Raw genomic sequence first — 60,948 nt, 5'->3', positions numbered from 1 at the left:
TTTCCTCCAGATGACCTACCTTCAGATAGCAGATTAGCTGTTGTAGACGGCTTGCAATGTGTCTCAAAATGATGGTGATACATCTGACAAAATGAACTGAATGTCGCCTTTAGTTCAGTTTGTTTAATAAGTCTTTCTTGTCTTGTTAAGGGCTCATTGTTAAAACAGACTCGGGTTCACTGACCTGTGACTTGACAGAGCTCTAAATGTGAAGTCGTTGTTTTTTCCCTCCCTCATAAGCATGCTGCAGGCTTCCTCAAAGAATTAAAAAAAAACTAGTAAAGATGACACCTTGGCGTTAGGTAATCATCATCATCAACAGTCGCACACTCTCTCAGAACGTTTTCGTCTTCGACGACCAATTATTCGTTCTACGCCCTGCTCGAGGAGCGCGAGCATCGCGCGAGCATCGCGAGAGCACCAGCGCTGTCCACGCGCAGCAGTCTGCCAGCGCTGTTCGACCGACCGGCTTTGTTCTTTCGTGGCGGCGACTCGACGCAAGAAGGTGAGCCCGTCGTTTCCTTTCTTTGTCTTTCGCAGAGCTTCGCTGCCTATTCCGAGGGCGAAAAACTTTGACTGTAGAGGTTGAGGCTACGCACTCACCGCGGGCGATGCTCTCTAGGCGTAGTAGGCAGGACAGTGCTATCCGTCTGTTCAGCGCGACGAAGCGCAGTTGAGGGGAGCTTGCTCTCGTAACGCCCGATAAAGGAACGGTTTACTCGGCACTGGCTTCGAATGAAGGTGCAAGTTCGCGTCAGCCTCTAATTAGCAATCGAAGGTGGTTCGAAGTTGCCGAGACTGCTTGAGCCTCATAGCTTGTCAATGGAACGCGTGCTCAACTGGAAATCGTCTTTTTGCACCAGCGTTATGGCACCACTCTGGTTCAGGCTTACCTCAGAATTCAGTGAGGCTTCTCGATCGCAGCAGCGATGCGGTTCAAACTGAGTTTATCTCTGCCAGCGCAAAACTGGAAATTTTGTTTCAGAACCTTATGTTCATTGGCGTAAGCGACAATTCCCTCTTTTGGAGCAAAAATTTCCGTTTGGTAACTTTATTCGCTGCACCAGCTTGAAAATTCCGTCAGTTTGAAACATTGAGACGATTTCAGTTCTTACATTTGCTGACCTTGCGCAAAAATTTTCTTTTAATTGCCCCTCAAATCCCGTCAAGGGAAAAATCCCCAAATGGAACATGACTGTTCAGAACGAGCGTTGCTGGTCGCGCCACTCCTACAGCGCCTATTGTTGTAGAGTCATTGGTCAATTTCATGACGTTCCTCCTAGCCAAGCGCACAGACCTATCACCCACACTGCGCAACAGGATATATTAACCTTTAAGCCTCTAACAAAGCCACTGACGCAGGGCTTTGGCAGCCCTCTGTAATACCCCTGGATCAGCTGTGGCTTGTCACTCAATCGAACAGCAGCGTGATTTATAGCTACGACCGCACACCTTTATACACACCAGTTCTGCCACGTTATTTCCCAAGTTTGCTAAGGCAGATGCTCAACCGCCTCATATGCCAGTCAATTGACTAACTCGTGCGGGAACCCTCAGCATCATTGGTGGTCCCCTGGAATTTTTTGCGCTTGGCTCTACTATGGATTGAGTTAAGTGTAATCGATGTTAGCCATTGTTTAATGTAGGGCAGTCATTTTGTGAGCTTTAGAACGCGTCACCGAATAGGTTTCCACCGTGACTTATTTCACTAGTCGGCATGAACGCTAATCATTTTCGGTATTTGATTAACTGGGGATACCCCTGCGGGTGTTGGGAAACGATGTGGTTATTAGCAAAGGTTTCTGGGTCAGAACTAATAACTTCTTTTTACCGGGCGCTGCAGTTGTCAAGTCTCAGAGAACGCCTGCTAGTACCAAGCTAGTACCTAGCAGATTCACCATCGCCGCTGAGGACCACTCGCAGGTACTCGAGCACCCGCCTTGTAGCCACCGTGCAATGAGCCGGACTCCGAAAGCCGCTGCCGGCCCCAACCAGCTGAGGGAGGAGCTGAGGCAGCAGTTGCTGACCACGTTTGCGGCCAACAAGAGGGAACCAGCAATGGGAGAGGGAACCCAGGCCGTGGAGGATTCCTCTCCCGCGGCGTCCGGAGAGCCGTCGAAAAAGCAGCCTCTGTCAGTAGTGTCCGCCACTAGCTGCGGCTGCCACAAGTACGATGACATACACGTGCACGTCACTGTGCTGTGTCCGTGCTCTCGGCCGACCACTACCGACAGAGCGACGCAGGTATTTAAAGCGTGCCACTGCGATATCCATAACTTGTCACTTTGAAATCTTATGCATTTTTAAAACTGTTTCACACGTTTCACCTATGCAACTAGATTTTTTACTGGGTTCGCAGTCCTGTTTAGGAAGGCCCCCTGCCAATTTTTCAAAAATAATCTTTTTGAGTTATGAACCTGAGTTTTGTGGCATAGTAATATCTCTTTTGGCGGACATCAGAAAAGAGGCAAGGAATGTTACTATTAAGCTGTTAAGTAATTCCTCATAGTGAACTTTCTAACTTTTAAACATATAGCAGATTGCTTGTACTGGCGATATTAGTTTTATAATTGCTATAACGCGCCGCTGTGGCTCATTTGGCCCAAGAAAGAAGTGTGCTTTTCAAATGCACTTGTCTTCGGCAAGCGCAAAACAACGCCCCCCCCCCCCCCCCCCCCCCCCCAGAGCAAGTCATTACTGGCGCAGCACCTGTACGGGACCTCCTTTCTCCCGTGTGGGTGTCGAGGGCGGGGCAGAGAAGGTCACATGACATGTGTGACCCGTGTGCGAAGAGTCGGAGAATCGGAAAGTAATCATCGAGGGTAATTGCAAATGCTTTCGCAAAATTCTTGCATAAGATGTCTGATCGTCCTGTGAAGTTTTTTTCTTAGTAGCTCTTTGCGCCTCATGTGCCTTTCCGTCTCTGTGCAGACTGACATGGCGCGCACAGACGAACAGCAGAGGAGCACACCGCGAGGAGCTGGGATCAGCGTCGACCACCTCCAGACGTCGAACGAAAGGGTGTTTTCCCAGACATGTTCACACGAGCTTGGAGCCAGCGTTCCTAACGGAACTCCCGTCACTCTCAGCCTCCAAGGGACTCCGAACAGCGCAGACATTTCTGGTGAGTAGCAGAATAAGCTTCATGGTATTAGACGTGGCCTAGCTTGCGATATCGTGTGCGCACATTAAATTTATGTTGCCAACAGGGACAGTCCATATTGGTGTATCGGAGTGCATAGATAGCCGGAACACTGACATGTGTTAAAGGAGTATAGGCACCTAATTTTGGTGACACGTTTTTTTCTCTGCAATGATGCGAAGGACATTACTACGCATGAATCACCATGTGGTATTTACCTACGGTCACTACAAAATTTATAATCATATTTTACCGGTCATGCTGTTTCGGTTTCGGTTTCAACAGCCGAATGATGGCTGTGACGTCAATGAGTGGTTTTATAATCACTGCTTCATCGTTTTAATTCAATACAGTGCTTACAAGGCAGCCTTCCTCAAGAGCAGGAATGACAACTAATGTGGAAGCAGCGATTATATTGCAGTTTTTTCATGCCTCACATGACAAAACCACTCTTTGACGTCACAGTCTTCATTTGGCTGTTGAAACCGAAACAGCACGGGAAAGAAATGTGATTATAAATTATTTAGCGCTGTTAGGAGAGTACCGGATGTGGATCCATGTATATCAATGCCTTAACCATCATTACAAACAAGAAAACGCGCACCCAACAGTTACGTGCCTATACACTTTTAACGAGGACACTTTGAATTTTGCTCAGCATCCGCCTTCTCCGAGCCAGAACTATGTCTTAATGCGAAAGTGCTGCCACCATGATTCGCGGCCTCTGTCATGATTCCTTGCCTTGGCGAACAGAAATGTTGTTGCTGCAATGAATTCTTCCCATTCCATGAAACCTTACGGCTTCAACGAGGTCGTTTGAGTAGCGATAGTAATAGTGTTTGTGTTACTCTGTATGAAAGCAGCACGAGAAGCTGTCCGAGGAGTCTTTCAAGAATGTCGGCCCAATTGAGAAAGGGTGCCGCGGAAATCGTGTGCCGAGCTTGTGTTTTTGGAATGGCAATTACACTTTAGAACTGCCTGGTTGTAGCCAGGGGTGGAACTCAAGGCAGTTCCTTTGTTCCTGGCAGCAGCAGGTGATCTCTGCCTCCAGCCGCAGCTTCACCATTCCGTGGAATTACCACCTGCAAACAGTTGAAACGAATTGGAGAAGCTCATAAAACTCAATTATTGAGGTAATGCAATTCCTTTGAGGGCATCTTTGAGAACTTTCGTGTTAAAAAAGACATTGCAGAAAGGTACCACCCATATGTTAACGCTTGCTACAGTATAACTGCAACCAAAGCATGCAGGAGAATGATTCGAGAAGTGGAAGGAAAACGGTTAGTCAACTTTAGTGATGTTTAAGTGCTTTGTTACGTTGCACTCTTGAGTACTTTATGCTCAGAGTGCAACGACGACTTAGAGGGAGAGCATCTATATAGTGTGGTAGGCACTCGGAATGCCTGAATCGCCGGAGATACGCCGCTATTTTTTTTTGCAATCATTGCCTGTTTACGTGGCTACTAACCGCCTCGGGCATTATGAGCTGCTTCAACGTGGCCAGCGGCCAGCAGCAGGTTGAGAGCGACCGTGTGTGTCGAGCTCATCGCGAGCAGCTTTGGTCTATTGCTCTGGGGTGCCCATTATACTGGTTAATGGCTTAGTACGATTCCTAGGCAGCCAAATTTTCCTGTTACGACACACGTTGTCTCATGCGTCATCAACGAAGTTTTCGCACCAATGTCTAATTGCAGTATTAGCAGGTTTCGTGGCATCGTTTTTTCTAGTTTTTGCTGTTGTGGTGCATAGTAACGCAAACGCAGCGAACTGCAAAGATTGCAGCTGTGCATACTTGATATTGTTGGTAAATACAGTGCGGCAAGGTGCTCGTCTTTTTCTGAGGTGAAACTTTGGAAGAACAGGCACCTTTGTATGAATTTGCACACCTTGAACCGGCCAGACGCAAGTAGAGAATGGCTTTTTTTTTTTTGGAACCAGGTTGACAGCCCTGAGATAAAGAGCTTTAAATAGGAAAAAATATATTCCCAAACCTTTAACTACGGCTTCTTCCGTTGGCCATCTGTTGTTTTATGACATTAAACACTATAAGTCATGCCTCTACGCACCTTGAAGCCTTAAAAAGAACGATGTATCAAACAGGTGCAAGCCGCATTTTTAGACCGAGAGGACCCTGCTTCATTCAACCCTGTTACAAGTTTCGCGTTCCGGATGTAACGAGTGAAATCGAATAACGCCGCTAGCAGGCCTCAAAATCGTGCTCATCTATAGTAGGATACAACTTAAAAAAAAAACAGCAACTGCTAACACTGGGCCATGGTGCGCGGCGTACTGTATTACTCCGCTGGCTGATTGTAATAGTAAACGAAATAAGCTTTTTAATGTTTGACTATATTAAACAAGCGATGTATCAACATTCTAGCTCCTCTAATTTTTTTCTTGTGATTAGTTTTTGTTTAGGCAACAAGAAAAGTTTTAACAACGGGCTATACTTTATTGTCGTGGAGGAAATCTATGAAGCGGTCGTGAGCTTCACTGCAGACTTAAATTGTATCCGACTATACTAACATTGCCTCTTCTGGTGCCGCTTAATGCTCGCCCCGACTTAACTTTTCGATAGCCTAATATAATTAAAAGCATCGATTCTAATTATAATAACCCGCCGCGGTGGCTCAGTGGTTATGGCGCTTGGCTGCTGACCCGAAAGACGCGGGTTCGATCGCAGCCGCGGCGGTCGAATTTCGATGGAGGCGAAATTCGAGAGCCCCGTGTACTGTGCGATGTCAGTGCACGTTAAAGAACCCTCGGTGGTCGAAATTTTCAGCAGCCCTTCACTACGGCGGCCCTCATAACTTGAGTCGCTTTGGGACATTAAGCTCCCATAACCCAACCCTCTAATTATAATGGTTTAGTGGTTACATTGCCCGCTGAAAATTGGAACGATGCTGCGAGCAACGTGAGGAACCTGTTCTTTCGTTCGGAGATGAGCAATGAAGTGCAGAGTATTATATTGTATATATGCTGCTCATCCCTGATACTATTTTTGTGAAGTGATAAACAACTTTTGACTTTACGCTATACCACGGGGCGAAAAAGAGACTACTGTTATAACGGTGCAAGGTGACAGCTACTAACATTTTACCTGGACACGGGTCCTTATACATCCGTCGTTTTAAGATGTACTTTTGGAGCTCTACCCATGCAGAAATTTGAGTGAATTGGGTGACCGACTCCTTCTATCGCATTTTCATTGCTTCAATGATTCATAATAATTTACTCATTCATTGTCCGCAGTGCAAGCTTTCGAAGATGAAGGAAACGTCAGCATAGAGGACGGCAGCAAGTAAGTTTCCAAAGGTTTAATTTTTGAAAAGCATGCCAGGCATTCCAATGGCAAGGCGTAAAATTTTATTTTATTCAAAACCAGTGTTAACTGTTATTGCTTTTGAATGCGTTTTTAAAACTTGCTCGAGTTCGAACTGTGCATTCGTATTAATTGCGAAAAGAGAATTATGCAGTCAGGGATCGCTTTGACTACGCGCTGCTCTAAGGAAAACGCCGACAGTAACTCTGCACGATTTAGTTGCTTGAAGTTGTATCCGCGCTCGTTCTTTCCGCCGCAGCCATGCTCACAGTTACACAACGGGAATTGTACGCTGGCATCATTAACTGCAGACTGCATGTAATACACGGTACTGCTGAGCAGACAAAGGAATGAAAATGAGGGGATTGTTATGACACATATGAAGGAAGCCAACAGTCTACGGCACCAAGAATCATAGGGGAATGTAGACAATTTTTCTAACAGCGGTGTTCCTCAGTAAGGTAATAACAGTGTACATATCTTATCGCTGAAAGATAATTGGTTAGAAAGCAGAAGAATAAACATGCTGCCGGTTGGATCTGATCCCACAATCTCCTAGTTTGGCGACCGCTGGCTTCCTTCACGCGGTACTGTTTTTAATGACATCGAAACCATGCTCTGGTCTTTATTCTGCGTTCAGAAATTCAGTAAATGGTTCGCTTTTGAAGCCTGTGTAACTTACTCCTGGCTCAAAACTGGCGTACAGAAGTGGCGGCTACAACTGGCACCCGCCGATTCCGTGCCGAATTTTTAAAACGTCATTGTATATGACGGTATATGACGTCACTCGAGCAATCACGCCAGACAGTGCGGGATGCTTTAATAGTTAGCCTCTGATTGGCTGGCTGAAGCTGTGGCTTCTGGAATTTTCTTAGCCGGTTCGTGCGTATTTGGTGGCTACCGCCGTGACGAGGTAGATACAGCGCACTGTATTGACTGGAACTGACGCAGAATGGACTGCAGGAAAAGCGAAAGAAGAGAAGTCTGATTAAAATTTCCGGCCATGCGCTGGACTGGACATCTCGACACAAGCTCCCACAGAGGCGCCAGTTGAACTGAACGTTCACGCCCTGCGCTTACAATATGGACGGTCGATAAGAAAAAATGAGTTGAAGCCGCACATACCCGCAACTGAACACTGATTTCGTGGCGTATGTGTTGTCATGGCGTTACGATAACTAAGTATGTGCTTAAGTGTCGCTCAGTGCATAACCACCATGATCATCATCAACCTGACTACCCCCCCCCCCCCACCCCCTGCAGGGCAAAGGCCTCTCCTATGTCTCTCCAATTAACCCTGTCCTCTGACAGCTGCGCCCACCCTATGCCTGCAAACTCACTAACCTCATCCGCCCACCTAACCTTCTGCCGCCTCATGCTACGCTTGCCTTCTCTTGGAATCCACTCCGTTACCCTTAAGGACCAGCGGTTACCTTACCTTCGCAGTACATGTACTATCCAAGCCCATTTCTTCCTTTTGATTTCGACTGGGATGTCATTAAGCTACCTTTGTTCTCTCACCCACTCTGCCCGCTTCCGGTATTTTAACGTTACACCTATCATTGTTCTTTCCATGGCTTGCTGCGTTGTCCTTAACTTAAGCTGAAGTCTTTCTCGTTAGCTTGCACGTTTCTGCCCCATAGGCGAATACCGGTAAGATACAGCTATTGTATTTCGACCAAACTGTCCCGCTTCTAGTTCTTTATGCCAGAGCTACCGCTGTAGCCGAAAACGCAAGTTCGCCATCACACCGCGGTATCGGAAGAGCGCTTATGTACTTCACGTTATGTCAAATCAGTGCGGCCTCTCCAGTTTGGTATTCCCGCCATCAGCAAGAAATTTTTAATGAGCAATTTATTGAAGTATTATTTTTCGTGAAAAATGTAATTCATTGTACAAATGGAACCGTCCACTCGAACCTCCTTGGATAGATTTTTCCGCATACAGCCGACTCTGGCTCTTTTGTCACTGTTCCTTTCACATGTCCGCTTAATTATATCTCTTAATGTGTATAACTTAAATCTAATCATGTGGTCATAATAGTGTTTTGTTTGTTTTTCTTTTAATGACACAGTTTCTGCACTCCTCTCTTTTCACCTGTTTCCTCCTCCTCCTGAGGTAGCACGACGGCATGTTAAGGTTGCACGACGGCAGGGTATAAGCATGCATCAATCGCTGCACTCTAATTAATGGGGTCTGCATCATCGCATAACAGATCTTTGGCACTGTACCACGCAGGGAAGAGGGGTACCCAGCACACCAAGTTTTCAACGGCGCTGACACCTCGCGGATCTCGCCCGCCGACAGGAGGCGCAGCGTTCGCGAGGCGCTGGCCCGCGTGCGGGACACGCTGTTCGAGGCGCTCCGGGACACGCCTCGCGCCATGGCTGCCACTTCCCGAGCCGCCATATTCGAGAGCGTCTTTCCCGCCATGCCAACCTCGCCGACTCCGTCACCGCCCACAGCGCAGCCGCTCTCCTCGCTGCTTCGGGTACGTGCACATTAACTTTGCTGGCACAGTGAAGCTGCCGCGTCGGACGAGTTTGATGCATCATTTGTGATGGCACGCTTGTCGACGAACTTGCCTAGAGAGTTCGAGCGACATCTGCCGTTGGCCTCTCGGTTCGAGCGGAGTGTGGTCCGTTACCTTTTGTCGCCTTCCGTGGCCGGCTGTTGCTGCGCGCCTATTTCGCTGCTGGACGCACTATTTGTGAGTGGCTGCGCGCATCGTACATGACGCAGTGCTCTTTCGGCTGTTAGAAACTGAGGCCCCGGCAGCCGTAGTTTCTAAATACTACCTAGAGGGAAAGCTGGCGCCACCACCTATGCGTGTTTCTTAAACAGCACTTATTCCACCGCGGGAATGCCGGCAAGACGAGGTTTCGTTCTTGGCTTGGCTAGTGTCAGGCCGAAAGCGTGGATTCTACCTCAAAATTAGTAGTTGTAACGCCATTCTCACCTCTTTGCGCAAACTAAATTCATTCAATACTGCGTTTTTCGCTTCTTCAATAGATTTAACACAAGTGAAAGTTGTGTATTAGGGTAATAAGGAAGCTTTTACAGCATTTCTTCGAGGACTACTTCGAGAATAGTCGTATTGTTACGGCTAAATCCACTTTTTATGCCCAAGATTAGCTAAGGCAAGTAAGAAACGTCATCTTCCCGGCATTCCTGCGCCTGTGCACATAGGCTGAATTGTAGCGCCGCCAGTTCTCCCTCTAGTTATAAAGCAACGCTATGCCGGCAGCGAACAATGCGCAAAGCGAAAGGCGGCCTCTGAAATCCGAGGCGTTAAATAACTTTATAAACACCGCATTTTCGCTTGCGTGTTTTCTTCTTTCCAATGATACCTTAGAGATTTTTATTCATTGAGCACCCCGTAGTGTTCGCCTACGACCATTAAACACATTTTAATTGAAATTTTCTTCACAATGGTTCGGTTTCATCAACCGAACTATGGCTGTGACGTGTAGTAGAACTTTACGTCACGTGCGGCACGGAAAAACGGCAATATAACAGCGAACTCGGCGTTCGTTGTATAGATCTTGAAGAGTTTTGCTTTAAATGCTTTAGGGTCTGAAAACTACGGATCAGCATTAATATTGTAGTTTTTCCGCGCATCACTGATGTAGAATTGAACTACACGTCACAGCCATCGTTCGGCGGAAGAAACTGAAACCGAAAAACATGAGCAAAGAAATTGAATTATAAATTACCGCAGTGTCTAAAAAGGAATTACTCTGCCGCTCCACGCGTGCTTGAATTCCACCGCGTGGATTCAATCTTCCCTGCGGTTTAGGTCGCCGTGAGGACGTGGCGTTGAGGAGTATCCGGGTTTATGCTGCTCTAACGCCTGTGGTCGGGTCCTCCTGGACATGACAAGACCCTGCTTCTGAACTGCCCCTTCTGTTCTTTAACCCTCTCATGCAGAAAGCAATATTTGCGCGATAAAAATATATATTTTGCGCTCGTAGGCGAATACCCCGTGGTGATCTTTGTGTTCTAATATCTAACGCATTATGTGAAAGCAGAAAACACGCGTTAAATTAGGTGCCTATGGCAGCACGCTCAGGCAGGCTAATCGCGAACCCAGAGGCAAACTGTAGATATCGCTCAAGCACTGAAGAGCACGCTCCTCAAACATTCTAAACATGTGTGTACATCGGCTCAAAGGGAACAGAACATTGATCATCACTACAAACACGTGCGCACTTTTTTGTGCACATTCTTGCGTCTATCAGTTCTGCAACAGTTTGAGTAAAGTTTTTCTGCGGAAGTTATGCACATGTTTTTTAACAGGAAAAGTTGACGCTTCGTTTCTTTATACTGTTTATAACTCCGGTAGACGAATGCCGTCTATGTTTTTGCCCAGAAGGTTATGAATTTCGGATACGAGGAGCTTTCATTAAAACAGGCCTCTTCGACTGCAAACCCAGTCGAAAAAAAAACTATAGAATCGTGCCCGAAATTCGAAAAAAAAATATTTTCTTCTTTTCTCGCAGTGACTGACTTTCACTAGTATTGTAGATTTTGTAGTGGTTCTGTTGCTACTCTAAGGAACAACACAATACTACAGAAAATCTGCTCTAAGTTCATGCACAGAAATTCTACAGAAATATGTTTTCACGGGCGGAAGTTTTCTCTTGTGTTCTTCGATAGGCAGCTTTTTTACTAAGTGATAGAATTAAAGCTGGTAACCTTCTTACTAAACTTAGAACTGCACTCAATACCTAGAGTATGCCACTTACACAGAACCTTCAGCAGTGGCGATGTACGCGTGCCGTCGGTTTGCTGGTGGTATTTTCACAGAATAAGATTGAACTATTTTCCTTCAATTTGCAGCACGGACCCAACATTTTGAAGGCGTTATAGTGACGCTAAAACATGAATTTTCAACGCAAAACAAGACGTACAATAAACGTGCTGTTGTCGTATGACAACCTCGGTTGCTTACGCGCCAATTAACCCTGTAAAAAACAGCAGCCGCTTAAATCACCTCCAGCATAGGGTAATTAGTACTGTCCCCGCAGTTGACGACGTAGAGTGTCAGTCTCATTTTTTTGTGTCATGCAATGACTACTGGTCCTTTTGGTGAAAGTGAAACAATGTTGATGGTGCTTACAAAGCTTCTCTTCGAAAAGGAGGCGTTTCAAGGGAAAGTTTGAATCTTTCAAATCTGGCACCCAGCGTAGCGGTAACTACCTGCCGTGACGTCTACATAAGGCAAGCAGTCATCGCTTATCCGCATCATGAGAAGAATAAGAATGGGGCGGAACGCATATGGCACGTATGCTCACATCATGAAGAGCAGCTCGCCTGTATTCCTCAAGAGAAAAATTAACATAACAGCTGCATCTTACCGGTATTCACCTATGGGGTAGAAGCATGCATGGAGGTTAACGAAAAGGGTTAAGAGACCGGAAGCTAGCAGAGTCTTGAGTAGGTGAGGGAACAAAAGCGGGTTAATGACACCCTAGTCGAAATCAAGAGGAGGAAATGGGCTTTGGCAGGGAAAGTAGTGCGAAGGCAAGGTAACCGCTTCTCCTTAACGGTAACGGGGTGGATTCCAAGAGATGGCAAGCGTAACAGGGGGCAGCGGAAAGTTAGGTGGGCAGATGAAATTAAAGAACTTTGCGCGGATACGGTGGCAACAGACCGCTGGTCGTTAACGGTAATGGAGTGGATTCCAAGAGAAGGCAAACGTAGCAGGGGGTGGCAGAAAGTAAGATGGTTGGCTGAGATAATAAGTTTGCGGGAATACAGTGGCCACAGATGGCAAAGGGCAGGTTTGTTTGGAGAGACATGGAAGACGCTTTGCACTGCGGTGGGCGTAGTCATGCTAATAATGACGTCGATATCTTGCCAAAAGAGCGTCATTATAAGCAGGTTTTACTTGGGTAAATTTGAATGAATAGATATTTAGATACGGAGTACAAGAGCAAAATCGCAGTATTACCAGGTGTTGAAATTGATTGTTATACGCGGTGTTCAGCGAACTTTACAGCAATATCGAAATATAAATCGGCTGCGTTTTTATGGAGGAAAAACGACGAGGCGCCCGTGTGCTGTGCGATGTCAGTGCACGTTAAAGATCACCAGGTGGTCGAAATTATTCCGGAGCCCTCCACTACGGCACCTCTTCTTCCTTTCTTCTTTCACTCCCTCCTTTATCCGTTCCATTACGGCGTGGGTCAGGCGTCCAACGATATATGAGGCAGATACTGCGCCATTTCCTTTACCCAAAAACCAATTATTATTATTAAATATAAATCGACTTCCAGCGACTTTGAAATCGGAAGGAAATATTTTCAAGAACAACCTTCAGCGGATGTAGTTTTAAAAAAACCATTGTAATTAGGTGGCTATTTAACCAAATTTTCTGTTGACTTTTAATTAACTGTCTGGTGGTTTGTGCCGAGGTCACTTCGAACCCATGAATAATAATTATAATAATTGGTTTTCTTGGGAAAGGAAATGGCGCAGTATCTGTCTCATATATCGTTGGACACCTGAACCGCGCCGTAAGGGAAGGGATAAAGGAGGGAGTGAAAGAAGAAAGGAAGAAAGAGGTGCCGTAGTGGAGGGCTCCGGGATAATTTCGACAACCTGGGGATCTTTAACGTGCACTGACATCGCACAGCACACGGGCGCCTGAGCGTTTTTCCTCCATAAAAACGCAGCCCATGAACAAAATGATGCCAGATAAAATTTTGATAGGTAGTAAAACTAATTGGCTTCCGCTTTGCAGCGCAATGAAGCAGAGCCCTTTTTTTCCGCGCAGAGCCGTCATTAACTGTGCGCAGGAGCGCGCAGGAAGCTCGATGCAAACGCAACGTCCACTGATGACATGTTGCAGCGCTTACACTCTACACACAACGCCTATATGGGAGTAATGGAAGTCTAATGCACTCCCTTTTATTAAAGGGAGTCCACTAGAGGACAGCTTACTCCCGTTTAAAAAATCTCTGTTCAAGGTGTACGGTGCCCAATTAAAACACCCTGGCCCGTTGGAGCACACTGCGCGCATTCTTTTACTTCGTCACTTGGTGCAAGGAAAAGGATAGTAATCGGCCACTATGTGTTCGCTACTTTTGAAAGTGACTAACCATGAGACTTTCTGACCGAACTAACCAGCTGATTGCTCTAATTAATTAGCTCTTTAGTGAGCTTCACTTGCTAAGATAAATAATTAGGTTATATGTAGAGGAAATAACGCCGGCCGCAGCGGACACTTTCGTCCTTAAAAGATTTTCTTTCCGTAACGAAAGCCTTACTTTCAGGAATTCGTTATTCTTCGTTGAGACAGCTGGTGGCGTGTTACATAATCTGTCCATTTTCGATTTGCTCATTTCGCCCTCTGTCATTGATCACTAAGATATACCCGCGGCTTTCAAACTTCGGTTGCATGGAAGCGACGCGACCATTGAAAGTGGTTGGCGACCGGATCTCATCAATGGCTGCCATTGGCTGCGATATGCAACTACGTAGTGGTGCAGTCCGGTCACCAACCGCCCAATGGTAGGTTCGCTTTCCCAGACGCTTGAAAGAAGCGTATATAGTTCAGTAACCAATGACAGAGAACTAAATGGGGAACAAACAGTTATAGGATACCGTCCCGTGGTATATATATATGCAGAAGCGAACAAGCAAGTTAAACCACTTCTACGTTGTGAACATAGAAGCGGAACTCTGCGAATGAACTGTTTACTTGGTGTAGTTTTGTTGAAGAAAAGCCGGAGCGAGGAAACACTGCGAGGAATTAACGTGTAGGTAGCACCATGCACAAATATTTTACTTTCGGCCTTAAAGGCTTTTATTGGCAGGTCAGCATGGCTTAAGAGCCAGGCAAGACCTTTATAGTTCAAGCTGTGCGTGCAGGTATTCGTTTTCGCAAAATCTGTTGTTGTCAGGAATGAAAAATTGTACAGTCAGCTCGTGAATATGCTTGGTTTTAGTTGGATTTATGGGCTTTTATGACGCCGCAGTGAAGGGCTCAGATTATTTCGGCTACCTGGGGTTCTTTAGCATGCACTGTCTTCGCACAGTACACGAGCATCTAGAATTTCGACTCGATCGAAATTCGACAACTTTGGCCGGGATCAAACCCGCGTCTTTCGGGTCAGCAGCCGAGTGCCATAACCACTGAGCCACCCCGCCGGATATGGTGGAGCCGCTTCCGCGAAGCGTCCAACGTTTCCATCATTTCTTTTCCTTAGTCTTCAAAAGTTAAAGGTACGTTCACCGAATGCTTCTTGTTCCATTTATATTTCGCGTATTCAGATAATTCACGCATTTTCCACAAGGCCAAGAGGATGAATATTCCAAGCTTTATGATGACGCTTATCTACACGACTTGGCAACGCAGTATATGTTCTCCCAACCGGCCTTAACTATATATAGCTGGCACCATTTGCATCTGGAGTTGGCATTACAAGAGCAATTACAGAAAATGACGCCGGAATGAAAAGCCGAGTGGCATTCCACTAACCGCTGTATTGGGGAATTGACCTGGCATTGACCCCGGAGTAGGTAGCCATAACGAAATCTTGCAGTTTTTTTGCAAATGTTTTTAAATGCACTGCAGGCACATGCCGGTGGCGATTCCCATGCCATCGTGAACAGCATCCTGGATCCTATCGCCGAGGAGGAAGAGGGCATAGATGCACGCTCAGAGGCTCGTCGCATGATCATCAGCGAGGAGATGACTACCATCTTCGAGCACATCGAGTCGCGGTGGACGAAGGTGTGCGATCAGCTCCGTGTGGATCTGATTGCAGGTGAGTACGCTCTATGAAGTACGTCTTTCGATAGAGTAAACGTTTGCTCCGTATTTCACCCCCCTTTTTTTTACAGAATCGCCGCATTAACTTTGAAGTATGCCTTCGTTTTCTGGAATCCGCAATTTGAAAAATTTGACTGCTAAACTTCAACGTGTGCAGAATCTCGCTGGTATAGTCAGTGAGCAAAAGGTATAAATAAAAGGGGAGCATCACAGCCATTAACGCTTGAAGGGCCGGTGGCTTCCCATGAATAAAAAAAGTTGGTTTCTGTGGCCATATTCTGTGGATTCTGTGGTTGGATTCAGTGTTGGATTCTGGTGGCTTCAGGGGCCAGGGCTACGGCGCTTCTATAGTTGAGGCAGCGGTTGGGCGGCCCTGGCATACCTGGTCAGCAGGCGAGGGCCCAGTGTTGCTGTAGTAATGGGGCCACGGCAGGTGTGCAGCTCCGATGCGGTGTGGCAGGTAGCAGGGCGGCCTGGTTACAGCAGCAGGGTGGCGACTGTAGGTCGCGGGAGGGGCGTAGCATCGGGCCCTGGGCGCGGCGCGTTGCCGAAGCGTGATGGTGCCTTGTAGTTGCTAGTGATGAACGTTGTCGCTCTGATGTGCCCTTCTTTTCAATCTGTGCCGAAAAAGGTCAACACATGTATCCAACTCCCGCAGCGCGTGCTGTTCGACCTTCACGAGAGTCATGAGGGTTAACGCAAGTCAGTCTTGCGTGACAGTGATTGGCATGAGCGGCCCTTACGTTCATGCACCTGACGAGACTGCCTGCCGGCTCGCGCCCTCGCTCTGGGCTGCGCAGGCAGATCTGCTTCTGCCTATAAGGCGCAACTTATACCGGGACGCGTGGTTCGCCGGCTGATCGCAGCGCTCGTTATCCGACTGCGGCGCGGGTCGGGCTGTGTCCTGTAACCACTCATCTCGCTGCACGTAACGTTTCAGGTCGCATACGTGCACCGGTCCACCTGTCGGTTTCGACCACTAGTCCTCGAGCCTGTAAACGATCGAGGAAAGTTTCTCTCGCACGCGGAACGGCCCGATAAATATCGGCGCCAAGGAGGCCGCAAACTGTTTGCTAGCGTCGCTGAGAACGAGCTGGCGTCGAAGCACCAGGTCGCCCACTTCGTAGTGAACATCCCGGTGCGAGCGGTCGTACTGGGCTTTCTGCTGTGCCCTAGCGGTGCTCAGGTTGCGGCGAGCCTTGCGTAAGGCCTCCGTCATCTTAGCGTCATCTTAGCGTCACGTATTCAGCTCGTGCTGACGAAGCGACTGGCGTCTTCCTGCTGTCCGATAGAATCTAGTACATCGGATTTAGCAGCTCTCTTCATAGATTAAGAGAAGACGGTGCGTACCTAGTCGAGCTGTTAACTGTCGAACGCAAAGCAAACGCGATCTCCGGCAGATAGGAATCCCAATCTTTGTGCCTCTCAGAGTACGCGACAGGCATGTGCTTAACGTTGCGAATGACTCGATCCGCGGGGACCGACTGAGCATGATAAGTGGTCGTTTTCTTGTGCTCAGTGCCGAGTGCAGCGCACAAATCAACCTTCGCAGTGAAGTAGGACGCGTTGTCCGTTATCAAGTGCTCTGGGAAACCGAACCTGGTGAATACGTCCATCAGCTTCTCCATGAACACTCGTGTCGTCAGCTTTCTGAGGGGGAAAAGTTCAACCCACTTGCTGAAGTGATCTGTGACCCCTAGTAAGAACTGGTCCTACTCAGTGATACGGTCCCATGACACACATGGCACGAGGGGGCGTAGCGTATTACGTCCCCTTTCATACCTGACCAGATAGCGAAGCGAGACAACTAACTGTAAAGGGCGGTTCACATGCAAGCGATTGAGCGAACTGAGCGACCAGCGGCTCCGCGCGGCAATCTTTTCGCAATGTTCCGTTTCACATGCGTCGCTTCAGAGCGTTTACTGCCACTGCGAATCCCAGTGTTGCTGGCAAAGAATACGAGCTCGCGGTTGGTTGCGGTGGCTTGCAACATGAACAATGTTCATGCCATTTTTTTTCTAAGATTGCGGAAATTTTGCTAAGAAATAAAGAATTCTTGTTTGTTAAATATTAACTATTTCTTATTTTCATGCCAACATCTTTTTTTTAAGTACGTGCGTGTCGGAAGTACGTGTAGTAAACAAACATTGTCTTTCCCGCAAGAATCCTCTTCTTGTCACGTGGCTTTTCCGCCGTGCAGTCATTGCTCAGAGGGCGGAGCTATCGCGCTGTCACTGCAAAAATTTACAACTTTTAGGAAACCCTTCGCTCTGGCCGGCCGAGCCGCCGCGACGGGTCGAAACAGGTTTTTACTGCGCGGCGACAGGATTCGCTGGCATTTTCGCTTGCACGTGAAACACGCTTAACAGTGCTGCTCTCAACGCTCGTGGTATCACCACCTTGAACGCGTCATTTGTGTCGTTCTCGGAGGGGATATACTTCAGCAGGACGCCGTCGGAATCCAGCAGATACGAATCCATCGCGCTCACAGCACTGCCAGCTGTTTCCAAGTGCTCCGCATCGACAGCAAAACCAGCTGTCACTGTGTGTGCGGCGATCCTGCCGGCCGGCTCCCGGAGCCCGTCGAACACCTCTCGACAAAACGGATCCTTCTGCTGAGCTTCGAGCAGCTCTTTTCTGCTGAACATGATCCCCACGGAACTCGCGTAGTCCACGTGGTTCACGCTCTCGTCCTGGATCAACGGTTGGCCCGCGCTCCTTACTTGCGCTACGGCTCGAGTCTGTCCCTCACTCTCTCCTGCTGTCGGGCGGTCGGTCGCGTGACCTTCCATGCACTGGAAAGGAGCTCGCGAGAGTGCGTCAGCCACAGCGTTGTTTTTCCCTTTGCGGTAGCGCATGGTGAAGTCGTAACGCTACAGCAACAGGGACCAATGCGTTAAGCGGCCGCTCGGCTCGCTGAGTCGTATCATCCAGGTGAGCGCATTGTCATCCGTCTCGATCACAAATGCCATCCCATCGACGTAGTAGTCGAACTTCCGCAGAGCAAAACCTATCGCGAGACATTCCTTCTCTGTCACCGAGTAGTTTCTCTCGGCCGGCGTCAACGAACGGCTCGCGAATGCTACCGGACGGAGAACGCCTTCATTCTCCTGAAGCAACACTGCTCCTAAGCCCAGGTCGCTTGCTTCGGTTTGAAACACAAACTTCTTGTTTAGGTCGGGTAGCTGCAACTCAGCCTTGTCAGCGAGCACTTTGGTGAGGCTGCGCAGTGCATTCTCTTGCTCGTGACCCCAATTCCAGCGCTCGCCTCTCTTCAAGAAGAAAGCTTTGTCAAAGGCGCCTGCAGAGCTGCGCAATCTGGAATGAACTGGCGATAAAAGTTCGCCATTACCAGGAAGCGTTTGAGACCGGCTAGATCTGTGGGCGGAGGAAACTTACCAGAGCCTCAAGCTTATCATCGCACGGCAGAATGCGGCCTCTGTCAATCGTGATCGAACCCCAACAGCGTTATTCGGGCAGCGGCGATCTGTGGCTTCTTCGGTTTCAAAATGATTCCCGCAGACCTCAGCCTCTCTACGACGTCCCTGAAGTGGCCCAGGTGTTCTTCGAATGTTTTCGAGTACTCCGCGATGTCGTCTAGGTACGCGAGCGCATGTTGCCACTTCGCATCTCCTAGAACACGGTCCATTAGGCACTGATATGTAGCGGGTGCTCCTACCGAGCCAAAAGACATTCTCTTCATTTTCAAAAGGCCTCTGTGACAAGTGAAAGCCGTTTTCTCCTTATGACACCCATTCATTTCGACCTGACAGAATCGGCGGCTAGCAACGAGCGTTGTAAAGTACTTCGCCCCACCTAGGTTGGACACTAGGGAAGGAATGGTTGGTAGAGGGCACGCTTCTGTTATCGTAAACTCATTCAGTCTGCGGTTGTCCACGCAAAGCCGATAAATATCGTCTTTCTTGGCGCTAAGACTACTGTGAAGCCCCAAGGGCTGTTAGACCTCTTAAGAGCACCATTGTCGATAAGTTCGTCTAAGACGCTGTCCAGTGCTTTTCTCATAGACAAGCTAATTGTTCTAGGAATTCCCTTCCAAGGCAGTGCGTCACCTGTGTCTATTCTGTGCCTGACTAGTGTAGTGAGGTCAAGGCGGTCAGTGAATGTCGCGTTCTATTCGTAGAGGAGCGATCACAACCGTGCCTTCTCTCTTTCCGACATGCTGTTCACTTCCGACCACAAGGCGTGCGCTGACCTTCCCTGCACGGCAGAGCAGTTTTCTACCGCGGCAACCTTCTCTCTGCCCTCTCAGCGGCGATGGTCCGCTCGCCTCCTGATTTTCGGGCTGGCGGGTTGAATTTTGCACGGTCTCACCCCGCTCGCGCCACGTTCAGAATCTGAGTTGTCTGCGACGCCGCGGGCGCTCTCGCGAAAAGCTTCAAGCCCCACCGCGGTGGCTCAGTGGTTAGGGCGCTCGACTACTGATCCGGAGTTCCCGGGTTCGAACCCGACCGCGGCGGCTGCGTTTTTATGGAGGAAAAACGCTAAGGCGCCCGTGTGCTGTGCGATGTCAGTGCACGTTAAAGATCCCCAGGTGGTCGAAATTATTGCGGAGCCCTCCACTACGGCACCTCTCCTTACTTTCTTCTTTCACTCCCTCCTTTATCCCTTTCCTTACGGCGCGGTTCAGGTGTCCAAGGATATATGAGACAGATACTGCGCCATTTTCTTTTCCCAAAAACCCAATTATTATTATTAAAAGCTTCAAGGCGCCTGACGTGCGCTCCCTGTAGCGTCCGCATCTTATGTCTTTCGCAATACCTGTCTAGGCTAGGAAGTCTCGCCCAAGTATTACAGGAACGGATAAACAGGGAAGATGAACGAGGCGTTGTCGCCGCACGCGTCTTTCCAAGCGAAACACTATTCCAACTGGACCTCCTGACTGCGTTGTGCCGCTCGCGAGGTGAAAAGTGGTATCGCACTCTCTCAACCGGATTTTGTTCTCCCGGAAATGGTTTAACTCCTCGTCACCGAACAAAGTAGCGCTTGCTCCTGTATCGAGTAACGCGGTGAATTTATTTCGAGCTATCGTTAGCTCAATGAACGGCGCGGACAAGACAACAGAACTTCCTACGCGACATGCCAAAGGCGCTAGCAAACTGGGGTTCTCTGTGTACGCCGCGCGGGATCGAAGGTCGATCACTGGCGGCTTTGGCCGTTTCCCGACTCTGTTTGGTCACGAGCGGGTGGAGGGCCACATCCGCGGGTGCAGTGCCCCCGCTGGTTGCATGGGCAGCAACGGTTGCCCGGGCCCCGACTAGCTAGGCGCTGGTCGCCCCGTTCCGGTCGGTCGTCTCGAACTCGCTCTGCGGACGGTAGGGGCCACTCGCGCGGCCGCGTGTCGGCCTCGCTATCTCGCCTAGGTTCCTTCAGCTCTGCGGCAGTGTGTGCTGTTCGCAACGCGTGGCTGAATGGGTCGATAGCGAGGTCAGACAACTCCCAACCTCTTGGGACACGCTCGTCAGCAAACTGTGCTGACGCTTCAGCTCTGGGTGGACTGCGCGCTGAGCTGCCATCACACGCGCAGCGAGGCTCAGGTGACAGCCGTGCGGGCGGTGGCGGCCGATACGCACGCGCAGAGAGGATGTCTCCCTGAATGCGCTTCGCCTAGGCAGCCAGCTCATCCAAATCTTCGAATCTGACTCCTCTCAGATAGGCCGTGAAAGTCGGGTGCGCTTGTCTCGTGACACGGTCCACATTCTCCGTGTTTCTGGCGCGAGGGTCAGCGAGGCGAAAAAGTTCGTCCATCGCTCGGACGTACTCTAAAAGACTCGTCGGTGTGCTGGGTGCGGAGCTCCAGCTCTCTCCTCAAACACCACACGTAAAGGAATTCGTCGCGGAAGATTGTGCAGAACTCCTCCATTGTCCTCGCTCGGTTGCTGGATAGTCGGTACCAGCGAGCCGCTTGCTCCGTGAAAGAAACGGGCACAACACGCGCGAGCATTTCGGCGTCTGCGATTCCTGTCTCTTGGTGATAATGCAGCACGGGGTCGAGGTAGTCATTTGCTCCCGTACTGTCATGGTCCCCCGCGTAGTTAGGCAAGTCTATCCTAACACGTGGTGCCTGGGCCGGGGCTTGTAAACTGTTTTGCAACATACCCGCTAGACTCTGCATAACCTGCATTACGTTCTGCAAGAGCACCTCGGAAGACTGCAGACTAACGCCCTCGGAGTTGGGCGCAGCCTCTGATGGCGTCCAATGACGAGGCCTCAGTGCTTCATTGTCCGCGGAGCGGCGAGGGGCCCGATGTGGAGCCCCCCATACCAGGCCTCAGTCCTGCCAATGCGTCAGGGGATGTCCCTCGGCTATTCCGCGTGCAACACCCAAGATTTGCAACACCAAACCCTTCCAAAGGCGCGTGAAGTAGGGAGCCCTGGTTCTGTGCCACTAGGTCAGACAGAATGAAGTAAGACTTAAAGTCGGGCCTATCAGCTGTCATTCTTTGTTAGGGCGACGGTAGTCGCTCGCTCGTACAAAGTTCGCTGCTCAATTGCCTACTTCACCCCACGTTGGGTGCCAAGATATTGTCACTCTGCGTCCAGCCGGCCTTCCGTGCCAGCTACACGCAGGCGTTAGTATTACGCAGCACGTTTCCGCAACCCGGGGTGCAGAGTCGCAGCCACGACAGGTCCGGACGAAATAGGCAACGACAGAGCACGCTAGGATATAGTTTATTGCACTAACGCGAGGCAAAGTACACTGCGGAAGAATGTTCTATCAGAAAACTAGACTTTCAGTAGCTCACCAAGTCGTTGATGTCGACCGGCGTTGGGTTCGGCGGCCGGCGGGCAATGAAGGGGTTCCTCGGGGACAGTGCAAGTGCGGGCCAGCAGCGAGAGAGAGCGTTCCCCGCCACCAGTTCCTCCTTTTATCTCCTCAGTCAATGCCTCCCTAAGAGCAAATCGTTGCCGACATGCTCAGGCGGTGAACCCTCTCCGCAGTAGGCAGCGCGCTGCCGTATGTCACAGCAGTGCTGGGGCTGAAATGAGCTGAGTCGCAGGGGTGCCTTCTCTCCACATTTCCGGAAGAGCGCGCGCGTGGAAGTCACGATCGCCGCTGGCGCCGGGACGAGGAGGGATACCAGTGTATCCCACATTTCGTACTAGCCGCCGCGGTGCCTCAGTCGTTATGGCACTCGGCTGCTGACCCGAAAGACGCGGGTTCGATCCCGGCCGCGACGGTCGAATTTTGGTGAAGGTGAAATTCTAGAGGCCCGTGTACTGTGGGATGTCGGTGCACGTTAAAGAACCCCAGGTGGTCGAATTTTCCGGAACCCTTTACTACGGCATCCTGTTGCAGCAGCAGCGGCCTACGCCACCGGAGCAGCACCAGCCGCCGAAGATGAAGACGCCGAAGTACAGCCGAATTCCGAGTCATGTACCTTCGCAAGAACCCTCGTTCGCTGGTTTTCCATGAAATTCTCCTCCCTTCGTGGCCCGTCCCCATATCTGCGAGACGTCGGCCGGAACTCCGCGCCCTTTGGTCCCCTCTGCCTTTCGGCGTCTTGTCTTCGATGCCCTCCACGGCCTGTCCCATCCCGGAATTCGCGCCACGCAGCATCTTCTCACAAAACGTTACGTCTAGCCCGGCATCAACAAGGACGTGCACGTCTGGGCCCGTGCCTGCCTGGCTTGCCAGCAGTCTAAAACACTGCGGCATACGACCTCTCCCTTCGGCTCGTTCCCTCCGCCGTCAGCCCGTTTTGACAACATCCACATCGATATCTTAGGTCCCTGTCCACCTTCCGCTCGACAGTCATATCTTCTTACTTGCATCGATCGGTTTACTCGCTGGCCCGAAGCGTTCCCTCTGCCTGACGCCACCAGTGACACCATCGCCAGAACCTTCGTCGCCGGTTGGGTCTCCCGGTACGGGGCTCTCTCGACCATCACCCCTGACCGTGGCGCCGAGTTTGAATCTTCACTTTTCAATAACCTTATGACTTTACTTAAAACTTCCCGAATTAGAACCACTGCTTACCATCCCATCGCCAATGGTATGATCGAACGCTTCCATCGTTAGCAGAAAACATCCCTCAAAGGCCAACTCGACACCATCCATTGGACTGCCCCCCTACCACTGGTTCTGCTCAGCCTCCATGCTACACAGAACAAGATCTTCGTTGCACTCCGGCAGAGCTTGTCTTCGGCTCACCCCTGCGTCTTCCTGGCGAATTTTCCGAATCTACCGATTCGTCTACAAGTCCCAACCCTACCGATTACGTGACGCATCTCCGCTATTTTTGCCGCCATCTCAGACCGCCACATCTCCGACCGTCTTCACATGTTCCATCCAAACTAGCGACTTGCACGCACGTCTTTGTTCGCCGAGACTGTCCGCAAGCCACTTCAGCGCCCCTACAACGGCCCTTTCCGTGTACTCGAAAGAACATCGAAGTTCTTCGTCGTTGACATTCATGGGCGCACTGACAACGTTTCAATCGACCGCTTGAAGCCAGCCTTCACAGAGGATGCCCCGCCCACTAGACCTTCATGTGTGCTTTCTCTGCCATAACCGGCCGGCTGCCCTCCTCCGCCGTCTTTCCCTGTCACTCCTCAGAAGCGGAAAGTATCGTTCCGGCTCCTAGCTTCACCGGACTCCTTCACTAGCGGGGAGGGGGGGTCAACTGTAGCAGCAGCAGGGGCCTTACGCTGCAGGTGGTGGTGGTGGTTGGTACTATGGGATATTCTGGGGAGGGGGATACTGGCCCCAACTTATGTTGGCCTCGTGGGCATCACTCTTAGGGGCCAGGGGAAGGGGATTGGGATGTGGGGGAGGGGAGGGGGATTGGGGTGGTGGCACGAGACAAGGACAGCACTTCACACTTCACAAGGCAACGGAGACAACACCCGAGGCACCGGGCACGCAGCAAGCAGCCGTCTCGCTGGGGTGGGGAAGATGAACGGCGCGCGCTGGGAGTGGCGCGCGTCGTCGGGGGCCTGCCGAAGGCAGGGAGCCGTGACCCCGGAGCAGCCGGAGGGCCGACCAGGGCAGGCGAAGGCTGCAGGTAGCCGAGGCTGCCTGCAGAGAGCCACCGAAGGGTGGCCGGTAGGGGACCGCTGGTAGACTGCTGTGAGGCAGCGCGGCGGGGTGCGCTGGGAACCGCCGTTGCCGGCGGCGCGCAGGGGCTGTGAGGACAGCAGGGCGTCAGTAGGCTGGCGACCAGGGACCGGCGGTGATGTTCGAAATCACGCCGGGAGCTGCGTCAGGACAGCAGCAGGGGGTGGAGACGCTGGGAACCGCCATGACGACGGCGCGTCGGGGCCCCTCACGCACGAGTGCGCGCGGGGAGGGCGGAGGGCCGCAGGGAAGCCGCGCTCCGTCCGGGGCAGCACAGCAGGATTCAGGTAGGCGAATAAGCCGCCGCCGTCATCAGGTGCGCCGGCTGCTGGGGGTTCACAGGAAACATGGGCCGCCGCCGCTGCAGCTGACGACGACGGCCCGAAGAGGCTCTCCCGGCGGGCGAGGGTTACCCGGCCGCCGAAGCGGCCGCCGGGCGGGTAGGCCTACTAGGAGTAGGGCGACGGGGCCCTACGCGGGCGGCGAGTCGGCGGGAAGGCCTAGTGGCTTCTTGGGATGGGCGCCGGACGGCGCTGGCCGCGCTCGGAGCTCCTTGCGATCGTCCAAGGGGCGGGCAGGAGGGTGCGCCGGGCGCGGCGGAGGCGAGGCGTAGTCGTCAAAAACGAGTACGTCTCGAGAGGAGAGGTAGGACACATCCGCACTCCTCGGAGGTCCAGACGGGCACGGGGAATGCTGCAGGAGCAGAACCAACAGCCGAAGATACTGACGCCGAAGTGCAGCCGAATTGAGCTCCCTCCTCGTGCCGGCGTCTGCACGCCATCCATACGTTCTAATACTTCAGCCAGTAAATCAATCATTTCCTTCATCGTGCCGGCCTCATGCTGATTGGCGCGACAGTCCCTCACAGCCTAAGTCGGTGTGAGACGTAAAACCTCCATAAACGATAAACCAAACCATTTTGTATTAGAAAAGACAAGTACAACTCTAGGCTTTGCTAGTCCATCTGTAATCTGCGCGCAGTCTTTTCTTTTTCCTTCCTGCACTTTCTGTTTATTTTGCAGTTTTGGTCCTTTTATTCGTCTAACTTGTCTATTTTGTCCATGGTCTCTGCAGACTCCTTTTCTGTTTTCTTTCTGGCGTATTTCGCCATGTGCATGTTGCGTAGACTGTATATTTATTTATTTTAACAGCCCATTTCACGAATGTAGGCCTACTTACTGCGAGTGCTACTCAGTGTGTACACGGTCGAGTACATATTTTTGCATGCATTTTTCTTTCTACTGTTTCCGTACCGGCCGACTTGCGTCATATACGCGCTGTATATATACATCTATTACAATATCCTCTGAACGTTGCAAGAAATTAGAAACTTTCTTCCCTGCAGTGAAGGTTCGCAAGCATTTCTTCAGTCAGCCGTACTCTGCCGAAGGAGGCATTTCACTGTTTAGGTTATTTAGATTAATAGCAAACAGCCTATAAAGAGAGTTCACCAGCAGGTTTCCTGTTTTTGCGAGAGTACCACTTTTTCGTGTGTATGGCCCTGGGATTTCACGCCCTAAAGCTGCATGAAAGCAATCAGAAACGACGCAGCGAAGGCCTCCGTATTAATTTTTACCACCTGAGGTTATTTTGTCGTACACTGGCATTGCACACTACACAGGCGTTGTTACACTTTGCCTCGCACTAAAAAGCGGACGCTGATGTGGTAGCAGCAGTACGAGTGCTTTTGGAAATGGACACATCAGTTATGTTTATTCGATACTGCCACATTGAGTCGCTGGCACCATTCAATGTTATTGTGCGAAATCACAGAATGAAATACCGTTAACTATAAGAAGATTCGTAGTTACTATTCACCCGAGTGTCTTCGCATGTTTTGTCATCGCGTTTTCAATCAAGGTCAGCCTCTATCCAGACATGTTCCCAAAAAGAAAGTTATGCTCCTTTTGCACAAGTTTGAGAAGATTCGTAGTTACTATTCACCCGAGCGTCTTCGCATGTTTTGTCATCGCGTTTTCAATCAAGGTCACCCTCTATCCAGACATGTTCCCAAAAGGAAAGTTATGCTCCTTTTGCACAAGTTTGAGAGTACCCATGTGCCTTGCGGCATCGGAAGAGAGGCGTTCTGAAAGCAAGATGGTATGGGGGGGGGAATTAAAGTCCCAAAGCGACTCAGACTATGAGGGATACCGTTAGGAAGGGCTCCGAAAATTTCGACCTCCTGGGGTTCTTTAACGCTGGTGGTCCAAATTATCCGGAACCCTTCACTACGGACTGCGACATATTACTAGCGTTAAAATACAAAGGACAAAGAGCAGAAACACACAGGACAGAGCCTAGCGTCTGTCTAGCGTCTGTCCTGTGTGTTTCTGCTCTTTGTCCTTTGTATTTTAACGCTAGTAATATGTCGCAGTCTGTGGATCAAAAGTACCAACTAGCCCAACTTAATTCTTTAACCCTTCACTATGGCGTCCCTCATAGCCTGTGTCGCTTTGTGACGTTGAACTACCGCAAACCAAGCCAAACCATAATGTTTTCAGAACGCCTCTCTTCCGATGCCACAAGGCACACGGCTACTCTCCTACTTGTGTGAAAGGAGCATAAGTTTTCTTTTGGGAATATGTGTGGATAGAGAGCTGACCTCAGATTGATTGATTGCAGGAGCTTTACTCTAGAGCGGCCGCGAAAGGATGTGCAATGTTCAATGCACATACTGTAGCATCGTTTATCACACCACGTCTATACACTGCTCGCCCTCTCCTCCGCTGCGTGACAGGTACAACCAGTTCCTCGAGGATTGCCGCACCTGCCTGAAGACCGAACAGGGCGGCTGCGAGCGCGACCAGCTGCGCCACGAAATGGCCGAAGCTCGGCGAGAGTTGATCGCCGACATGAAGGAGAACTTCCGCACCGCCTGCGAGGCGTTCGAAGACTGGCGCGAGCGGTACCTGCAGCGCGAGCTGCAGGCGTCCTGCACGCAGCTGCACCAGGGAGACCGGTTCCGGGTTCTGTCCGCGGTTCTCCGCCTGGAGATCCTGGACAGCCTGCCGGAGCTCGCCACGCGCACCCGGGAGCGCGCCGCCGCGCTGTGGAAGGAGCTGCTCGAGCTCTGGGGGCCCGACGTTGACGCGCTCTTCAACGAAGAGCTGTAGAGTTCGTCCGAAAAGAACGCTCTCCTCTCTGCAAACTCGTCTCGGCTGTTCCTTCTATTACCCGCCGCGGTGGCTCAGTGGTTACGGCGCTCGACTACTGATCCGAAGCTCCCGGGTTCGAACCCGACCGCGGCGGCTGCGTTTTTATGGAGGAAAAACGCTAAGGCGCCCGTGTGCTGTGCGATGTCAGTGCACGTTAAAGATCCTCAGGTGGTCGAAATTATTCCGGAGCCCTCCACTACGGCTCCTCTTTCTTCCTTTCCTCTTTCACGCTCTCCTTTATCCCTTCCCTTACGGCGTGGTTCAGGTGCCCAACGATATATGAGACAGATACTGCGCCATTTCCTCACCCCCTCAAAAAAAAAACCAATTATTATTATTCTATGCTGCTGTGGTTACGTACAGCCCCAGCAAGAGTAGATAGCAGTGATGAAGAGTGACGCTCCCGTGCTCCCTACAGCAGCAGTCGTAGTGGGTATACTTAGTGTGGTGCCTGTCGTTGATAAAGCAGTGTGACGTAGGCAGGCTACGGTTTGTAACTCACGACCAGTTGATCTAACCCAGAATAGCGGCTCGTCCAACAAGAATTCCGGCTAGTATTCCGTTCACTGTACGTACATAAGATTTAGTGCCGTTGCCTAGGAATCGAAGCTTCTACCCTAGTAATACTGGGGTCACCTCTGGTAGTGGGCAAGTTAGGGAAAGTTCGGAGGAGCGTCGCGCCAGCTGCGCGAGAGACTGCTCGGGAAGAGAAACAGGGGGCGCACAATCCCCTACCGGTGGCTATGATAAGAACAGACTTCTACCAGTGCAGTGACCACTACTCTGGTAGGATGAGCACTCTCCGCCATCCATGAATACTAAATACAGAATGACCAGTCCTGCTTATGTGGGCATTAACCCAATAAGCATAACACGTCATGCCCTTATGGCTGAGCTTAACGTGTCTGCTCGAGTTGCAGTATGAGCACCTGCTTTCGCACGTCTACGGCAGCGCTAAACCCCTGCCAATATTTGTTAATATTTGTTACGATGCTGCTGTGAAGGTGGACTTGAGCATTGCAGCCTGAGCAGTAGGCCTCCTCTGGAAATGAAGGCGAGGAGCGGCGCGAACTTCATTCTCAATCCTTATATTATGGCCAGAGCTTCGTGAGCCGGCCGGCCATGAAAAGTTTAAATTGTGAATATTTAAAAAGGAAATAGCATGAACTGTATACGAATACACAAGAGGATCACTAGGGTCGCAAGCAAAGCGGCGCTGAGGCTAGTACGAAGAACCGCTTACTATCCCAAGGCGTGCAAACCCCTTGTATTTACGGGAAATCCGTTCGCTGCACCTGGAACTTTTCGATACTTAGCCGTCTATAGACCTCATTGAAACTGTAGGGGCGGGGGTCATCATTATTATCATAACCACCCACTGCAGGGCAAAGGCTTCTCCCATGTGTCTCCAATTAACCCTGTCCTTTGCCTGCAAACTTCTTAATCTCATCCGCCCACCTAACCTAATGCCACCCCCTGCTACGGTTGCCTTACCTTCGAATCGACTCCGTTACCCTTATGGACCAGCGGTTATCTTTCCTTCGCATTACGTGCCCTGCCCAAGCCCACTTCTTCCTTTTGATTTCGACTAGAATGCAATTAACCCCTGTTTGTTTCCTCACCGACACTGCCCGCTTCCGGTCTCTTAACGTTACACCTATCATTTTTATTTACACACCTCTCTGCGTTGTCCTTAACTTGAGCTGAACCCTTTTCGTTAGCCTCCACGTTTCTGCCCCGTAGGTGAGTGCCGGTAAGATACAGCTGTTGTACACTTTTCTCTTGAGGCATGTTGGTAAAGGCCATTCATTCATTTATTTATTTATTTACCCACAGCGCCACAGTGGCATTATAGTAAAGGGGGTAGGTCGTACAAAACAAAAAAGAATTATTACAAGGGCAGTCACAATGAAAATGCAAACACTTCATTGTCAGTAATATTAACAAAAAATGAACACATTCATGACGTGAGAGAACCTGCCATATGCGCTCTACTGGTTCGGGTAAGAAGGGGTTTGAAGTCTTCTCCTAACCACCTCTTGGTGTTTGGAGAGTGAGTTGTGCAGAGGAGGATAGATTCTTCTAGAGAGTTTGTAGAACTGGGTAATGTCGTAATAAGAAATCACACCATGCATCTCGGGTACCGCGGGACGAGATCCCACCGCTCGGCCGACAAAACCTCGAGGTGTTGGTGGGCTGCTTCGTTCGCTGGGTTTAATGAATGGGCAGGAGTTCATGACAGTTCAATCTCTAGTTCTAGTGTAACATTTTTTAAAATGTTTCTAGCGTTTAGGGATATTCTCCCACGCTAGAAGTTGCGTATGACAGTATTTGAATCACTGACAATGATGTCAGCGTCAGTATTGGCTATGGCCAAAGGCTATGGCCGTTTCACCTGCTTGCTCCGCGAACTTGACCGCGATCGAGGCCGCAGAGATGCACTCGTTTCTTACTGCTATCAGTTTGGATACGCAGATCTCGAAGGTCCCTTGTCTGAAAATAAAATCGGCTGCATCGGTGTATAGGGCTGTAGGAGGATTGAGGTACTTTATATGCAGGGCCCGCGTTCCGGCTTGTATTCTGCCAGCGCGCAAGCCCGGTAGCATATTTCTGAGGAGCGGTTTGGTGACTAGTTTGTCGCGCACTCCGCGTAGTCTAGGGCCCGGTCTGTCACACACACACACACACCCACACACACACACACACACACACACACACACACACACACACACACACACACACACACACACACACACACACACACACACACACACACACACACACACACACACACACACACACACACACACACACACACACACACACACACACACACACACACACACACACACACACACACACACACACACACACACACACACACACACACACACACACACACACACACACACACACACACACACACACACACACACACACACACACACACACACACACACACACACACACACACACACACACACACACACACACACACACACACACACACACACACACACACACACACACACACACACACACACACACACACACACACACACACACACACACACACACACACACACACACACACACACACACACACACACACACACACACACACACACACACACACACACACACACACACACACACACACACACACACACACACACACACACACACACACACACTGGTACTTATATCGCACTGGTACTTATATCGCACTGGTACTTATATTCCACTGGTACTTATATCGCAGTAAAAAATAGGAACTGCGATTTGACATCGTCTTCCTTCTGGAAGCGGTGAAAGTTGGTCGAAATCAGTCATAGAGGAAAAAAACAGTATGTCTTTGCTACAGTTACTGCTCTACCAGCTTGACTGCAGGTGGTTACCTTTCACAACACATGTGCATTTTCTCCTATATCCCAAGAACGTGTCTTTTATCCGCGCTTATGGCGGATAATACACTTTATATCGCAGCTTGAGCTCATTTCTCGACGTTTATAGTGGGCCTAGCGCACAAGGGCCATCTAGTCTCGCAGCTTATAAGTGGACGGCCAGGCACTTCGCCCATTAACGGCGCATGAACTTCGCTTGCTAGAGTACGATGTACTTCTAGGAAGCGCAGAAGTATCAGAATGCACGAAGAGTTTCTTCTATAAGCTTAACTTATGAACCTTGGCGTTGTTCTTCTTGCTTGTTATACAGAGCCGATATGTATTCTACTACAGTAAAGAGTAAATGCTGCTTGAAGAAGAGTCCTGGATAACGAGCCGGATAACGCGGCAAGCCTACAAGGAATGAAGTCGCTAACTTCACTGCACTGAAGGGCTTATCTTCGACTGCTCAGGTGATCCCTTTAGTGTCACGCTGTTTGCTCTCGGCTGCGGGGTTTTACAGCAGCTCAGTACGGCGGCGTTTCATGGAAATACGTGCCACCCAAGTGCCTTGACGTTTCAATATGCGTTTAGGTACGTATGTGCACACTGCTTCGGAGACCACATACCGACTCTATAATCCAGATTTTTGTTCCTCGCGGTGCATAGATATATGGCGCAGCTACAGCGTGTAACCTGCTTTTAGCTATAAAAAATCTATAATGTCAATTACTGATTCCAGTACCAGCACCTCCTCTTTTTTGCAATTCCAGCCTTATACAGAAATCCGACCGATCAAGGCAGTTTTCTATCCTCCTTTTCTACTCTCCCGCATTGGCTAGTATTCGCGCCTGCTCCGTGGCTGTGGGGAGAATACGTTTTGATGATGTGCCTGCCTGATTCGATCAGAATTAAGCGCCATCAATTGCTTTACTATTGACGCAGCGATGAGGTGGTGGTGGGGGGGTGGGGGGAGATGAGTGAATCGTTTGAAGTCGATTTCTAGGTACGCTTGTGCTAAATACGGGTAAAGCAGTCAGTAAAGCGTCTCAAAATGAACCGCTCATTTCCCCCCTCATCGCAGCTTCTAGTGAAACAATCGTTACTCGGTTAGCCACCCGACGGCGCCACCTGTATTACAAATGCGAAAGCTGCTTGTTTTCGGACTGCGATGCTGCCGACGTCGTGGAGTTCTGCGACTTCCCAAAACATCCCCTAGATTGTGTGTGCACCCACCGTTGTTTTTTTCTGAATACACCCCCTTTATTCGTAACTATTCTTTTTTTTAGACAGAACGGGGTGCGCTGTTGAAAAGCGGCAGAAGGGCATGTACTAAGAGGCACACATCGTTTAAAGCTGACTTGTGGTGGAAGAAACCACAACTTCTAGACGAAAGGAAGTACCGCGAATATGACGACCGCCCGGGCTTTAAAGAACCAGGGCCAGGGTGCAAGCAGGAGAAGCGTGCAGCAAGATGATGGCGCCACGTGGTGACGCCTATAAGAAGCCTGTGGCGGCCAGTCTGGCGGCGGCATAGTGCAGCGCGCTGAGCAATCCACAATAAACTCCGAAGTGTCGTCGACCGGGCAACGGATGAGTCTGGCTCCCTGAATTTCACGAATAACTCCATGATCACGTATCATGATCTATCCAATCATTTTAAACTAGAGAGAAAAACTTTTCTCCCTCCGCACAAAAGCCTGACTACAGAACAAGAGGTTACGTGATGTCCTGTGCAGACGAGGTCTATACGCGCCCATAATTGCTCGCACACATTTATCCTGACCAATACAGCCTGAATTAAAAACACTGCGGCCGAGAAGCCAGCTACGGTCACATTCTATGGGACTGCAAAAATAGCGCCACTCCCGGGTGACCGGGTTACCAACCCTACGCTCGAGCGGTGAGAGACCGTGTTGGCTAGCTCTGGCCCCACAATCAAACTTCTGGCGGTGGTGTGGACTGACAAAGTCGTCGAGGGCTATGTAGTACAGGTGCAGTCAAAAGTAAATGGAAGGCACCAGAGCGTGGGAAACTGTGTCGCAGCGCTTTCTAGCGCCGGCGCTGGTAACTGATTAGCTCGGTCGCCAGCATTCAGCGCGCGCTATCAGCCGACCCTTATCTGGAGCGTACGGCCATCCCTCTTGGCGGTTCAAACGGATGCTGGTTGCTTTTCAAATACGACACCACGTATTTCTCTGGCCCTACCTGCGATGTGTTTGAAGAGCGATTCGCGCCGTTTGGTAATACGCAGCAGCTGGCAAGTGCGGCCGCGGGCATACCTGGCAACGAGCACTGCCACGGCTGTTTAGCTATGTTTTTGCCGTGAGCGGCGTGTCGCGGGCGTTTTTTTTTCTTGTTCTTAGGTTTACATGGTATATCGTGGCTTCTCCAGTGTCCGCGCATGAAACGAGGACCAGCAATGAACAGCCCTCTATCTTTTTGCTGCCTTCTTTGTTTTATTTTAAGTTGTGCATCTACCCTCGCATATGTTAGAACGAATACCCACTAAATATTCAAAAGGACACGATGCTGGTTTAGTCTGTGTGTTCTATGTAACAGATGACGATGTAAAATACGCGAAAGGCACGCATTGCGAATTGGCCAGGTAGTAACGCGTGCTCAGGAAGTCGAACGTAACAAGGGGATTCTTTATTTTTCTTATTAGGAAGAATTTCATCGGGTTAGTTTCACAAGAACAACAAATATAAAGTGCAAAAGCAAACGCGTTTCAGAAGCGCGTGAAACTGCGGTTAAGGCGAATCGCTGCTTCCATGCGCCGGGGCAGAGAATCGTGCAGAGGTTGCACAAACTCGTGGTCTTGCATAATGCGGTCTCATTCCGGTGCAAAAGCAAGCGACAATTCTTATTTGCTTGTTGCGCCCAAGTTCATGTGCGCCAAGCTAGATTTAAGATCTCACACACATTTTCTATAATGTTGAAGTCCTCGCCCTTAGGCACTCATTGCAGCTGTCGAACTCCTCGCTCTTCTATTAGGTCTTGGACGACTTTAGCTTTGTGGACGGGGCTGTGGTCCTGCTGAAGCCAGTAAAATTCATCCTTAAAGGGCTCGTCCACGGCGAACGGGACGAGGTAACTGTCAAGGACATCACAGTAGGACGCCGAGTTAAACTTCGCTGGAAGCTGCGCAAGTGGGCCCAGTCCATCTCTGCAGATGGCTCCCCAAACATTCACAGCCGTGCGACCACTGCTGAGCAAATAGTGCAAGTACCCCAGCTGATACCTACGTGCAAAAAAAAAAACGTTATCGTTAGACATGTGGGAAAGCGCCGTTTTATAATTGTTTTTTTGGGGGGGAAAGGAAATGGCGCAGTATCTGTCTCTTATATCGTTGGACACCTGAACCGCGCCGCAAGGGAAGGGATAAGGGAGGGAGTGAAAGAAGAAAGGAAGAAAGAGGTGCCGTAGCGGAGGGCTCCGGAATAATTGAGGCCACATGGGGATCTTTAACCTGCACTGAGATCGCACAGCACACGGGCGCCTTAGCGTTTTTTCTCCATAAAAACGCAGCCGCCGCGGTCGGGTTCGAACCCGTTTTAAAATTCGGTTTGTTGACGTGCAGGCATGATCTCTAGCTTCCAGACAAAGTTAAAGGCCTCTGGAACAAATTCCGAAACGCCCACTTGAGCATTGCACACAGAATTATTCATCCACGCCGAAAACATTGCACTGGCAATTGCAAAGCGCGATATCATTAAGTGAATATAGTTAATTCTTACCTGCAGTGTTACGGGCGCCATACTCGGCTCTGTTGATTACATCTTGAGGTTATAGTCGACTTATCAGTAAAGATGACCTCAACCCAATCGCCTACTCGCCATTCTTCATGGGCTCGCACGAAGTCCAGTCGAGCGCGCTTCTGCTGATCTGTTAACTATAAGGTGTCTGAGTGGCCACGCATCTGCTGAGTCCTTCTTCATGCAAGCGTCGGCGGACTGTAGCCTCACTGATGTTCAGAGAAAGGGCCTCTCGAATATCTGCCGTATTCTGTAATGGATCAGCCACCACCGCTGCCATGATGAGTTCGTCGACTTCTGTCGATGTGAATCATGGTCTCCCATAACGAGGGGCGTCTTCAATGCGGCCATCCTCATCTCGATATTCCTGGAAAATCCTATTCACAGCACCGATCGATCGTCCAACTCGACGACTTATAGTATGCTGAGGAACACCTTCAACGTAGAGGGGAATTATGTTGCGCCGTTCATATTCAGGTACTCTGGACGGCATCGCTCTTCGAAAAACCGGTGCAATCCATCCCTCCAACCTGAGCATAAGAAATGAAACAAGTGCTCACCAGCACGCTGCTCGTGGCAAAAACATAACTAAACAATCGTGGCAGTGCTCGCTGTCACGTATGCCCGATGCCGCACGTGCCAGCTGCTGGGTATTACCAAACGGCGCGAATCGCTCTTCAAACACATCGCCGGTAGGGCCAGAGAAATCCGTGGTGTCGTATCTGAAAAGCAACAAGCATCCGTTCGAGCCGCCAAAAGGGATGGCCGTACGCTCCAGATAAGGGTCGGCTGATAGTGCGCGCTGCTTGATGGCGGCCGAGCTAATCAGTTACCAGAGCCGGCGGTAGAAAGCGCTGCGACACAGTTTGGCACGCTCTCGCGGCTTCCATTTACTTTTGACTGCACCTGTACTCTCGACCACTTCTTAGCACCACGCTCTTTCCTAGGAATAAATGTTTTACGGCCAGTTGAACATAATCATCCAATACCCGGCATTGCCAGACGCCTGAGATAAACTAACAATAACTGAAGTGTTTGATCAATTTCGTCCTTAAAGTCGTCGGATGTAATAGCAAAAACCGAGGCAGATGCAACTGTTCGGAATGAGGTTGCGAATTTGCATATTTGTGGTGTTTTAGGTTTTCTGTAGTAGCAACTGCATGGACTCTCGTGTCGGTTTAAATTTATGTTTATATCTTAGTGTGAACAATTTTGATCAGCTTAATGCGTGTACTTGTATATATTATAACAAATGTTGAGTGTAGCAGTCGTGAATTCATATCTAGATATGTCATTTTCTTGCAAATCATCGAGGATGATATCAAAGCTGTGATAGCCACCTTCCGCATGTGTACAGTGTTCTGCGTGGATTCGGCCTCGTGGTCTGCGTGTTTTACTACTGAGTTGATATTTATACCTAGAGCACCGGTAGGCGCGTTTTACAGCATTTTGCACGTCTGCGTTGCGCTAGTGGTATTGAAAAGTACTAGTATTGTTAGTAGTCTGAACTGCCGCGCAATTTCTTGACTCAATTTGTGTGGCCCTTAACTTGGAGTTTCTCCAAAAGGGAGTTTCTCTAACCTGGAGTTTCTCCAACATGGAGTTTCTCAAAAGGGAGTTTCTCCAACAGGCAATTTCTTCAATATGGAGTTTCTGCAACATGGAGTTTCTCCAAGACGGTGCTTCTCCAACAAGGATTTATTCTTTAGTTTTGTCTGTTTATATACGCGGCTGTAGTCCTTGTGTAAAGTGAAGCAGTCTTTACTAATGTTCGTCATGAGTGTTGGAGCAATCAACGCTGCCAGTCCTACGCGATACATCGACACAACTAAAAAATTATAAATGACTGCCACTTCCCCTCTACGTGCAGCACCCTCCCCCCTAGATATGTATACACGCCTCCCTAAATTCTATTCCCGGGGAAAGGCCTGGTAGATTTTTAATTAATTCTGATCCAATCAGTGATATATGGCATTAAAGCAGGAAGACTGTCGTACGCCATCTGTGCGTCAAATTGCAGCCCGAATAAGACATCGGTTTAACCGACCGGGATCCTTTTCCTCTGCGTGTTAGCCTTGCAACGGTAGAGGCTCCACAGCTCGCCGGACAATGAAATCAGCGAGGGATGCTGAGCGCACGCTGCCCAGCACGAAAAAGAGAAGCAGCTGATTGTGGTCTTATGTAAATCAATCAAAGCTGCGAGGGACGCCGAACGAGCTGCCTAGTTGGAAGAGAATTGGCTGATGTGGACGGCTCTAAAAGCCGCGAAAGCTGGCTGGGATGCCAAGTGCTTTATCCCAGTTTGAACCGAAGACAAAGGCGATGGCACTTCTAACAGCTTAGGGACATCACCGATACCAGAATGCGGCTACCAGCATCTTTGAGCACCCTTGAAATGTGCTTCTGCTTTATTGCAACGCATACCTACCCTTGATAATGATGTAAACTTGAGCTTTTTTGTAAAAATCGCTTTTAAAGATATTAGTTGTCTTTAATTTTTTCGCACAAATGTTTGCCGAATATTTCCTAGCCACGAATTTATTTTCCTTCGAGACCCTGCTTTTCTCCCAGTAACCTGTGTCACCAAGTGCGCTGCGTTTAGGTGCACAGATCATATTCGGCCGATATCAGGTGGGACACTAAATTTAAATAACATGAATCACCAATCTATGTTTAGTTAACCTGAATAGAAAAATGCGATGACAAAATGTCGAGGCCTCTAAGGGGCTTTATGCAAGGGCCGGAACAAAATTAAACGTGCCTTTGTGTTCGCCTTTTCTACTTACACTTTGAGGATAATGGAGCATATTTTATACCACCGTGCACCAGTTCTCGTGTTCCGAACACACACAAGCATTTGCAACACTTTCCCACTCAGCTATAATGAGTGATTCAATACATCCAAAAAAGGATTGTTGCAGCCACACCGCGTTCTGCCAAGTATTAAAGAGTAGTCAGTGAGAATATGCGGGGTCAAAGAAGTAACAGGCAGGAAATGTCACACGAAAAGAGACGAGGTGCCTGTGTGTGGTATTTTTCGACGCCAACTACACGAATGCCGATTAGTGCTGACGTGGGGAGCGTCAGATGCTCGAACCACTACGAGACAACCCCCACGCTTCATCTCAGCACTTGCGTGCACCGCTGCCGAGTCTACGGCACTTCAGGCAAACTGCTTTGTGTAGCGAGAAAGTTGAAAAGTCTGGGGCCCAAATTTCATATCCTAAGCTTACGGAACATTTACCTATCTTAGGCGTACGTTGCAGGCTACTCAGGAAAGCCTGTAACTAGGGTGAGGATGTACCTCAAGACCAAGGATGATGCAGCGCAAAACGCGTTTCATTCTCTACCGTTGACCCTGAGGCACACCTCTTGTACGCATTCTATAGTCTTATTGAGGCAGGCTGGAGTTCCCTGCCGGTTGAACCGCTGCACGGAACTACGGCGTGCGGCAGGGACACGGTAGCGAAACCGACGCGGGAAGGGGACAATGAGGGAGTCTGGAATGTGCGCTGATTGCGCCCTATCCGAGCACTCGGGCCACGCTAAGCAGATTTAAAACCACTCGGCGTCGATCAAGGGGGTGGGATTACTGGGCAGCTCCTATTACGAGAGCCGTTCGCCACCTGTCACGCCGACGCGGCGACAGGTTAGCAGCCAGCGATCCCCCACGTGTCAAGCCCATTATCGGGAGGTATATAAGGGACCAGATGGGGTTGGCTTCTGCGAGATCTCCACGGCTTGCGGACAGCACAGGTGAGCGACCATGTCCGCCAAAGTCCTCTTTCTATTGCAATGCTGATTACTGGTTAAGATAGCATATTGTTTCAAGTAGCACTGTCTTCTCTTCTCTTACCACTCCTACTATCAACGCGATAAACAGTTCGAGCAGTCGGTTGTTTTTGCACATTTCATTTTTATTATGTCTCCTCTTTTATCTTTTCGCTAAAAGAGCGAGAATGGCACGCAGGCTACCTTTGAGAATGCTGTTACCGAGCCTGTTAGAGAAAATGTGTCCTCCATTTTTATCAAAATGCGACACAATTACGACGTGTTGGGAACAGACGGTTGGCTATCTTGGGTTTTTGGTAGTGCTCACTCACCTTTATATTTCCACCTGACAGCCCGTTTGGTGAGGAAGAAAAGGTGGCGCGAGCACTTGCTAGTACTGAACAACTTTCTTGAGTCAGGAAAAAGAAATGTATAATCGCCCATATTCACAACGAAAAAACACAACTGAATGAACTGTAGAAAACCCTTCGAATTAGAAAAGTCACGAAACTGTATCCCTGCAAAGAATAGGTGCGCTGCATTGAAGATAACGTGCTTCTACGCTACCATGTCGGAGTGTTATTTGCGGAGGCTGATTGGGATCATCTTTAAGAAGCAGAAATCTTCAATAATATCTCATGTACGCGTTTCTGCGTGGTTCTTTCTAAACTCACTTTTATTGAATTTGTAGTGTCGGCATGAAACGCTGCGTAGCGCTAAATTTATACTTTCCGAAGACGGCAGGTAGTTTGCGCGTACGCAACGGCGGCGACCCGTTACAAAAATGGTCTATAGAGAGCCTGTAGACTTCTTACCGACTCTACTGCATTCCTATAGATATTTCTCTTTGCCTATTCATAGTCCACAGACTCTCTATAGACAAAAATCTACGAAAAGTGTGTGGACATAAATATATAGATTGTCTATGGACTGTATATAGGATTTGTAATGCCTATAGAGTGTTCTGAAGGGTTTGTCTATAGAGAATCTATAGACCTTATAGACAGAAGTCTATGGACATAATATAGACTACCTAAAAAATTTTTTCATGGGACTGGCGCGCCGACCAGTTCCCCGAGTGTGGCGACCACGGCGCAACAGCGGAGATTTATTGTCAATGGTGCGCCAGCACAGTGAGCGTCCAAACTCATCTGGCTTGTTTTTGTGGAAGCCTCTAGGACTGCTCACCGAACAGCAAATTATACCTGGCTTGTTGCGGCCTATAAAAACTTCCCTACGTCACTCCTGGCCCTAGTCTTTTTCATCTTGTGAGTGACGCTGTACAAGTGGTGGTCGCCTTTCGTCCACGTATCTTTACCTTCACAGGCTCTCTTATATAATGCATGACGTCAGCAACCATCTTGTGCGCCAAGTTACTCAAAAGGTGGTTAGCTGGCCCAGATAAAGCCAGACGTTCTACTGGAAAGAGAAAGCTGTTCTCGTTGCGGTAATGGCGGGATCTGCTCACGGAATTCTGCAGGGTGGCAACAACACAAGGGAGCTTACCGTGCCTTGCTAGCATGAAAAGCTAGCATGGTAAACTGTGCTAGGATTAAAAACTGTAGGCAATTAGCCAGTATCTAAGCTACATTAGCAGCACTGGTCGCGGACCCATGCCCAACAATTCTGGACAGAAGCAGTTTTTGACCGGGAAAGAGTTTATTAACGCAATTTTTCACATGTTGCAAGATTTCACCATGACAATCAATATATCCGCCGATCTCTCGTCGACAGACTTGCATTTATTTCCTAGTAAAGCTTCTTTATCGCGAAAAGCCTTCCTGATTTCTTTCCTATGACAGTTTTAACTTCTCGAAACAAGCGATGAAATAATCGGAGAATGGACCACGGCCTTAACGGTTTTCCAATGTTCAAATTTTTTGCCCGAGCATGTTGTACATTATTGCGCACAGCTCTTTCGTTGAGGCCCTTCAGTAAATTGTAGAGAAAAGATTTTGGTAAGGTAAAACGCGACGGTTCAGCTTCAGCTCCGGAATCTGGGCCCTGGTGGCTTAGAACTCAGCCAATATTCACGAACTCCGCTAGCGAACTATTTATTTGCTGGGTAGAATGTTTTTTAGAAGTGGACTCGGTGATGCAATCAGCAAGTCATTGCCTTCGCCGCATGTTGCATGAAATGCATCATAACTGTACAACAGCAAACGAACGATAGAATAGGTTCAGGGCAAAACAGATGCGATAGATCTTGCAGGCGATCTACATGGTGCATAATTTAAAAGCACTAAAGCCCAATTCACGCACGAACACAGAAGTACGGTAGAAAAGAGCTGGCCCCGTGTCATTATTCCATTATTTCTCTGTGCTCATCTATCAATTTCAGTTTTCGGTCTTTAAATGACTGTAGCACATTTGCTATTATTTCACAAATGTCTCTATTAGACTTTTTGGAGCATGAACACTTTGACAAAACTCGGCCTTGTGTGGAAGGGACTAGAATGAAAAGATGGTGAAAGTCTGATAAAAGAATTCAAGTCGGCTCTGACACTTCGCATTGCGCTCCTTCATGATTCCACTAGTAGCTTTTTCACGGTCTCGTCAAAGTCGCTTCTCTCGCTCCTAATGGGGAGTGGGGTGGAGTCTGCGGACCTTTTAAATGAGACTTAAAAATTAAGCGCGACTCAAAGCAATAGCCGTGAAGGATACATGATCGAATTTTAACAAAACATTAAGCGAGATGCTTCTTTTATATTTGTTTCTGAGCGTGCAGCGATTCTTCTCTTATTACAATGCCTGATAAGTGCAGTGTAAATCAGTGTTGAAAACAGAAAGCTAATGTTAACGCAAAATGATATGGCTTCTGTTCGGGCCAAACAAAAACCGTCGTTTTATTAGAGATCACAGCCGTCTATTTTGCGGTTCACTGTCAGCAACAAGTGGACGACTGTGACAGCGTTGGCGCTCAGCAACTGCACCTGCGACGCTTGCAGGTCAGCCATCATGAGGGATATCACGTGGTGTGGACCAACGCTGGCCCTGCTGACAGCACTGCTGTCTCTGACCGCCGTCCATGCTCAGTACATGCAGCTGTACGGTGCTGGCCCCGATCTGTACTCAAGGAACCTGCAGCGCAGCATTTCCACCATGGTACTGTGAACACTTTTAAGTTTACGTTTACGAGGCACCTGAAACCTGAAGAGATTCATCGCTGAGAAAGGCCGCAGTGTTCACGTTCACATCGTCTGCAGTGTTTGCCAGCAGTAACTCAGAACACTATGTTGTTATAATGTTGCACAACCTCGGTCACTGGGTGTTGATGCTATCTACAATACAGGTGTTGCTAAAGTGATTTATATACTTCATGACACTCGTGGATAAGGTCTGATTGACAATGACAACCTTCCAGGTAGGCTTTTAGAGAAAACCTGGCCCCGTGTTGCAAGAATTCAGCTGATCAGAGTACGACATACTGGTTAAGATTTGGCGAAGTAAAATTGATATTACAAAGGCTTGTATGTTCTAAACAGGCAAAATTATCTCTTCCACGGCTCGAACAAAGGCTATAGGCGCTTGTTCGTGATGCCTAATCACACACAAAAAAAGTATGCAGCTTAATCGGCGCAGAAATTAATACGCTTCCATGAAGATTGCTAATCTATCCGTCCAATTCTTTCTGCAGGAGCAAGCACACTTTTGCTGTCCACTGTGATAAATCACCTGAATCTCGTTAAACATTTAAGGAAGACCGGCGCTCGGCCGAGGAAAGATGTCATTGAAATAAGTCGGCATTTCATATCGTATCCTTGTCAACGCACTATAGTTGGCCATAGCCTTGTTGCATTTTCTTTACCATTTAGGCCAGTTATCTTGTTGACGCAGCGATCCCACTTTTGGAAAATTACAAGTGCTCTCCTACTTGGGTATTTGGCGAACAATTTATTGCTTCAAAAATCCTCGGCGCTAAACCGAGGATATTGTCTGCTATCGTGCCGCATGCTTCGTTCCATGGCCGTCACGTGACCGTCATGTACAGAGCGGCGCCGAGCTGGCCAACCTGTTGCAACGGTTGCTTCGAGACGCAGCCTTACTTCGGAAGCGCTCTCAAGACAACGGTGACGTGCAGGTCAGACATTTTTCCACTTTGATTTGCTTAGTTATGTAGCCATGTCAGTCGACCAGGCCGATAAACGTGTATGGTGCCCAATAATTCGTTCATATTTCTTTTGTTGGAAACAAGGATAGCTCAGGCCACCGATATAGGCGGCCTCATTTGGTTATAGACTGAACAGAGAAAGAGAGAAAGTAATTTAGTGAACGAAAGGGTGTAGAGGTCGGCCGGCGGTGAGGTTATTCGCTTTGTAGCATCCAGGTCTGTTTCAACAGTTCTTATTACGATACCGTCATAATACTGTTCATGCCTGCTGCATAGTTTTATTCCGATGCAAACCTATGAAAGTGGTCGGAATAACCTCCGACAAATACGGCAAACAGAGCACGTGGCCCTGTTCTCATGCTTTAATGCGATAGCGTCAAGGCTGCCGCTCTGCAGAAAATCCGGCGTTGTCGTCTTCGTCGTATTTGTGAGCAAAAAATCTCGAAGAGGCAGCTTAGATTGGCCACCTAGGTCACGTGACCGTGTGGCGTCATCACAACCTGCCTACCATATTTAGAGCAAACTGACCGTGGCAGGTGGCAGGTGCCTGTTAAACTAGTGATAGATCACGAGAGGTTGCTCGGGAAAAGCAACCAAGGTTGCGCAAGCTTTACACGGTGGCCGCACCTGCCACCGCAGTGCATCGGCGCATTGCTTAATAGCAGTGCCACTGCACCAGCTGTGGTTTGAGGACTCTCAGGGGAATAAGAATGTAAAGTCGAGAATGAACAATGCCGCATATATGGCCGCATTAATGCTATCGCGTCATACCGTCAAGGCGGAGGTTTAGGTGTCTGTTTCTGTTAGTTACGTCTTACATAAATATCTTCACTGTTAACGAACTACGCAACTGTTTTAGATCCAGTGACGGGAGTAAATTTGCTGTCATGTAGCATATCTCTTAAGGAAGGATTCTAATGCAAATTGATGAAACAGCAGCCTCACATCCAAACTATCGGCTGTGTCATGCTTCGCATTGACAATGCGCCTCGCAGTTATCACAAGTAAGAGCGCAGTAACTCCTGTGTGGCATCCTAACTCTCCAGTTAATTACTGGCCCACGTTGTCATTCAGCAGCAGCAAGAAGAATTCAGCAGTACCCTTCTAATGTAGTCCCTAACAAAGGCAAACCTTACTTATGTGCTCACAAAGCTGACTTCTTGTGTCTGTATGGAAAGCCTTAGTGTGGTACGCATTAGAACATGGGATCAAACGTAAAGAACTTTCATACATTAGTTTTAAATCCTTGGTTTAAATGCAGGCACTTAGTGCGAGCAGCTTCTGAATGATAGTATACATGAACTGTGACGTCTTGTTAGAGGAAACAGCAGAAAGAAAAAGCTGACATTGGTTATGATGAACGTACGCAAGAAGTTTGTGACATAGGAAGTATACATTGTTCCTCTTCCTTTCTTACTAGTCTCTCTCGAATACTTTGCATGCCAATAGGACACGGTGCCCCGGGATTTGTCGGTGCTCGAGGCCGGCGTCAAGACGTGTACCTGGAGCAGCCGCCGGGCTTCGTGGGTGCGCGCGGGAAGCGTGCTTTGTCGCTGCCGCTTTTCTTCAACGGCGCCGGTGATGCTGGCGCTGACGCCTCCCGAACTCAGCTGGACAGACCGCTCGCCCCGCAATAAATATCCAACTCACAGCGAATGCCGACTGCACCTAAAACGCGTTCGAAGGCCCGACCGTGTATCAAATGCTCGCAAGAAAACTGTTCGAATAAAAATCAAGCTGAAACTCTGGCAGAAGCACCAATGTTTGTTTTGTTCAGTGACGCACTAACAACAAAGCAACAGTTGACATCTTATGTTCACGTTATGAGGCTGAGTACTTCCCGTGTACAGATCGTGAGCTATTTGAAAGCAGCCAATCATCGCTGAGAATGTCACGTGCAGATAGCTGAACAGGCTGGCAGGTTTCAACAAAAAAGGCACGCGAGTGAACTTTTGTTCAATCTTTGTAAATTGCTTTGTTTTTGCTTTCGGTGCACATATATTCGTTGATCCACATGTGAGGCTAACTACTGCTAGAAGCAGAATGAATGTAATTTATGTTTCTATTACTGCCTCAGCTACCATTTAATGCCTAGATGAAGTACTTATTGATGTCTTTAAAGTGCTCACAGGTCTACTTCAGACCACTCGACAGTACACCTTGATTCAAAGGAAGGGACATTTGTAAGTGCCTGTTGGGATAAAAATAAGGTGACCGTGCTTGGTGGTTCATATGACATAGGAACTGGCGCGGAATCGTTGCCGTTAGAACACATTGGCTAGGGCCATGTGTCGCTTCTTGATCTGCGCTCTACAAAATATCAAACCAGGAATGCAGTCGCTGTTATAGAACGAACAGACCCACTAATATTTGATGCCCTAACTTGGGAGTACAAAAGCTGATGTTTACTGCCTCGATCTTATTACTACTGTAAGAGAAAAAAATGCGATAACTTATTTCCCGTTATATTGACCTTAATTCATGTGCACCATAGCTAGGCTTCTGTTACTACAGCTGGCGTGCTAGGAAATTTGAAAAAAAAGTTTTCTCTTTGAATGCTCAACGTGATCAGTCAGTGTATCCTCATAAGTAGCGTATGATCGCGGCATACTATATTGTTCAACTTCCCAGCATAACCCCGCTGGAAGCCCGCTGGAAGCCCGCTGGATAATGTGAGCAACAGAACTGGCCTCGCTACACATTTAACACAAAAGCACCAAAATCTACGCCACCCCAACGAAAACAACACCCAGTGTCCGACGCAGACACCTAGAACACCAGCTACACGGCATCCTACTGTAATTCTCCACCGCAGTTACAACCGTACAATCCGCCTGCGCTGGATACCATGCCCCGAATGCATTAAGAGAAATGAGTCTGGTCATCATCTGACTCACGAAATAATTGTTCGAGTTCCGTCGATCCGCTTGCCAAATTTAACGTTATCGAAAACGCATTAACACAAAAGAGCGAAAAAGGCGAGCCCAACAAGAGCATCAGCTATCTTTCCTCAGCAGTACTACTCACTCAACGTGGAACAAGCACGTATCTCCGCCAAGCTCAAACTTACGCTGTTCTTCCCACATTAACCCTGTGCACATTTAGATGGCGTGAAATAGCTCAGTGTACCAGCTTTCCGGGCATCAAGACAGACACGGAACACATTTTACACATGTAACGCTGCCATTTTCTCTTCACATTTTGTTTAACGTCCACCTTCCTCTTGGAATGCTGTGCTTTACACCGTCTCAGGGAATCACCGACAGGCGAACAGGCCCAGCAATAGCAAGAGCCATATAGTAGGGCCATATAGTAGTTCACGGAGCCATGTAGTACTGGCCTCGACTGAACTTCTGTTCCTCCTCTAGTTTAGTGAAACTTGTCGACATACACATGGACTGAGCCATCGAATAAGTGCACTGAAAACGTTCTTCTTATCTAATTGCGTATCTTTCGCTATGAAAAATTAAGATCAGGAGAACGTCAACGCTAAGTAAAAAGGGACACCTGTACAGTTGGCAGACACTGATGACAAAAATGTGCGATCGTGTGAGGAACAACTTGAAGTTCTCATTGCATCGCATCTGAGTAAATCCAGGCTTTGCGCAATCATCTGTGCCTTAACCTCTTCCCTTTCAATCATTGCAGACGCTGCAAAAGCCCACTGCTCATTAGGAGCCATAGAAAGTCACGTGCGTGCTGAACTTTGAAAATAGGGTCGGATTAGTTTATACCAGCTCTTTCATGGTATATACTACACTGACAAGAGTGAAGACATTGCCTCATACTACAACCGCAACGAGCCAAAGAAAAATAAAGTGTTACGCGTTTAGCGTATTTTAACCTAGTAGACGTGTGAAAGCAGGTGTTCATTTTTCAATTGGAGCTAGGGCACTTAAGCTTCGCTTTAAGGAATTGACGCGATGTCTTTAGTTGGTTAATAATATGAATATATGCAGAATTGGTCATTCCCTACTTAACATTCAAAGATTGGGGCGAGTCCTCATACCACTAACAAAGCAGTAGCGTAGCGGTTAAGCGATGCGCCACTGTACTGGCAGATACCTGTTTCTGTTACAGCCACCGGTAGGGATGGTTCGACCCGTGTTGCTCTTACCGAACAACCTCTCGCGCAGCTGACGCGACGATCGTCCGCTTCCTCCCGCTGGCTGCAGCTTGCGCCGCAGTATCCCCCGAACTTACCCCCGCTTACCAGACTTACTACTCGAGCTTACCCGACAAGACAAGGTAACAAGATTCTTGCACGGGGTTGTTACGTCTGGAGTAGTGGTTTCGAACTAAAGCTGTGCATAGCAAATGCTCGTTCAGAAGAACCGTTCAGGAAGCTAACTCTGCAGAGGGTGCCCTAGCAACTCTGGCTGTTTACTTGTCCTTACAACTGTATTGCACGTTCTGTGGGCAGCCTGCTGGTCGTTATAACACTTTGGCAGGAAAACCTTTTTTTTTCGACGAATTTTCCCGAACTTTTTTTTCTTACATTCACTTTACCATAGCGAAGCATTAGCACCGGGCTGTGATCTACACTGATTTAATATCACAAGCGTTGGCGCACGCTGACGAAGAGGCGCATTTATAAAAAAAAAAAGCTCTGAAAAATGTAAAATAAGCAATGCAGCTCTTTCTTAAGCGTGGCTTGCCATGCGCCATCTCAGAGTCATTGAGAAAGAAGGAAATTATAAAACCTTGAGCTAAGCACAAACGCTGTTGAGAAAGATATCCACATAGTTGATTGTATGCACACAACGCGTACTTCTGATCTAACGGCCCTGATCCTGTTTTCCTGTGTACATAGCGAACTGCAGCAGTGCACGCGTGTTGTATTCAGGTTGTGCTTCGTACTCGCTCCATATTCGCCAAGAAAACAATTCGGCTCTTGCGGTGGAAAACTTACCGTACGGCACTCCGAAAGGCACGGCACATGAGGAACAGCACTGATGAAACAGTGTATCAGAAAAAAAACCGTCGACACCATGCACTCGGCGTGAGCGCAGTCTGTACGCCAGTGCCGGAAATGTAACCGCTCGATAGCCGGAACACATTTTCGGTTCTGATGCCTACTTCAGTTTAGAATCGGCGCCCGCACGTTTCCCCGCTGGATTAGCTTTCCAGAGGCCGCTTAGTATCCGTCCGCATGAACCCCCGGCAGCCCCTGTTTCCGCCTCCGTCATGCTCGTGCGATGCCCGCGAACCTCGTCTGGGGTAAGTACACCTTTCCCAGAATACACGCGCCGGCCGCATCTACCCCGTCGATGAGGCCGCGCAAGCTGCCCACCGCACGAATCGGGCTCGTTCATCTTACTAATGGCGTCCCGCAACCACTGTGTCCACGCATACAGGAGTAGAATTAGTGGTCGCTCCGGCGGATAATCTCCGGCGCTGGCGCGAGATAGAAAAAGACCCACAGCCCCGCGGGACCCCGACGTCTAGTCTGGACCGTATTTGGGACTCGCAGAAGATGGCTGCTTAGGGGAAGCACGCTTCTGGCGATGAGTGTGGTTTGCAGAGAGCCGTGAGAGCAACAGGCATTCCACGAGCTTCTGGAGTGGGCCCAAGCTGTAAATAGAAGGTGCGAACAAAGCCCTTGCTTTAAAGTAACAATACACCTTGCTAATAGGTGCATGGCTTACAAGAAGTCTTGAGCCTCCACTTTAGGAGGAACGAGAAGGCTACTAGGTGCGTCTGTGATAGCTATATGAAGGAATAGAAGGCTCTGCTGGCTTCCTCTTATGGAGGAACTTATTACGTTTTATCGGGTGGATCTCACACCAACTGTGCTCTTTGTTCCTTGTTATAATATCGTCAAAGCTGAACTCTTGGTCATTCATTGAGTACGGAAGCAGAGGTAATCCTAGTCATCTTTCACCTATGTGTATCGCTCCTTGTAAACTCCATGAAATCCCTGCGGAAATAAAAAATAGTTTCATGCCTTCTTCAGCATTCGTTTATTTGTACTTGCTTCACCAGCAGAAAGGCGTAATAAACAGAAAGCGCGTTTCAGTGGAAATAAAACATAAATTTATAATTTCGGTGTTGATTGTGAGAGAGAAAGAAAGACAGGGAACAGGTTAACCATGACAGGTGTCCTTCGCCATGACAGGTGTCCTTCGTCAGTCTGTCTAGGTTACGAGGTCATAGGTAAGGAGCAGTGGCGTGCCGAGCCAATTCACTGAATCTGGTTCTGACGTGGTGTTTTCTGATTGCAAAAAGCAAGGCCCTGGAGGCACTTAGCAAGAGGTGAGTGCTCGTCTAGGAAAATTTTTACTTTCATAAATATGTACAAGAATATATTGGATGCATCAAATCTGCAACCCGACATGGGCTGGCATATCCCAAATACTTGTGCCCTGTGTGCTGACGGCAAAGGGGGTTCCTGCTTAAAATAATGACTGATAGCTTTTCATGGCTTGTTCAATCTGCATTGTACGCAATAGCCATCTAGAACAGAAAAGCAACTAGTGAGAATACAAAATAAGGAATGCTAACTTGATGTGAATGGCAATAAAGTGATCTCGTTTCTCCTATTTTTGTAATCGTTCCTAATGGATATACGTCAATTTAGTGCAGTCAGTGAAATAAGGAACACCTACTCTAACATCCTAAGAGAAGGAATACCACTGATAGAGTAACGCTAGCCTCGAACACCAGGAGGGTTCATGGTTTTTTCATGCCAGGAAGACAGTTCTTAAAGAAGAAACACAATGTTACCGGGCATTGGAAAGCCAAGCTTTGTATTTTTCGGGCACTTCTACCGGCACTTTGCCCAATTTGTTTATTTTATCCGGTAAATTACGATTATGTTTTCATTTAAAGTCGTGCTCATTTATAGAATAAAGTGTGTTTTCATATCATAAGGAGGGTTCTATAACGCACAACAAATCTTAAAACAAGGGAATTTTCGCATCTTGCCTCTGTCAAAATGCGGCCTGTAAGTATTACCGTCAGGATAACGTACTCAGTTTGTTGAACAGGCGCCCCCTGTAATTATATCTAAACGCGACCTACAGAAGAATAGTCAGATCATCGAGAATAGCTTGGCGTTAGGGCAAACATATGGTATTCTAGTAATATTTTATGCACTTATGCATCTTATGCATTTCCTTCTGATGCCTTATTTTACTTACGAAGAGAGGAGAATATTCGTGTCTGCAACAGGTTTTCCCCCTGTAACGGGTGCAAAATATTCTCATGAAAAGGTATGCTCACGTCATTTTCATAATTGTAATAAGCACGAAAAAAACCTTTGAATTAGATCCGGTAACACTAAAGTTTTTCACATTTCTAAAGCGAATTTTTAAATGAGCTGAATTTCGCATAACTCGCATAGGTGTATTTCCGCAGAAAGCAAAAATAGAATAGAGTACGGACTTCCAGTGTTGCATAATTAATGCAGACTCAAATTCGCGTACAGAATATATCATTGTGATCAATATTTCGAGTTTTTACCGGAAATGAGGGCACAGCGCCGAGGAGCACCGAATATAATTTTGATTTCGGCCATAACTTTTCACGCCTTTGCTATCAAAGACAACACAATTTCAAAGTCTTCTTGCTAAAGGCACTCCTTCGCGCATTTAAAATTGAAATGCCTTTTTAAGAATTCTCCTGGCGAATTGTCGATCGCAGCTGTGCTGATGCCAGCAAGCAAAAATAACGAATATATCAACTGCATGTCGTTAGCCTGCCCTTGATTTCATTTATTTTTTAGTTTATAGATTTTGTACATGTAAAGCTTAGGAGTTTTGTTTTTCTTTACAAAAGGAGGTTCTAAGGTATCAACCGTCAGGCACACCTCCGTTTGGTAAGTGACTCAATAATACAGAAATTGGTGCAGCAAAATAAATGAAGTACACAAAATGATCTGAATCGTTTAATTAAAAACTTTAAGAAGCTTATGAATAAGTTTGTTAACAAAACGTGCATATTAAATTCTGAAAAACAATCGAAACAATAAATACACTACATGGGCTTAGAATAAAAATAGAAAAAGTGTTACCGCTTTTTGAGGGAATAGAGTGCAAACTAATTGAAGATAATTGTCAAATATTCTCCAGAGTGCATTCCTCGAGCGCGGATAGTTTCAAGAAACCCACAACATTTGCTGAGACTTTCTCCCCGAAAAGTATTATATATAGCAAAGAATTCTGATTGAACAGATGTATGAAAACGCTTGGATGAACTTTACCGCAAATAATATTTTTTGTTACAACCTAAGGTCAGTGTGACTAAAACTGAAATTAACGTAGTGCAGTGCATAAAATCACGTCAGAAAAAAAAGCGCTCACTGTGTGCAAACGTCCGTACTCATTCGCCTGAAGTCGCAAGGAATCTCAGATTGCGAATTTGCCGGAAATAGTGATATAAGACAATAACCCGTCATATTTGTGGAAACAACAAATATAGCAAACCTCAAAGTTCTTGAAGGATACTCAATCTGTTTCAGTGTACTGATCTTTTATTGCAACTCATCTCAGAGCTGTAGTCACTAGCCAAACTACCCAGCCATACTGAAACATTTACTGTCATTCGAATGGAATGACGCTGTTATGTAATGTTAAGTTAATAGAGTTTTTATATCAGTGTGCTCTGTTGAGAGGGAACCAAATGCTTAGGCGAAATGTTTGTATTTTATTTTCAACCGAATCCTTACTCTCTGCCTCCAGTCACCGCAGAAAAAAAAAAAAAAAGCTCGCTTTGAAAATCTATACGCCGTCGATGAAGTTATTTTTTGCGATTTACAACCCACATATTAGCTTTAGAAGAAAGCTCTCACTGTTTCATTGTCTCTGAAAGAACCCCTTTCTATATCAGTTACACACAGACACTGCTGAGAGGCTACTCATTATTCGTTTCCGTTGCAGAAACACTCGATTCTTTCTCGATTGTGTTTTGTAAAATTACTACTCGCACACCGCAACAGTTTACTGTCGACAAGAAATAATCAATGTGCTGTACGAAAGTTTCGAATATTCACAGACAAAATTGCAAAATTGTCGCCCTCTCTCGGCACTGAAAATATTTTTGATAGCTTGCTTATTAGGCACAGAACTGTAACTCGTGAATATCAGGTCCGACTTAAGTGCGCGCCTCTGAAGCATTCCGCTATGTTGCTTGTTTCTATTATTTTAATCGGTGTTACGGTCTTAACTGACTTACTGTTAGGGGTACTGCTGCAGCTGCAATTGTGATGTGATAAGGAATTATTGTTCAGAAGTTATGAAAACAACTTTCCTGTTTTTAACAGAAATAAACTTTAGCGTTGTGCGAAAAGCAAGTTTTCGAAGCCGAATTGAATACGAGTCGAATATTTCTACAAATATTCGCTACCTGGACGAATATTCAGCGAAACGAATAATCGTGCGAAATGGGGAAGTGGTAGCTGCGGCGCTAAGGCTTGTAGAGTCATAGCTAGAGCTTAACACTCCACAAAGCGAAAAAAGCGCGCATCAATCTCGGTTGGAAGATTCTAAATATTATTACGTGACGGCAAGCAAGTGAAAGCAGGGCTACATAACAGATGGCGATGGGATGATTTAATGACGGTGGGCCTAGCACGAGCGCTCCGTGCCGCGCCACTGCCCACTTTGTCGTCTTCTAGTCCGTGACAATATGACAAAAAAGCGGCTTGATACTTTATTTCAATACCCTAGGGGCCCATGCGCTCATTACACAGGGAGAGATTCATCAAAAAAAACTTAATATACGACGTAAAATACAAAGGGCTAAAAATAGGAATAAGCATGCTAAGGAGCCAGGTACAAATTCGCCCACTAAACGAAGTGATGACCATCAGGTTATATGTGTGGGAAAACTACGTTTTCTTACGGCTGGCGGCAGCGAATTATGTAGCGCGGCAACTGAGTAGATGAGTAATTACGCACGACAGCGAATTACGTAGTGCCGCATCTCAGTAGATTAGAATTCCGCATTATCCATGGCCTTCGAGATTGGGTATAAAAGCTTGGCTTGTTGAAACTGGTTTATGGTTTATGGAGGTTTAACGCCCCGATGAGACTCAGGTTATGAGAGACGCCGTAATGAAGGACTTCGGATAATTTCGACCACCTGGGGTTCTTTAACGTGCACTGACATCGCACAGTGCACGAGCCTCTAGAATTTCGCCTCCATCAAAATTCGACCGCCGCGGCCGGGATCGAACCCGCGTCTTTCGGGCCAGCAGGCGAGCACCACAAGCACTGAGCCACCGCAGCGGCCTTTGTTGAAACTGTCAGAACACTGCCTCGTCGTCTATGTATGATCACTATAAACGGCGCGACTTGAAAAGGCCCACGGAGCGGCGCTGGATCCTCCATTCCCTGTAGACCGATCACGGCAGCAAGTTGTGCCGCGTCGGAGTAGGCCCCGTTCTTCGGGCATTTGTTGAAGAAAAATACGGCGTGCCATGTACGAACTTCGCGCTGATTATTTAAAAACTGTGCCAAAACTTCAGTATACATGCAATTCCTTTTGAATAATTTTAACATTCACTATCCGATTTATTCGACGTGTTAAATAAGGGGATATTCAATTCGCTATCCGAAAATTTCTAATATTTGCGGGACCCTGCTGAGCTGTTATTTCAAACGCTTTGCATGCTCTTTTTCGTTAAAGCTGTTGTATTTTTATCCTCCGATCCTCTATTGCCACATGACTGGTTTTACTGGAGATTCAGAAACTATAACCTCTCGGCTGCCAACGCAGCCAACCAACGCGTAACTCAGTAGGGATGTTGTGAACTTGCAGTTTTGAGAAAACTAGAACGCCCCCAAAAACCTCGGCGGCCATAAAGAAAACACAATGAAATGCGGTGATCATTCGAAATTCAAAACAATCGAACTTTCGAAACGTTTGAGAGCAACGCTCTACGTTGTGGCACCCGTGCAAATTATAGCGCTTGCCCGCATTCCCGGGCAGTTTTTTTTTTTTTTCATGGTAGTTCCGAAAGAAAGCGATTAACATTTGGGGCATCGAACCGTAAGCTTGATGGAAATTTCAGTTTCGCTTTCAAGATGAGAAAATTGCAATACACCAAAAATATTCTAAAAAAAAACAGCCGTTAAGCGGCCGCAGATATTAAGAATCCGCTCATTACTACCCTTGTTAAGTACAGTTGTTGACTGCGGCAAAAAGCGATAAAATTTACATTTTAACTACTTATTATCGTTACCTGAGAAGGTAATTACTTCAGGCATTCATCGCGTTCGGAGCTCTGGAAATTTCACAAACTCTTTGAAGCTCTTCTGCGCTGGTTCGCGATCTGAATATATGAGGGACTTAAATTCTAATGTCACTAGTTCTAACGTCTGAAAGTGAAGTAAATTCTTGACTTGAATAGACACCACAATAACTGCAAATTCGTTCTTGCGAATCGTTTATTCCGCCAAAATACTTGTATTCACTCCTTTAAGGTTTACGTTTAGCGTTTTAATCCTAACGCAGCTTTGTTCTCGGCAAAAATATAACCTTTCTATGCTTAGGTATCAATTCTAAACGGTTATTTAGGGACATTTTAAAATGAACTTTATCTCACCCGTCGCGGTGGCTCATTCGCCTTGACGTTCGATCGCTGATCCGAAGAGCGCGGGTTTGATTCCGGACGTGGTGGCCGGATTTCGGTGGCGGCGAAATGCTAGAGCGCTCATATGCTTTGCGACTTCGGAACGCGTTAAAGACCTCCACATGGTATAAATTAATCCGGGGTCCAACACTACGGCATCAATCGTAGTCCACGTGTCTCTTTCGGACGTTAAAGTCCACATTTTAGGTGTACGGTTTAATAGCTACCTCTCTTACGTAAGTGCGCAATCATTAGCGTGCGCAGCACAGCAAGTAGCAATGAAAACAGAAAAATAGCAATGAAACCGAAGCCAAACGCGTAAAGGGTGTAATTAAAAAAAGGGGGGCGCGTCCTACATTCGAAAAACAGAGACAACACTTTAAATTGGCCGAAAATGCGGCAAGGTGCGAAATCCATTGGTCCATGACGTCAAGCTACACATACCAATTGTTCTGAATTGGCTAAGATTTGGGAGGCGCACGAAGCACGGTCGGCAGAACATAATTATGCTAAGCAAGAATAAAATGTCGAAAAATTCGGCTGCTGAGCCAAAAGACGCGGGTTCGATTCCGGCCGCGGCAGCCGCATTTCGATGGGGGCGGAATGGTGGAGGCTGGTGTAATGTGCGATGTCAGCGCACGCTTAAGAGCCCCAGGTGGTCGATATTATCCGGCGTCCACCACTACAGCGTCCCTCACAGGCTAAGTCGCTTTAGAACGTTAAATCCCCATAAAAAGAAAAACCAGGAAACAGCATGCGCGGTTGACAGTACCCAACTGCGATAAATAAAAAAATGAGAACAGGGCTGTATGGAATTGACTAAAACTGAAACAAAAGAATAAGAAGCTTTAGCGCAGGAAAGGAGGCTATTGAAATATGAAACTCTGCGCGAGCAAACAAACTCTCGGGTTCCGCCCGATCAGGGTGGTGCTGAAAGATGGAAAAACTGCATTCCACAAAGAGACGCTAGGTTTACGAAACGGCCTCTCCGAAATTAATTTTCTCGAAGAGAGCAAGCGGCGCGAAGACAGCTGAAAATAGGAGATTGCATGTTATAAATTCACGCTTACTAAACCTAGCAGCGTGACATAAGTGGCTGCCGGGAGGACTGTTGTCACGGGGCAGCTGAAAACAGGAGATTGCTTGTTATAAATGCACGTATACTAAATCTAGCAGCATTACATAAGTAGCAGTCGGGAGGACTGTTATGACGCGGTCGCTAAGGTGCGCATTGGCACCGTTATCAGCCGCCCTATTTAAACCTCCATCAGTCTGGCCAGAGAGAGAAATAAGTAAGCTAGGCACGGATTAGGGTAAACCTACCGTTGCATGGTCGTGGTCACCTCTGTCGTTCGTCCCGCTGCATGAGCTACGACATAGGTTCACGGACACAGTCAGCACGACGGTACGCTTGAAGCTGGGAGTTCAAAACTGGGATCTGAGGCCCAACCAAGATCTCATATATTTAGGCTCAAAATTCCGTTTCATGACCAGTGTGATTAGCAGTGAAACCGACATTCGGAGGCGAAAGTATTTAGTACGAGTGAGCGGCAACCAATGTTGAGTCGGACCCATGTGCTCTGAGGTCATCGTTCGCAGGCACGGCACACGTTCCCCTGTATCGCCTTTAGTGCGTTCTGAAGTCTTTCCTCCTCTGCTGGCAATTTTCGCAAAATGTACTCCTCTGGCACATTTGGGCACTGTGTTCAATGTTTTCATGAAAAAGAATATATCTTAGGAGCGCTGTGACATGTATGTATGCACGGGAGAAAAAATAGCCACTAAGTGATGCTTCTTGGCTTTTCTGGCGCCATAAATGCAGAGGGAACGTAAAGTAACGGGAACTTTTCACTCTTTGTGGGACGCATGCAAGACCATGACAGCGCAGTTCCTATGAGGAACTGAGACTATATTTTTGAAAAGTTATGTCTCGACTAGAAGGGGCTGCTTCAACACTTGTCAGTGTTTCTTCACAAACATAACCGAGCATACAAGACTAACGAGCTTGCTAGACGCGCGGAAATATTTGTGTGTGGCTGTCTACGTACAGACCCTGCTACGGCATGGATATATGTTAAATTTTGTTTTTTTATCCACGGAAAGGAGGAGGGGGGGGGGGGGGGGGGGGTTGACGTCGTGACATGATGCGAATGGCATTTCATGCCAATTCGTTTTGCACTTCATTATTGCCCCGTGCCCTGGTGGTCACTGCAATCACTCAGTCAGACGGGCGGATGGTAAGAATCGAATAGAATCTGAGAAAAATATTTGTATCATAACAGCCTTGCATAATCACACCTGCATTCTATTCAGTGGTTTCGCAGAAACTAAGAACGCAAGGCGTGATTATTCGCTCTGAAAAAAAAAACAGTTTGCACCAAAAGAGACTTCCGCCGCCGCGGTGGCTGAGCGGTTGTTGAGCTTGACAGCTGATTAGAAATACGCGGGTTCTGTACCGGTCGCGGCGGTCGCATTTTGATTGAGGCGAATTGTTAGAAGCCCGTGTACTGTGCTATGTCAGCGAACGTGGTGGTGGTGGTAGTGGTTTTATTAAAAAATAATAGTAAAAAAGGAAGGAAAAGATTTTTGCTAGCCCCGGCATCTGCCATCAATACTGAAGCACCTGAACTGGGGCAGCGGAAATAAAGGACAGCAGGCAGAATGGAGAAATGAAATGAAAGAGGTGAGGGGACAGGAATAGAGGACAGGGGGAGAAGTAATATGTACAAACTATTTACACAATAAGAAATGTATCCAGGTTGTGCGCGTGATTAGTTCATTTTAGAGGAATTAAATCACACACGCGCACAGCACTGTGTTGGTTACAACTGGAGTGGGGCGTCCAGTTATTAATCGTTCAAGGTAGAACTCGCGGAGCGTTCGGCCACTGCGTGTAACTACCTGACGTTAAAAAACCCCAGGTGGTCGAAATTATTCCGGAGCCCTCTAATACGGCGTCTCTCATAGCCCGAGTCGCTTTTGAACGTTTAACTTCATAAAACCTTAAAAAGGGACTTCCCGGTCAACGCTTTCTACCTATGCACACGATTTTAAATAGGTTTTATGATGAAATTTGGTTTATGGGGGTTGAACCTCCCAAAGCTACTCTGGCTATGAGAGACGCCGTAGTTAAGGGCTCCGGAAATTTCGTCCACCTGGGGTTCTTTAACCTTCGCTCACATCGCACAGTACACGAGCCTGTATAATTTAGCCTCCATAGAAACTCGACCGCCGCGGCCGGGATCGAATCCGCGTCTTCCGGGTCAGCAGCCGAGCGCCATAACCACAGAGCCACCGCGGCGGCTGACGCAGTTAGCACGTGGTAAACCCTTTAAGCGCCAACTTATGTTCTCAAAAACGCATGAAAATGGGGAAAAGTTTTTTAAAAAGAAAAAATTTTGTTATGCCATTCTAATTCTGAAAATATATTACTTCTCCGGTAGCAGATTAAAATTAATACAGAAAATTAAAAAAGGAAAAGCGGCTCTTTACGGCGGCTTTCCATCAGTGCTCGCCATACAAGTGGAGAACAACATACACAAATACTCAGTATTTATCTGATCCGATACGCTGTAGCGCACTAGCTAACGCGCAGTAATTAGCGCGTCACCGTCGTAGACTCGTAGTCACCGTCGATCTCGTCGCCATTCGAAGCCGTCTCCAGGTTCTCCTGAAAGACGTTTCCATATCTGAATAAGAAGGTTTCTAAAGCTGGACGTGAAACGCTGGTGGTGGACGGAAGTGGCATGTATTTCCCTGGAACGATATCAAATTATCCCCAGCAGTCAGTGCATGCAAAATGATAAAAGCAGCCCATTTATAAATTCGAATATCGAAAACTTAACAATTAGTCGCGATTTCTAAATGGACGTTGAATGGACAATATCAACAATTTAAATTAAAACGTTCTCTAATCACTTGTTTCACATGCGTCTTTTGTGGAGTGGTGCGAGAATTTTGTGCGAAAAATTCCTCGTGCAGTAGTAGTGGTTGTTGTGCCCTCCAAGAATGGCATACCCACGAGGAGGCTTGGATACACGAGCAAGAAATCGAAGCCTATTATTGTTATCGGGCTGAATCAAGGCGTCCCTCAATGGCCCCGTGCTACCTTTCGTTCCGACTACAGCGTACATTATAGCAGCGAGGTTCCGGCGACAAAATTTGTTAAGAATGAAACTGGATCTCTTTTAAGATCTGATGATTACCTGCACCTGACGTATTCGTGAAGCAGCCAATCAAGCCATTCACGGCAGGTTAAGGTGTCTCTATCAAGGCTCCGCTGCCGGATCCCACCCTTAAATTTTTATTTGCACAGGTCTGGGTTGGCGCTTAATCCCGTCTGCGTATTTTGTGGTGAGCCCGAAACCATAGACTATTTTTTGTTGTTTTATCGCCGGTACACTATGATGGGAAGACGGTTTTTATGGAAACCTCTACAACAGCTTGCCCATTGTTTGAACAGCCAAGTCTTATTGTCGTTTGGAGTCACCATACTTGGGCACAGCCGCAAGCCTGTTTTTACTGCCGTGCACATTTTTTAAATGGAATCAAGACGGCTACCTTGTTAATTTTTTAAAAAATTTTTCAATATTATTTTTATTCTTACAATTATCATTACAATTTAACTACTCGGCTATAAACATCAGTCTCGACCTCCTGCGTGCGTTCTGCATTTCCCGTTTCATTTCGTTGTTCCTTTTTGTTTACTTCTTCCGTCCTTACCATTCATTTTAATTTCGTCCAGGAATTATTTACCTCAAAAACTCTATGTGCCCGCCAATTCTGGCCCCTATGTGGGCATGTGCCATAGTATGAGGGCAACAACAACAACATCAAGGACAGCGAGCAAAGAAGAGGCGAACGAAGCAGCCAGGATTCAGCAGCCGCTGGACGTAGCAAGTGAGCCGTTTTAGTTATTTCCCCCTACCTGCGGCTTTCCGAGCTGCACAGCAAAATGTAGTGATTCCAGCTAGTATTCTACGCTTCACGATTTATGTCATCAGTCAGCTATTTCCAGAATTAGACCATAGGTCATGATGCCGTTTGCTCGCGTGCTGCCGATCTAAATGGATGACCAGATTCTGTAGGAGGGAGATTCCATTTCTCTTAGTAAAATTTTCGCATTAAAGGTGTTCTAGGTGGAGCGTTAACTTCCACGTATACAATAGACACTTAGCAAAAAGTGTATTAGCGTTCGCCATAACGTTAGTTCTTTTAATGCACAGGTGTGGCCACTGTACGTGGATCTTTAGAACATTAGTTCGTTTTGTGAGAAGCCAAGCGCTGCTATCTCTACTCTTGCTGCGGAACATTAGGGTTTGCGCTCACAAGGACGATTCATTTGATTCGGATAGAACTTAAACAGGCAGGCATTTGAGTGAGTGCGGTCACTTTAAACCGGGTGATGACACTCTTTGCCCGGGTACTCATTACCTCCGTTTACTCCAGAACAAAAAGGAAACTTCATTGTGCTTTTTCTGCAAATGGAACTTAATGAAGAACAGAACTTGAAAGTTACTAAGCGTGCTTTTTGTTTCAAAGGGCCACCTGCACGAGAGCCGGAAGCTTCGTAACTTTAGGAAACCATGGCACGTGAAGCAGCCTCCCTGACCTTGGCAGTTGTGCTGGGTGTCATGATCCTGTGCCTCGGCGTTACTTGCGGGGAATCTTTGTCGAACAAGGAAGCGGTATGTTTCACTAAATTTTTAAGACATTAATACATCGTTCTAGCTCTTCACGACTCAACAGTCGTCACGCGAACAGCTGCATGGCCCTCTGACGGCTAGCACAATTTCGCGCATTCAATCCCGAGTGGAGCAGCAGTTCGATAGAGGCGAGACACATAAATACGCGTGTAATGATACTTTTGTGAGATTGAAGTATCCTTGTTAGTATAAATTAATTCAGGTCCTTCAGTTTTGGCGCGATTTAGTGACGACAGTGTCGATTTCACGATTTAAAGTCCTGAGCTCAAACTCATTCGCCGTGCCAAAAACATATTTTTCAGATGAAGGCACGTGGTCTTTGTCGCTTAATATATGTAAGGCAAGTATTAGATTGCACAATAAATATTACTTAGAAAAACACAAGCTTTCATTCATTTCGCTGCACAGCTCAGTATTTTCGGATCTGTATGCCCTAATTTAATTCCACGCTGCCATTTGTCTCCGAAAACTGACTTCAGGAAAAATGGGTTCCTGTTGTTTCATTAATCCATTAAGAGGTCGATGACCGCATCTGCAATGAATGTTCTGAGATCAAGTTTACCTACAGACTTGCAGGCTGCAGTCCAAACATTCTCAGGTCTAAGTTCTGTGAAAAAAAAAATCGCAAAATGCGACACGCCGCACGGATTGTCCGCTGTACGCACGTTTAACTTCTTTTTTGCACATATGTATTTTTCCCAAGGTATTTCGGTGCTTAATGCAGTTCTCGGAACTTGTTTTTTTTTTGCTACAGTCTCTATGCAGTTGCCAGCGAGCAGAAAAAACACATCATTTTGCAAATACTCACATCGACTATCAATGAGAGATCTTTCATGGCGTGGCCAGATTGCTTACTTTCCTACTTATCGCTAAAGAGTTTGTTATAAACAGAACTTTTCCGATATGTGTGTTCACTAGTAGTTCCTGGTATGGACCAGCCGTTGTACCATCTGCGGTGCGGGCACTGAATTATTTTTTCCTTCTTCTCTTTAGCAAATTTTAAAGAACGTTGGTTAGCCCCTGCTGAACTTGCGTACCTCATACTAAGAAGAGAAAGAGTGTCATTATATTACACGTACACTGAAGCATAAATTTCATTTTCATAGACACGCACGCGTATATTCATGCAAAAGTCGAGAGTAAACGACGTGAGAAAAAAAGAAAA

At 47.8% G+C, this 60,948-nt stretch overlaps 3 protein-coding genes and 2 long non-coding RNA genes across 5 annotated transcripts in view; 4 read left to right on the top strand and 1 right to left on the bottom strand.

The window, feature by feature from the left end:
• Window positions 1–371: 371 nt before the first annotated feature.
• LOC144095401 (uncharacterized) lies at window positions 372–16,106 on the top strand. Its single transcript, XM_077629154.1, has 7 exons — window positions 372–505; window positions 1,844–2,244; window positions 2,932–3,124; window positions 6,395–6,443; window positions 8,703–8,955; window positions 15,049–15,241; window positions 15,967–16,106. Exons 2-7 carry the CDS (start codon window positions 1,957–1,959, stop codon window positions 16,104–16,106), a joined length of 1,116 nt encoding a protein of 371 aa, XP_077485280.1. The 5' UTR covers window positions 372–505; window positions 1,844–1,956.
• Window positions 16,107–26,853: 10,747 nt separating this feature from the next.
• Window positions 26,854–27,473, top strand: LOC144093897 (uncharacterized). The gene has a single exon (XM_077627645.1). It carries the CDS (start codon window positions 26,977–26,979, stop codon window positions 27,436–27,438), a length of 462 nt encoding a protein of 153 aa, XP_077483771.1. The 5' UTR covers window positions 26,854–26,976; the 3' UTR covers window positions 27,439–27,473.
• A 6,027-nt stretch (window positions 27,474–33,500) lies between these two features.
• On the bottom strand, window positions 33,501–35,256 carry LOC144094864 (uncharacterized). The gene is made up of 2 exons (XR_013306606.1): window positions 34,604–35,256; window positions 33,501–34,107 (listed from the first exon to the last, which is right to left on the bottom strand). It is a non-coding gene; the product is annotated as an uncharacterized LOC144094864 (long non-coding RNA).
• A 3,096-nt stretch (window positions 35,257–38,352) lies between these two features.
• Window positions 38,353–46,755, top strand: LOC144095400 (uncharacterized). Its single transcript, XM_077629152.1, has 5 exons — window positions 38,353–38,377; window positions 41,341–41,497; window positions 42,384–42,473; window positions 43,953–44,265; window positions 46,640–46,755. The coding sequence occupies exons 2-5, from the start codon at window positions 41,351–41,353 to the stop codon at window positions 46,753–46,755; spliced, it is 666 nt and encodes a 221-aa protein (XP_077485278.1). The 5' UTR covers window positions 38,353–38,377; window positions 41,341–41,350.
• Window positions 46,756–58,905: 12,150 nt separating this feature from the next.
• Window positions 58,906–60,948, top strand: part of LOC144094863 (uncharacterized) — a 4,107-nt gene continuing 2,064 nt past the window's right edge. Inside the window, exons 1-2 of the long non-coding RNA XR_013306605.1 lie at window positions 58,906–58,977; window positions 59,620–59,765. This is a non-coding gene — a long non-coding RNA (uncharacterized LOC144094863). The remainder of the gene's footprint in view (window positions 58,978–59,619; window positions 59,766–60,948) is intronic.

Source organism: Amblyomma americanum, chromosome 6 (genome assembly GCF_052857255.1).
Source record: "Amblyomma americanum isolate KBUSLIRL-KWMA chromosome 6, ASM5285725v1, whole genome shotgun sequence".
NCBI lineage: Eukaryota > Metazoa > Arthropoda > Arachnida > Ixodida > Ixodidae > Amblyomma > Amblyomma americanum.
This window is presented reverse-complemented; position numbering and strand designations above follow the sequence as displayed.

Excerpts from the sequence above, each read along its gene's own strand:
- LOC144095401 (XM_077629154.1), top strand. The coding sequence starts at position 1,957 with ATGAGCCGGACTCCGAAAGCCGCTGCCGGCCCCAACCAGCTGAGGGAG. Across the intron at positions 8,956-15,048 it reads CGCTCTCCTCGCTGCTTCGG|GCACATGCCGGTGGCGATTC; the intron begins GTACGTGCACAT and ends AATGCACTGCAG. Across the intron at positions 15,242-15,966 it reads CCGTGTGGATCTGATTGCAG|TGATTGGCATGAGCGGCCCT; the intron begins GTGAGTACGCTC and ends CTTGCGTGACAG.
- LOC144093897 (XM_077627645.1), top strand. The coding sequence starts at position 26,977 with ATGTGCAATGTTCAATGCACATACTGTAGCATCGTTTATCACACCACG.
- LOC144095400 (XM_077629152.1), top strand. The coding sequence starts at position 41,351 with ATGAGGGATATCACGTGGTGTGGACCAACGCTGGCCCTGCTGACAGCA. Across the intron at positions 41,498-42,383 it reads AGCGCAGCATTTCCACCATG|AGCGGCGCCGAGCTGGCCAA; the intron begins GTACTGTGAACA and ends CGTCATGTACAG. Across the intron at positions 44,266-46,639 it reads ACTCTGGCAGAAGCACCAAT|CTGACGCGACGATCGTCCGC; the intron begins GTTTGTTTTGTT and ends CCTCTCGCGCAG.